Genomic DNA, 72,089 nt, shown 5'->3' with positions numbered 1-72,089 from the left:
AAAGTACTTATTCATATTGAAATGGTGAATTCAATAACAAAACATAAGAGGGCAGATTCAGAAAATATTCTTATTTTATAAACTGAATTGTACAGAAACTCTGTGTAGAAAAATGGTGTGGTCCATATGAAGTGTGTTGTGTATAGAAAAGAAAATGACATGCATGCAGGGCATCACTGAAGTTTCAATGCACTAGCAGCATGATGGACCATCAGATCAAGATAAAATCCAGCATGTAGTATGTTTTAGCAAATCAAGTGCTTCTGTTTTTGTTTTGTTATGAAGTGTTGATATTTGACCTCAGGCTTTATACATACTGGGCAAATATGCTACCAATGAGTTACACCCCCCTTCTCCTGAAAAATATAGTTTTATTGGAATGCCATCATGCATTAAGTTACTATATATTGCAGTTTTAGGCTATGACTGCATCGAACTTCTGGTCCACACAGCCTAAAATCTTCATGATATGGTCCTCTGAAGAAATATTTTGGAAAATCCATTGATATAATTTTAATACCACCAAATATATTGACAGGTTTTTGGAACATGGATCGCTATGTGCAATCCCCAGCAGCATTCTAGTTAATTTGGGAGTCAAATATTTCAGCATTTATCTGCTGGTAATAAAAATCTAAATCTGATTATGAGTAAAATTGAGGTAACCAGGTAGAGTGTGAGTATGGCAGGAAGATTCTTTCTGCATCTTGGCAAGTTTTTAGAAATATTAGAATAAAATAAACTTAAGATGTGTTATCACACTCAGTGTTGTATTTTATTTTATTTTTATTTTATTAGTTAATTTAATCATTTCAACAAAATCTAGAATTAAGTAGAATTCATTCCCATGTAGCTAAGAAACTTGCCAAATGCAAGCCCAATTGTACTTCCAGAATTGGAGCTACATTTCCAGATATTTCTAGAGTTTAAAACAAATCTTGGGCCTGGAATTGTAGCTCAGTAGATCATATAGGTAGTATGCACAAGGATACCCACCACCAGGGGAAAAAGAGAAATTCAGCCCTGTCCTGGACCAGCTGAAAGAGTACTGATAATTCATTAATTTTCCTTGCTGTTAAAGTATGGGTAACTGCAGGTGGCCACTGAGGCCTATATGAAGGATAGACAAAAATGTTAAAGTGTCTCTCTCTTTTTTTCTTTTAGTTGTAGACATTTGTTTTCTTTATGTTGCTGAGGGTCGAACCCAGTGTGTCACACAAGTGCTCTACACCCACTGTCTTACACAAGCGCTGTACCACTGAGCCACAACACTAGCTTGCCTTGTACATCTTGAAGAGGCCTCTATTCAGTCCCCATGTGTAGGCTTGCTTCAGTTAGGTTAACATTTGTTAAGCACTTAGAAAAGTGTCAGGAACATGTATTGCCTCATTAACTTCAATAAGGCCCACTTAAGACAGGTCTTTTAACTATGATGTAAAAGTTAATTTAACTTGACAGCAATATAGAAAGTAATATTTTACATTAACTTCTTGGCAGTGTCTGTAACCAGAAAGTACTAAATAAATGGCAGTTGTCAGCAGGAGCCTGGCTTGATGATACAACTCAGGAGGCAGAGGATCACAGTTCAAGGCCAGCCTCAGCAACTGAGACCCCTCTGAATAAAAAAGGGGTGCGGATGTAGCTTATTAACGGAGTGTCCCTCGGTTCAACCCCAAAAACCAGAGGCCTGGGCCTGGGACTTGCTTATGACATAGTATTCAATTTTTGGTGAGTAAAGAACTGGGGACTCCAGCCTTATCCTGCACCTTTCCCAATTAACCACCAGGAGGCAGCAACAGGTCTTTTCCAATGCCTGCTGTGGTTCCCCCTGGTGCCTACCAGATGGCGACACAGCAGGTCAGCTGATCTTGGGGTCATAGTGGCAACACTGCTTCTCTCAGTGGTCTTTGCATAGTTAGCCCCAACCTCCCAGGGCCTTAACTAACTTGGAGGAGACAGGCTAGAACCAAGTTTATAAATACAATTCAGAATTTATCAAAAATCAGAGCTCCCATTTTGTGTCTTCCTGGTGCTAAGTAAATAAATAACCAGAAGGGACACAGCTGGGGAAAGAAAATCAATCTCAAGCAGATTTTTTAAACTACACCTCCCTTTCCCAACCCCTCCCTCTATAGCTCTTGGGACATAGCACCTGAGCAGGTACCTCAGTCCACTTAGAATGTGGCTGGCACCAAGGCATACCTGCCTTGCCCAGGAGGGGAGACAGATCCTGGGATCATTTGTTTCCAGCCCTTGAATCCCATAGACCTGCCTCCAGCAGGGGCCAGGGCTGAAGCATCAATTGGAGGCACCTGTGGGTCGTGGTGGTAGGGGGAAAACAGGGTAACAACCCAGGCAGCATAAGCAGCTGAAAGGGGGTCCAGCCCCCTCTCCAGGTTCAACCAGTAGCCTGATAAGTCATGTCCCATCCATGCCCCCTTCTCCCCTTGAGCCTGCAACCTCTGCACTCAGCTGAGGATCTTCCTGGGCTGTCCAACAGAGTCACAGATGAAAACTGCATCCCATTGCAAATAGTTTCCCCTTCGGATATCCTGGTGGGAGATGAACTTGGGATATCCAAAGCCTAGAGAACTCTTATCCAAGGAGCTTCACCACGTGCCTGGCTTTTGGAAATTTTTCCAGTTTGAGTCAGAGTGGAAAGTCTCAATGAAAGGCTATGGCTTAGCAAGCCCTGGGTTGCTCTGATCTAGCAGGGAGAACTTGACACGACGGGCAAAATGCCATTCAAGGAGACTGTCAAAGGTGCCTGGTAGCACAAGAATGTACAGAGAGAGATATATGCCCTCACCACTGCCGTTGCCAATGAGGATTGCAGACACCTGAAGTTTGTAACCATACTTATGTGTTTTGAAGGCTGGGCTGAAGCACTCAAGGTTGGGTTTTCCCTCTTGTAGCCTCTGCCCATAGCTGCCAATCTTCCAGATGAGCACTGCATCCCTGCCTATTGATAGTTCCTCCAAATCTCCACGCAGCTCCTGAAGCTCCTGCCACTGCTGGCTCACCAGGGTACACATCATAGCCAGAGGTGGCTTCACATTCTTCTCCACATGCCACACCATTGCCAGCTTATGGCACTGTTGGCAAAACCCAGGCAATGAGAGAAGAGAGGACTGTTACCAAAAGGGGTAGCAGGTGCCCAACTCTGCATAAGGAAGACAGGGTGCTTGGAAGCACCTGCAGCTGGACAGCAGGGAGAAGGACCTCAAAGAACTAAACTGCCAGGAACCCTAGCCTTCATTTAGGACTTCGTGGGCTAAAAAGGAGTTGACAGGAAGAAGGGGCATCTGACCCTGTGCATGCAACCAGAGTCTTTGAACGGGTATAGCACCAAGGCAGTCTTACCACTGTCCATCAGATGATTTGGCAGATCCTCCTGAGCCACAGTGCCCATGCCACACTGGTTAGGGCAGGGCACAGGCAGCCTTGGGCACTGGGACTGGTGACTCTGTACCTATTGACTTCCTTTGTGCAATAGGTACAAGGCTGGGTGCACTTGGGGCACTCAGAAGTTGCATGCTGGGCCAGAAGTCACCGCATCATGCAGGCACCACGCTTGTTCTCACAGTATGTACTCTCTTGGGGGCACATACCCTCATGGCTCTCAAAGGCTTCCCCACTGAAGTCAAAGCCACAGAATTCCCACTTAAGGCGCCCCTTGGGGCAGTCGTGTTGCAAGTTTGCAGGCAGATCATGGTGACTCAGCATGGCAGAACAGAGGTTGGGGCAGGGAACTACATTGAAGCTGCAGGTATTCAGGTGTCTCTGTAAATGACAAAGTGCCCCACTCCAGCAGCAGCCCTCCTCACTGTAGATGCAGGCCTAGCATCTGGATCTCCAGCTCTGGGTCTGGGAAGATCTTGGCATAGTCCAGTGGAAGTTGGTCCTCAGGGCATTGGAACACTTTTTCACTGAGGAACTCCTGCAGGCAGGTGTCGCAGAAACGGTGGCCATAGGTAGAAACCTGCAGGGGCTCGCGCATGGGTTTCCTGCACATAGGGCACAGCAGCCGCCGCTTGGGCTTCTCCAAGAACTTGTAGTGGAAGCTGCGCATGGTGGGAGAGTGGCGGGCACGGGCAAGCGGGGCTGGGCATGTGGTGGCCCCTGGCGGTATGGACTGGCAGCCCCGCCAAAGCCACTAAGTGTTTTAAATATGCTTTATCTGGGCTGGAGATGTGGCTCAGCGGTAGCGCGCTCGCCTGGCATGCGTGCGGCCCGGGTTCAATCCTCAGCACCACATACCAACAAAGATGTTGTGTCTGCCGAGAACTAAAAAAAAAAAATATATTAAAAAAATAAATAAATAAATAAATATGCTTTATATTTGAAATATTATATACTGTATAAATCTCTCTTCACTTAAAAAATGATTGCATACTACATTATTTTACAGATATAAAAACAGAATTCTTAAAGAATATTTGGACTATTTCTAATTCATAAGAAAATTCTAAATTGAATATTTTTTACATATGCATATGTAGTATATCAGTATAAATCTTTTTATATGAATATATACATGCAAAATCAGGATATATACAAAAGATTCTTGCATGTTTTATATATGAAATATGCACATTTGGGGCTGGGGTTATGGTTCAGTGGCAGAGTACTTGCCTAGCATGTGTGAAGCACTGGGTTTGATTCTCAGTAACATACATCAGTAAAGGACCATTATCAACTAAATAAGTATTAAAAAGAATATATATATATGTTAAGGACAGTTATATATATATAACTGTCCTTAACATGAAAACTCCAAATGCAATAATGACAACCATCACAAATACTGCTCAGACATTCCTCCTCTAACAGAGAACAAACCTTATAGGATAAATGGCTAATTACAGGTCTGGAACAAAAAAAATGATGTGCTTGAAACACCTTGTTTTGTGAGAAACTGAAGAGTACTCCAGGATAAATAGGAACACATCAAAAAGTTGTGTAATCAGCTTTAAATAGCAGCAGCTGTTTATATATAGGCATGTGAGTACCACAGTTATAAGCTTTATCTTCTTGCCCACTTATGATTGGTTTTGCTATATTTGTTTTTGTAGAATCAAATTTTTAAAAAAATATAATTTGGCCACCACATAGTAATCATTTGACACAAGGAGGAATCATCTATAAAATATTAATTCTAGTGGATGAAAATTTAAAGACCAAACAGATATTTATAAAGTCACAAAGTGTCACCACCCAAAATATTTATGAAATACAAAGGGTATATAAATACTAGGTTTATCATGGACCAACCTGGCAGATACTTCTTAACCAAATAATTAGCAAAAAATAACCAGTGATGGAACAAAGTGACACTATATACTTCCACAGTTTCTTGTGCCTGTGTTATTGAGGCACCAGATATTTGCTTACTTTAAGTAGAGGCTAACTCTAGATCCTACAAGTTTTCCACCATTACTAGAGGCTGACCATAGTTTGTGACCATATTTGTCAGTGCTGCCTGAATATGCTCTAGTGTAAGGATTAGGCCTTGTATGCATGATGGTCTTCCTGTAATTGCATAATCTGAATCCACTCATGAGAACATATCATATGATTCTAAACTGAAAGAAAATTAAAAAAAAAAACTACTACTGATATACAGCATTCAAAATCATAGATATCATAAGTAGCCCATAAAAACTCAGTAATTGTCCCAGATTAAAAGAGACAGAAAAAATGAGACCACTGGACACAGTGAATAATTGATATTAAAATTTCCCAAAATTGGATTTATTTTGGTTCAAAGACAATTGTTGAAATAACTGACAAATTTTGAATAAGGTTTGCAAGAGTAGATATTCATAATTTAATTTTCTTATTATGTACATTTTGAAAATGAAGAAAAAGAGATAAAACAAGTTAATAAAATAGTAACATTTGAGAAATATTTCCTAGGGATTCTTTGCACTGCTGTTATAAATCTTTTATAAATCTGAAACTGTCAAAAAAGAATATTTATGAAAGAAAATATTTCTTTAAAATATTAACAAGTAACAACATACTCAATAAAATAAACTGTGAATCTGTATAGGTATAATTAAATAAAAAAATTAGTGGTGGATGATTACAAAGATATTTATAGTCTCAAACTCTCTCCCTACAAAAAATTTAATTACAAAGTAAAATACTGCAAATACCACCTTAATAACCAATATTAACATCAGCAGTAGTGAGGATATTATATGTAACATGATGTGACTCAAAGAGAAAATCAGATAATTGATTCTATGATACTTTTGCCAAAAAAAAACATGTAATCTAGTTCCAATCATAAAGAAACTAGAAAATCCATCTTAAGCACATTCTACATGCTTTCTCCCTGAAAAGATTCAAAGGTAAAGAAGAGACTAAGAACTGTTTGAATCTGAAGGCATCTATAAAATACAACAATTAATTTCATTTTATGGCTCTGAATGAAATATTTTGCTATAAAGGACAATATCATGCTACTAGCAATGAATAAAAATAATTTGAGGATTAAGTGGTTGAATGCATTATGATAGAATGTATTATTATTGATTTGAGAAAAAGCAATTGCTTAATGTCTTTTTTTGCCTTTTCTCTTCATACAATCTTGCCATATATTAGTAAAGTTGCAGATTTTAATTTAAAGTACTTTTGTCCACTGAAGCATTTTAAAGTGAATTGCTGACATATGACATCATCCATGATATATTTAGTTTTTACTACAATCAGAACATGCTAGATAACAATACAACCTTATTATTAAACTTATATGATTAACAAGTATTCTGTTACTTGGTAATATTTGAAAAATCATTGATAATGAATGAAGGTTGTATTGTAGTTATCTAGCATGTTCTGACCTGTAGAACATACTAAAAATATCATAAATGACAGCATATGTCAGCAATTTACTTTAAAATTATTCAGTGAACAAAAGTACTTTATATTAGAATCTGAAACTTCACTATTATTTTCCAAGATTGTATAAACAAAGAAAAAATAAAAAAAACTATTAAGCAAATACTGATTTTATTAGAAACATGTCTTAAGTCAATGCTTTAAATTAAAATTATAAAAAGTAAAAGGCTCTATGTTTGATGGCAGTATAATAATTCTAGTACATTAACCCATTAGTGAAAATAGTAAATGGAATACCAAACTAATGTTACCTAAATCTTTGGATCCATATTCAGGGATACATTTTTTAAAATACATATAATCTATCATTAATGTGATATTTAGATTCACCAAATTAGTGTTGACCATTTGCTTGTTGAATGAAGTTTAAATGTTAGCATTTAGACAGTTTGAAAACATCTCAATAAAAACTGGTTTGCACATGCACTTCAAATTTTGTTACAAATGTATATAAAGCTTCATATTTTGAGAATTTCATTATATATTTGATACACACATCCTTTGCAATAAAGTTTTTACATCATACATTTCATCAAACAATACAGATATTATATCAACAGTCTGAAAAACACAATATTATTCTTCTTATTCTTTTTCTTAATATCTCTGTATATCCTTATGGTTTTTTCAAAAGTGGAACTTGTCTTGGCTTATTAGTAATTGTTCAGGCAGAAGCTCCCATAGTCAAGATTCAAATTCTGTTGCAAGTGGAGAGAAAAAGAATTGTAATTTGTCTCAAAGATTTTATAAGCATGAATCAGTAAAAAAGTTGAGAACTTTTCATTGCTCATAAGAATGCAAAATAGATATGTATGTCCACAATACAAAATTACTATGAAAAGCAATATACCCATATTTTCATACAAAGTTATCATTATGACTGTGTATCAGAGCTTTTGATTTTCCACCACTCATGCATGAATTTGACAACCATATACTAGGGTATTCTGGCAAGCACTGGAATGACAACATGGAAATGATAATGGACACCACTGAACAGCCATATACCATAGCTTGAAAAGCAGGCAAGCAGTTGATTTCAATTCAGAGTCATTGGCATTATGACAGGGATAAAACAGGATACTACTGGAACCCTTAGAAGGAACTTCTGTCCCAAATTTGTTTCAGTGTTAGGTACTTCAGTGGAACTGATATGTAAGGTAACACCTAAAAGAAAAGGAGAAATTGTGACACAGAGAGAAGAGGGTCATGAAGACAATGAGATAAGAAAGAACACTTGTGGAATCACCAGTGGTGCAATGTCAGTAGAATCTAGAGCAATGTGACAGTAATGCAACTGTGGAGAGATAAATGTGAATAATCTGACAAGAATCCAGTTGATTTTAATTTTTTCCTAAAAAAATTTGTACTTTTTTTGAGGCTAAAATGTAAACTAATGACAGGGTCATAACAGGGTATTTAAATGCTTTACTGTTACTACGTCAGTCTTGGCTTTTGGCCATAAACCACAGAAAATGGGTGATGCTGCTTTTTTCCACAGAATACTTTCAGCATACAGGCTGAGAGTTTCATAGGTTTCATAGTGGGGCAGAAGCAAAAAAAGAGGCAGTTACAAACTTAAGATCTTTTATATGCTGATTTTCAGACTTGAAAAAAATATATAGCTCAGAAGTTATGACCAAAATTTTTGAAGCATTTGATTCATTATAGGTGTGCACTTGATGAGAAATGTGTGAAAATACTTTCAACTCTTGTATAAGTGTCACCATGTAGAGTGTTCTTTGTATAAAAGTTGTTCTCTTATTAATTCCCCAAACAAGGTCAGAAATAGATTACTGAACATAGAAAGTATGTTGTAATGATAATAACAATGTGACACCCAATTCCTTTACACAGGAATTAGATGTGATCAAAAATGATCTTGATTGACAGAATTCCCATTCCTATATTTCTCTTTTTATTTCCTTTTTTAAGTGAAATTATTTCAAACAAAATGCTTACTGGTGCATTTAATTATACATAATAGTGGAATTAATTATTAAATATTCACAGATTCACATAAAAATAATTTGATCACTCTTTATCTATAGTACCTTTTTTTCTCTCCTCTCCTCCCTTTACCTTTGAAGGCATTCTACAGTGATTAAGAAGACATATTTTTGTCTCTTGATAGAAGAGTGCTTTTTAAGCTCTCTTATTAAGGCTAGCATGATATGACCAATTAATGTTCCACAAAAAATCTACAATATATTAGATTAAGTTTTAAGTAAACTAGCTTATGGATAACGAAATAATAAACATAACTTTCTCCCAGAAATTATGGGAAAATAATTGATATCCTTTTACATTGTGTCTACATTTACACACTATTTATCACTATTTTGTATAATGGTCAATTATCTCATTTTTCTGGTAAGGACTAATAAGAACAACTTATTCTTGTAGCATGCATAACAACTAACTTTTATTTTTTTTTTTTTTTTTTTTGTCTATGGTCATCCAATTTCATGACTCTCAAGCACTTCAAATCTGATTCTCTCTATTTTTTCTGAAAAAAATATTTATGTAAGCTAAGAAACTGAAATATATATATATATATATATATATCTGATATACATAAATATGTATATATAAAATGTACATATATATACATATTTATGTATATCAGATATATATATATATATATATATATCAGTTATTAAATTACATTGTAATTTGTGTATTAAAAGCTATTCCTTCCTGTCAAAACTATTTAGTCTTTAAAGTTTAGATTTGTTCTCCTGGATTTTTTTAGGTCAAAATGCTAAATAAAAGTAGTAAATAAAGGATGGTTTTTGATGAAGAATTCAGAAATAGGTTTTTTATTTTTAATTACTAGATAATTTTTAGAAATTACATGACTGCAAATATTCTTTATTTCATCACAAGATCAAAGAAATTATTTCTTTGTACCCAGGGCATTTACAATTTATTCAAATTCATAAAAATGGGAGTTCATAACCCATTTGAATCAAATGTATGGAAGATGATATGTCATGAGCTTTGTAATGTTTTGAACAACCAATAAAAAGAATTCATAAACAGTCTAGTAGTTGAAGGCTAAGCACTAAATAACTAGATAGTCCACTCACAACCAAGGATTAGAGATCAGCCAAAGGCAGGTTGCCAATGCCTCCTTTCACTTCAAATTGAATTGACACAAGTACATTTTCACATTCATTTCCACAGACAAAATTCTTAAATTTAGCAAAAATATGACTAAGTAAATTCAGTCCAAATATAGTAGCTTCAAACCAGACTGAAATTAAGAAAAATGTTAATAAAATTATCTGGAGTGAATTAATTTTCCAAAGTTCTTGGCATGATGTAGATTTTTGGATATAATATCAAATTCTAAAAATCAGTGGAAAATGATAATAAAGAGTACTAAATTAGGCAACAATGGTATATCAATGGTTTCATAGAATAAAAGATAGGTTTTAAAAAGACCATGGACACAGACTTCATAAAGGTGAAATTCTAAATACCAAAAAATACTCACCATAAGTCATTCTAAAAATGGCTTCATGCATTAAGTTATAGGCTCCAATTATAAAAATATACACCAGAGGACATAATTTTTCTCTCAAATTGAATAATTTACCTATTCTAATAATGAGTGTGCAAGTCTAGACTGAAGGAAAGATTCATGCTCTCTAAGATAAATAAGTTATAAGAATGTCTCCTAATTTATAATCATTCAAGGTAAAACAGTATAGTTTTGTGAGCAGGCACAAAAACTAAGCACTAAATCATGAAGGATAATTATACTGGGTAAAGGATGAACTAGTGCTGCTAGGGTTGTCTAATCCAAAATTTTCTAATCTTTTCACAGCACATTTTTCCCAGGAGGCTTTCCAATTAATAATTGTGGTGAGAATGGAGCTGAACTTTTATCAACAAAGATGTTGAGCTAAGTTTGTTATAAACAGATTTTATTCAAATATGAGGAAAACTATAAAGTCAGGCTCGCCCATGCCTTGCTCTCTGCTTCTCACTTTTCTACCTAATGCCTTCCATTCTCTGCCTCTGCTTTGTGGATCTCTTATTTACTGATTTTTTTTTACTTAATTTACTCCTTATTGAGTCAAGACTCCTAATCAGGGGTGGAATCATCTGAAAAGGATGCTTTCTGGTGGCTGAATGCTACCAAGCTCTCCTGATACCTCCTCCCCACCTGCAATCTTGTGGTACCTTATCTGTGTCCTTCTCCAAATATGGCAGATTCTCAGAGCCTGCATTTTTAAATCTGAAGCTTAATTTTGCTATATATAAAAATGTTGGTTGGAATCCACTTTCTTTTAGAGCATGATATATGTTATTCCAGGACCTCCTGGCATTGAGAGTCTGAGTTGAGAAATCAGCTGAAAACTGAATTGGTCCCCAACCATATGTATTTTTTCAGGCTTTAAAATTCTATTCTTGGGCTGGGGATGTTGCTCAAGCAGCAGCGCACTCGCCTGGCATGCATGCGGCCCGGGCTCGATCCTCAGCACCGCATACCAACAAAGATGTTGTGTTCACCGAGAACTAAAATATAAATATTAAAAATTTTCTCTCTCTCTCTCTCTCTCTCTCTCTCTCTCTCTCTCTCTTTAAAAAAACTCTATTCTTATTCGGTTTATTATTCACTCTTATTATAATGTGCCTTGGTGTGGTTTTGCTGTAATTTTGAACAGTGGGGGTCTTGTAAGCCACTTGTAGTTAATTCTCCATTTCATTCTTTAGATTTGAAAAATTTTTCTGACATTATTTTTTAAAAAGTTTCTGAATTAATTTAGTTTGCAACTTCAAGCCTTCCTCTGTTTTAATAAATCTTAAATTTGGTCTTTTCATGTTATTTCATATTTCTTAGAAATCTGTTCATGATTTCTTACCATCTTCTTGGTGTGGTTAACTTTATTTTTCACGAGTATATACTTTGTCTCATTACCTGATGTTTTTTTCCTTCTAAGCAGTCTAGTCTGTTGGTGATATTTTTCACTGAAATTTTAATTTGGTTTATTGTTTTCTTCATTTGAGGAATTCTACTTGATTTCTTTTTATAATCTCTGCCTCTTTATTGAAGTGATATTTTACTTCTTGTATTTCCTATACTATATCATCCTTCATTTTAAATTTCGGCCTAAGTATGTATATCTTCTAAATTCCTTGTCTGACATTTCTTCTACTCTGTCATTTATGGATTCCACTGTTGAAACATGTTGGTTTTTTGAGGCACGTTGATTCCTTGATTTTCATGTTGTTTCTGATTTTTTTCCCACCTAGCAGTATAACTCTGAGGCAGTAGTTTCTACCCTGTCATCATATAGCATCCCTGAAGTCTCCCAGTACCTCACTTTCAAAGGAGAGACCAATATTAATAGCACCCAATGCAAACAATACAACTTTAATTCTAGTAGCTCCTATTAAAGTAGCTTCAGTTTTGTCACAATAAACTGAAATAATGTGTTAAATTGTTATCTACAATACAAATAGTAAGTTTGCTAAAAGGGTTCACAATTTCTAATTATGGGCAACGAGGTAACAGAAGTAATGTAAGATGTGTGGTTTTTCAGGGAGAAGGAGAGAATATAGAGATAAAAATTTACAGTAAGAGTGAGAAAAGATTTACTAGAGGTTTGTTTTAATATGAGAGGAAGGAGAAAGAGATCCATGGAGAAAAAGAGGTGAGAAAAAAATATATAGAGATATAGATATAGATGTAGATATAGATAGATAGATAGATAGATAGATGATAGACAGCAAATCTTTACTATATTATTAAAACATCCAATTCATCAATAAATTGATAAATAAAAAAATATTTGCATTCAAAGAACATAGAGATATGAGAGAGAGGGGGAAAGAAGGAAAATCTCAATTGAATATTAAACGTTACTTTTTATTGGCTTTCAAAATTTTTCTGAACATTCCTTATCCACCAATAGATAGAATTGTCTGAAGTTTGATGGTAGCTCCATTCTGGTGGGTGCCATACAAGTTGGGTATGTGAGCAGATAGTAAGATGCTCCTACTCCCTCTTCAAGTCTTCTCACCCATTGTAGACAGCCCTTTCTCTCCCCATGCAGTTTAAGACTCACTGAGCTGGGGAGAGCCTGAGTTTCTCTACTTTCTCCAACCTGAGCTCCCTTGAGGAACTGCCCCTAGTCTCTGGCTCTCCACAGCTTGACAGATTCATATTGGTCCACACAAACCGAGCTGCAATCAGATGAACCTGTTTTTCAACTTCCCCAGACTCCGCTTTGCTGCAGTTCTAAGATTTCAATGTCATGTCACCTTTCAGAGAGGCCAGAGGGACGCACTTACACAAAGGAGTGGCCCTGCAAAGAGGCATTCAGATGGGGGCCACTAGCACACCAAGCAGAAAGACCTCAGATGCAACCAGACCCACAAGTACCATGTCAATATATTTTCAGTTTCTTGCCAGTGTCCCCAGACTGAGGTGGCCATGCCTAAAGATGGTGGCAGTGTTGATGGCAAATGTGTAGTCTCTAGTGGGTATCCCAAGATGGTTGTGGTCATGTGTAAATAAAACAGTGGGTACTGTGACAATGGACTTGGGCATCAGGGGGCAGTGATCAATGATCCAACTACTTTCTGTGAGCAGTCTTCAGACTAACATTGGCTGATCCGTGAATGGGTGGCAGGTGACATGTGATGCACAGGCAATAGGCAGGTAAATGGGCCTTGACATAGCTTTTTCATGTGTCCAATCTGTTTCATTGCTTCTGTCCTGTTTTGTCCAAGGCTGCCAGTGGCCCTTTCCAGGATCTCTGCACAATCTTCTCAAATACTTGTTTCCACCTTGATCTTTGCTACCCATTATCCACAGAGCAGCCAGATTTTCTTAAAAAAATCAGATCATAGTACTCTACTGTTTTAAAACCTTATCCTGCATCTGAAAAAAATCCAAACCTGTGTTCAATGACAAAGCTCCAGGTAATCTGGGCCTGTTTCTCTCAATTGTGCCCACCCTCCTCATAGCACTGCAGCCACTCTGGCTTTGTTTCAGGCCTTGAAATTCACCAGACACATGATCAACTTAGCGCCTCTGCAAATGATGTGCCAAGTGTCTAGTCCAAATGTTTTGTGTCACTGGATCCTTCTTCAAATTTTGTTTTAAATGTCTTATCTTTGAAAAAGCCTTCTCTGATCATTTGATTATGTTTTATGTGTTTATGCTTTGCTCATTTTTGTCACTTTACCTTTATCAGACTATTAATTTAGTAACAGGGACCAGTGAAATGTGACAAAAGTGAGGCTTCTCATAAGCACTAGTTGAGGAAAAGTGTGGCTTTCCTTTATTCCACAGAACACAGGCCATAGAAGTACAAAAAAAAAATGACTCAGTGAAGTATAAGATGATGGTTATCAAAAGATAACAGAAAAGAAAAAGAGCTAATTAAGGCCAAAAATGGTGTTAAAAGGCCATGCAGTGTATGTTCATCTGTGTTAAATCTTCTGAGTGGAAAAAAAAAACAATGAGAAAGAAAAATTCATGGTTTCTTGAGCTAGAGAATAAGTAAGAATGGGAATGGTTACAATTGAGTAAAGGGTTGTCTTTTGGGGTAGAGAAGAATTTCTGATAGACAGTGGTGATAGGTGAGCAACAGTGTGGATGTGCTAATGCCTAGAACAAGAACTGGGCACTTCACAAGTGAATTCTATTTTGGGTAAAGTACATCTTAATAAAGATATTATTTTTGAAAAAGGGTACATGAGATGAACTGCTGTGAAGCTGCTATATCACACTAATGGAACCACAAGTCCTCAAGAGTCAGGCCATATTATTGATCATTTTGTCTGCAGAGCCTAGTACATAGCTGGTACTTCCTGCCTGAATAATGACTGGATACATGGGACTGTCATTTGGAAGCAAATACTCTAGCCATTAAATCTAGCTAAGCTTTGTTCAGCTCTGATTTCAAAAAAGAGTGAGCCCTCATAAGAAATAATTTCACATTAACCAGATGTGAAACTTAGTAATCCACTAAAGACTCCTAAATCTCTGGCAGTATTTGATAATTATGTACACATATAAAGTCCTCTAAGGTTGGAAGGCCCACTCACTATCCCTGAACTCCACATAGAGAGAAAAGAAACTAAGCAAAACATAGCATTCACCCCTGGCACCTGGTTGAGTATGATATCACAATTCCAGAGGCTGGTAAAGTGCCTTCTGCCATATCTTCACTCTCATGGGAATTGGAGATAAACTCTGTCACAAGCATTCACAAAAATTACCAGAAAGATACTATTTGAACACGGAGGACCATACTCAGTGTTAGAGCTCCACCTCTAACATATTCTTTGGCTTTAAATAGCCTAGTTACTTTCTTTCCACATCTAGTTATCCACAGATTCTTTGTCATAAGATTTCTGCTATTTTAATTCATAGTATACAATGAAAACTGGAGAGCAGTCCTGCAGGCAGGTGTTTGCCTCCAAGTCATTTGCATGGGCCTCATGTTTCCCACATCTGCTTCCAGGATATTAAACTTGTAATCAAAGTTAAACACTAAATTGCCAACTCAAATGGAACCAAGTTTTTCTAAAGGTTCCACCCTTCTAGGGATGTTCAGTCTGCACAGAAAGAGTTCCTGTCTTACCCTACATCACCAGTAGCATCATGGCTTCAGCTACCGGCAGTCAACAAGAGAAATTTCTAGAGATCTCCATCACTCCAGGTGCACTCAGCAGTGATGCAGACATTAAACTTAACCATGCACCTACTGCCAGGCAGTGCCCATGACCTGGTCTAACACAGTCAGTGAGGCAGCCCTTATCACACCTCCTGAAAACGTGAAAGAAAATATGAAGTTCTCAGAATAATCTTGGTCACTGAGGCTTTCAATATGCACAGTGGGATTCTGTGTAAATCACATAACAGGCAACTGAGTCAACAGGCTGAATTCTATTGCTTGAACCAACATAATACTTTCCAACTTTTACTTACCCACTCCCAGGGACATGATTTTTTCTCAGAACATTAGTTCAGATTAACCTGGATGTGGTCACAAGAGAAACAATCAAAAGAACTTTCTGCAGTTTAGAAACCAACACTTGGAAAAGCACTAAGGATATTTTACAGGAGCTGAGGCCACTGGGGCAGAGGGACTGTGCCCTAGGCTGAAGCATATCCTTTACACACCCAGTCTGCTATGAGTCACAGAACACATGTGCACAGCCATGCACAGAAACCCATCTACAGCATCCTCAAGGCTACATGCCTAGATATTAGTTGTTTTTTGTTTTTTCTTTTTTGTCTATGGGGGGTGCATACAGCACAGACTTCACTAATTTGGACTCTGGTAGTCAAATTCCTTTCTTGCTTGGCACCTAGTGGTGAATATCACTACTCTCTCTCCATACATCATTCTCCATGCTCTGCAAATAAAGCTAGAGTGCCCCTAGACACATTGCTCTTTGGTGACATTCCAAGCTGCCAGAGAACGGAATCAAATGCTCACAGAGGCAGTTCAGAAGGCATTTAGAGCATCTTGTCTACCCAGATCAAGCTCCCACCAACGTCATGAGCAGGCACTAGCCAACCCTCTTCCCCTTCCTCTGTACAAGCCCCAGATACCTTAAAGCCCAGGAATTCTTGAGTTTCTTCTCAGTGCTGTTTCTTCCAAGGCTCCAAATGCTCCTCTTCCCATTCCATTTTTCTGTAGCTCCTGATCTTCATTTCCCACTGACTATAATACTCACTCTAACACTTGCTTAGGTACATTAGACTTCCCACTGCTCTTAACTTTTTCCTCTTTACTATCTAAGCGCCTTATTACCATGGTCACTCACTAAGATTTGTCAATTCTTCTCAAGTTCCATTCTGAAGTCCAGACTTCAAATACCCCACAAGTTACTCTATTTTTCCTGGAAAGCACAGCCTTTGCAACAGCCTGCACATCGACTGTTTATAGACATGATCCCAGAACAGCAGGAGGAAAGAGTGAACAACCCACAGGGATACCTCAGGAAGGGACATGGAGCTGAAATTTACTATCTGAAACACATGCATTCAACTGTTCTACTTCTGTAAGGGTCGAAATTCATCCATCAAAAAATTCAACTCTACCATGTTCCTGCATTCCATCATCTGAGTTCTTTGAATGGCGGGAGAGGCCCAAATTCTAGGAATGGTTGAGTGGTCTAGGTGAGAACAAGAAGACTAGGCCTATACACCCACTTTCTGCTCTTTGTCCACTATAACTATTCATTCAATGTACAGGTGCTTACAGTCTTCTAACTGTATCATAGTTGTCTAATTGTCATTCCATCTCTTATCAAACTCAGAGACAATTGACACATTTAACCCCCTTGCAAACTCCCTTAACATTTTGTTCCTGACCCCCTTCATCTGAAACTCTCAACTTCACTGGAAAAAATTTATCTCCACATACAGTAACTGCATCATCACTCAATATTTTGCACAAAATAGTGAGTTCCCTTGTTTACTATAGGCTCTGGGTGATTATTAACACTTTCACTTCTCGTCCAGTGGCACATGTCACCCAGAACTCAAAAGCTCTTTGCAATATTCAGAGAGACTTCAAGTCCACAAAAAACCCATTGATTTCTCATGAGTACATCTATCAAACAACATACATCCATACCTGTTTTCTAGTTTCTGACCTGTTCAAGTGAAAGTGTCTCTGACACTATTAAGTGCCTCAAAGCATGACCACATAAAGTTATGAGAGTGTACACTTCATAGCTGTCAGATCCTGGTCCTCTTCTGGGAATGGCCTAGTCCCTACCCCACATCCCCTTGAAAAGAGTTTTGCTCCTCCTATGTATTCACACTCTCTTGAATCTCCATCAGATAATTTTCATTGGCATACAAAAATCATTGATATCCCTCAACTTAAGGGATAATCACTACCCTCACATTCTTGTACCCACTACGGACACTACATTATACTCTGAAGCCATTCACAAGAGTGCCAAACAGTTACTTTAATTTTCTATCTCCATCTTTTATATACATATATTTAAGTTAGTAAAACTTTTCTAACTACAGAAATTAAATGAAGACCAACATTTCTAACACCGTATTATATTCCAAATTCAGTATGTTTCCTCAACCTCAATTTTTCAGTAACCTGCTTAGAAATATAAATTTTCAGGCTTATATGAAAATATATTCACCTTCTCTTTACTTTTGAATACTGGTTTAGCAGGATACAAAATTCTATTCTTACAGTTACATTCCATGGTTTCCTGAAGGTATTATTACATTACTTTTTCCATTATTGCTGTCTGTTATTTTCTCATTGTTGTTCTTTGTGTGCTGTTTTTAAGATCATCTTTGTTGGACTGGAAATGTAGATAAGTAGTAGAGGGACTGCCTAGCATGTGTTAGGCACTGGGTTCGATCCTCAGCATCATATAATATAAATAATTAAAATACAAGTGTTGTGTACATCTATAACTAAAATGTATATATTAAAAAGAGATCTTCTTACTTGGAATGCTGGTGAAAGCCTGTAATCTCAGCAGCTCAGGAGACTTAGGCCCAAGGATAGAAGTTCAAAGCCATTCACAGCAAAAGCGAGGATCTAAGCAACACATTGAGACCCTGTCTCTAAATAAAATACAAAATGGGGTTGGGGTATTACTCAGTGGTTGAGTACCCCTGAGTTCAATACCCAGTACCCACCTCCCCCAAAAAAGATCTTCATTGTTCTTGAAATTCTATAGTTAAACTGTAGGATATATGGCTTTCAATTTTTTTCCTGCTTCCTGAATCCAAAGATTCATCATTTTAGGAAATATTGTAGCAATTTTCTCTTTCAACATTATCTAATCCCAATTCTCTCCATTTTTTCTGGAAATTTTCTGACATGTCTACTGATTAACTTCCTATCCTCTTATTTTTTCTTTCATAGTTTTAATATTTCTATTTCAGTGCTTTAGTCTGAGTATTTTCCTCACATCTACCAGAATAACAGTTCTTATTTTACCTTCATATTGTATGCTTTTTTTACTCAAGTGACTTTTTAAAGTCACAAATGGACGCAATACCTTTATTTTATTTGTTTTTATGTGGTGCTGATGATTGAACCCAGTTCCTCACATGTGGTAGACAGGTACTCTCCATCTGAGCTACAACTCCAGCCCTTAAATGATTTATTAAATGAATGAAGACCTTTTTTTACTTGTGTGACAAACAAGAGAATTATGCTGAATACAAAATTCAACTTCAAAAAACTACCCACTGCAGGATTTTTTTCATACAAATTCTTGAAATGACAAAATTATACAAAGAAATAGCAGATTAGTAATTGCCAGGGTTTAGACAGGGTTGAGGCAAGAGAAAAAAATAATTGCAGCCATTAAAAAGTGTGGCAGATCATTGTATGAAAAAAATATTCTGTATCTTATTTGTATCATTGTAAGTATCCTGATTGTGAAACTGTGCTCATTTTTTAAGATGTATAAAAACTGGCTAAAGGAGACATACATAGCATCACCCTGATTTACTTTCTGACAGTGCATGTGAATTGAACATTATCTCCAAACACTATTTAATTAAAAATGAAAAGTGGAAAAAAATGAAAAATACTGTAGAATCTATGTAAATGAGGACCATAGAGCAGAAAATTCATAGTCAGAAAATAGAATGATGGTTTCCAAGGGTTGATGAGAAAAAGGAACAAAGAATTAAGGTTTAATGAGTATAGAGCTTCATTTCTCAATGTTATGGAGATGGATATTGGTAATAACTGCCAGACAATGAGTGTATTTAATCCTCTTTTAACTACACATGTTGAAATGGTAAATTTCATGTTATATAGATCTTTTTCCACAATTATTATTTTTTAAAAAACTAAATAAAACAACAATCTTTCAAAAAGTTATAGATTTTAAAAAAATAAAATCAATATTCCTTTCTAGATTCTGGGGCCTACAGGGACTCTAATCTCTTTGTCCACCCATTTGTCCTGTATGAACACAATTGTCTGGCCATAGATTCTTCAGTTTTGCAAATACATGCAGCTCTTTCCTGAACCTACCTGCCTTTATCCTCTACCTAGGACATGCCTTCACTGGGATCTGCACTGCTAACTTTTTTTCACCCTTTAATATCACTCTAATAGCCAGAACAGCACAGAGGGTCAAGTGTATTCTCAGGAATCTAAGTGCACTCTTGCTGTCATACTGTTTGCCTTTCTTCTCACCAGGAATGTGAGAATCAGCACTGACTAACTAGGCTGTGGTAATGATTAAACAAATCATTATCTGCAAAATACTGAAAACAGTGCCTGGCAATCAAAAATTGTTAATTATTGTTATTATTAATTATCATGTTAGGAATATCACATAAATTATGTTGACTGAGTGAAGTTAGACATAAAGGATTTCATATTCAATTATTTCAAAAGTATTAAATTTTAGGATAGGTAACAATTGCTAACCTGGGTAAAAAAATAGATTATTGGCAGGGCAGGGCAGGAGGAAATGTAGAGAAAACTCTTACCACTAGCATAGTGAGTCCTTCTATGAATACAGTTGTTAAAATCCATCAACCTGCATGCTTGAAATTTGTGCATTTTGTTACACATTAAATATAAATTCATAAAATAGTTTTTAAAATTTCACTTCTACAAAGAGGCTATCATTTACACTTAATTTAAAGGATCCTCACCCAGCTCGGTGCTCTTTTCCATTACATCCTGCTCATGTCCACTGAGTGTTCATCCTCACCTTAAAGGAACCTGATTATTAACCTATTTTCTCATGACCAACAATTCATTTTAGCCTTCCCTCTTTTTTTCTCTGCATAGAAACCAAAACAGCACCTGACACTAAGTGTTCAGTAACTATTCAAAGACTGCATAGAGGAAGGGAAAAAGAGGGAGAGGCTAAACTTGTCATAAGCTCCCCACATCCATAACAGCATTGTTGCATGTTTACACTGGAAAGAATCTTAGAAGTATTCAATACACCATCTTCATTTTTGACATGAGTAAATGGGGACAACGGAAAAAAAATAAATTTCTTAAGTGGAAGATGGTCTGGATCCATATCTGCTAGAATTTTTATTATTATTGTTCCAACACAATATGATTTAGTTTACAATATAGATATACTCTATTATTACAATCAGATCTTTATTCAAGGATTAAGTTGTGACTTGTGCTAAATTAAACATATCTATCTTGGGGCACCTGAAATAAAATGTTAATAAGCTAATGGATTTTCAAGTACTTAAGCATGGAAAATGATGAATCAGAATGTTTCTCATTCACTTGGGATACCCATACTTCAAAGTCCAGATCATTACTGCAAGCCATCTATCACAATACTGACTGAAGGTTTGATATATTTAGCCTATATAATTCACAATTCCAGTAAAACTCATGCAAGAACACTTATGCTTTCAGATTCTTGTAATGGAGGCTACAGGATGTTATTTAAACACAAAAAAAACTGAAATTAAGCAGAAGATTGCCATTGCTCAGACCCAAATTTGGTGTCATAATCTGATAACTGGTTGCATAAATTTTCTCACAGGAGTAAGATAAGCATTAATTGACATCAAAGTTTGGATTTAATAGTCAGAGTAAGAGAAGGAAGTATATAAAATATAAAGCAAAGCACATACAGAAGAATTATATTTAAAAATAAGACTATATGTATAAAACAAGGTTTCATACATCTTTCTATAAAACTCTCTTTGCATTTTTTCATATGCAATGATAGAAAATTAACTATTTGATTTTAGTAAACCAAGGAAATAAACATGCATTTTCTATATTATCAGAAAAATATAATACATGATTACCTAAAACTTACTCTCATTTTTTACATCTTATTCTCATTTTTTTTTCTAAATATCATTTGCTCATTCAGAATACTTTTCTGCTCTAAAAGCTTTTTGTCTTGAGGTTGGTTACTCTTTTAGTTTTGTTTCTTCTGATGAAGTTTACAGACAGTACCTGACTTTCTTTCACATATTTTCATTCATTCAGCTGCACCAGTACTTTATATCTGCTATACACATTAGCAGGCCAAATATAGTTATATAAATAAAGATGTTTTAGAGGGTAAAAACGTAGGCTTATAAGCTAGGTAAGATTAGGAAACTATCTGTGCCACCTGTGGTGTCACACATTTATAAACCCAGGAGGCAAAGGCATGAGAATCACAAAATTGAGGCCAGCCTCAGCAACTTAGAAAGACTCTGTCTCAAAATAAAATAATAATAATAATAATCAGCGATGTAGATGTAGAATTCCCTGGGTTCAACTTCAGTACCATGAGAGGTGAGTGAGGCAAACAAACAAAAAATAAAAAATACTTACAGATTTAAACAGACTTATTCCAATATAAAATAACAAGGATATTTTAAAAGAATAAAAGATTTTTCTCTTACCTCGGAGTTTTAATGAAAATCACAATCTTAGGACAGTAATGTTGTAAGGGGCCAAGAATGCAAATGAGAACAGCTATAAGGTGGGTTTGAGGATTCAGTTACTACCTCTCCTACACACACTACATAAGAAATGCTAAGCCTTTCTCTTTCCAGAGGGAGAAGAGGAAACTTGAGAGAATTAGACCTCTCCCTCTTAGTATATACATAACATACACTGAAATGTGACTCTCAGGGCTAAAGCCTGTGAACAGGATGTTAAGACAGAGATTCCAGCATTTGAGTGTGTGCCTGATATAGGGTAGACATACTAAATCTTGCCGCATTAACTTGAAGGCTTCCTTTTTCCATTCATCCCTTCTTTCCATCTTTGTCATTTTATCACTGCTTCTTCAACTTTAATTCCTCCTGTTCCATGTAACCTAACATGTCCACAATTTTCAGAAATTAGTCACTTATGTTTTTCGGAAACCATTTTACTGTTTACTTGCTCTCCTAACAAAAAAGCAAACCTTACAACTACTGAATCCTCCTCTATTGTTCAGATATACAACTCCCTATATACTCCAAAAAATATTTTTACAAAATATAACCAAAACCAACACTGTGACTCCAAGATAAGAGCATGCCTGATGCAATGGGAGTCCCTGAGCTGTACCTATTGCCTCACATGTTTTAAAGGTTTGTAACAAAAACTTTAAATTTTATTAACATGCCAAAATTAACCTAGATACCTTTGCTTACTTTGGAGTCAATGCATACAACTCCCTAAACATTCAATAAGCAATATATATTTCAAATTTCAAATGTCCAAAATAAATAGCATACATAACCATCAACACACACACACACACACACACACACACACACACACTTGCATCTAAAAATAAGTAAATAAATAAACAAACAAATAAATAAATATAAAAAGCATCTAATCATTTCAGGAAAAGATCTATCCTATCGGTTGATCAGGCCAGAAATCCTAAGTGTTATCCATGGCTGCTTGTCATTACCATATCAAAAACAATATTGTTGATTCTAGTTTTGAATTACAACAATAACGGTCACTGCTACAGAAACTGAGGTTAATCTAAAAATAACCTACATAACAAGAATAAAAATGTTTTATTTTGCACAATGAGCTTTTGATCAAATGTTTCAGATTTTTTAAAGAAACCACTGGTGGTGCAGAACACATCTGAAGCCATCTGATTTTTGCCTGCAAACCATTTGGGCAGCAGTAAAAGTAAAATGCCTTTCCATCTTTAGCCAAAACTGGAATTTTTTTCAAATTGAAAGGCAATCTTCTACATAATAGAAGAAAAAGAAAAACAATATGAGAAAAAATATCAAGAGCATGAAAAAAGTTCAGCGAGTAAATTGTAAAGAAGAATTAGGCTTATGCAGAAGAGAGCATGATGTGTAGACCTGGGTTGGAATTCTAGCTCATCATTTGTGCCCTTGGGTAAGTTATCAGCCCTAATCTGCAGTTGTGAGGATTGTAAGTGAAACTAATTATACTTGCCTCAAAAGCCAATTGGAGTAATTAAAAAAGATATGTTTCAAGAAGTCCTCAATATATAATAGACCCTAAAACTATTAGTAGTCTATTTAAGTGATTTTTCAAGTTGGAAAATAAGACTTACTGTTTCTATTCTAACTGAAAATAAATTACCTGTAGGCATAAAAGCTCAATATGAGATAACATTAACAAGTAGTAGGAGTGGAGAAGAGGTTCTTCTCCCTGGGCAAAAATCTTTCACTTCTGTTGTGTCTGTGAACTGATTGACAAAGTTTAAAGCTGATGTAATGTTTCAATGTGTAAGAGGCTTCCAGACAAATATTCCTATTGCCATCCAATGGAGTTGGTGACGTATGCTGTGTTCACAACTCTGACTATATCAAAAAGTAAGAAAATGGTGAAAGAAGCACATAAGACAAAAAAGTACCATTTCACACTTTGGGATGGCTGTCCAACCTTTAGTTTCCATGGAAAGAGAGACAGCCACTGGAATTTTTTATTCTTATATAGGGGACACACAAGGGGAAGTTCCATGGAATATTTTATCCTAAAAAGTGCAAAGAGAGAAGATTCCTAAGGAACAGAGGTGTGTAACTCAACCTCACTGAGTGATTCCCAAAATTGGAACCACGCCTCATTATTTGAGGGTAAAAGTCAAATATACTGTGGGTGCAATAACCATTCAGTACCCCTTACTCAGAACTTAAATGTGTGTACTGTCCAGAGTGGTTCCCAACATCTTTCAGGCTAAAAAGCACCTCTGCTGGTACAGAACACATCAGATGACATTTGACTTTTGCCTGTCAATAATATGGGCAGGAGCAATGCAGGACTGTATTTCCATCTTCAATTAAAACCAGAATTTTTATTAGAAATAAAAAGCTATACGTCTTTGAGTAACACATAAATTTGTAAAAAAAAAATGTCATGCATATACTGATATAATATCTTACACATCTGGCCATGGTGGAAAATGCATTTAATCCCAGTGGCTCAAAAGGCTGAGATAGGAGGATCACAATTTCAATGTCAGCCTCAGGAATTACAAGGCACTGAGCAACTCAGTGAGACCCTATCTCTATATAAATTACAAAAATGGGGTCGGTTGTAGCTCAGTGATTGAGTGCCCCTGGCTTCAATCTCGAGTAACTCTGAGTGGTATTTGCCAGAACATTTCTATAAAACTCTGCGCTGCCATTTGTTAAGCCTAACAATTTTCTAAGGCAATGAGATATTGAGTTTTTCTTTCTTTCTTTCTTTCTTTCTTTCTTTCTTTCTTTCTTTCTTTCTTTCTTTCTTTTCTTTTCTTTTCTTTTCTTTCTTTCTTTCTTTCTTTCTTTCTTTCTTTCTTTCTTTCTTTCTTTCTTTCTTTTCTTTCTTTCTTTTATTTCACCCAAACAAAAAAGGCACCTCTTATGATTGAATTTGATATAAAGTGTATATCTAAATTACTTTTCATAAAAAATATAAAGTGATAGCAGTTATCACATTTTCTAAGGTAATTAGTACTTTTAGATTTTTTAAATATGACTTTTACATATATTTCAGGCTTGTTTTCCTGTTTCAATAACCAAAATAGAAATATTTGCTAAATAAGCTTAAAAATACTCTAGATTCAAACACTATTTGGAGGCCAAGGTGGACAAATGACCAAACTGGGCTTAAAGAGGAGATTCCATTGGTGATCTGATAGGGGAGAAAAAAAGTTTATGCCACAGTTACTTTCATAATTTTAATAAAATCTATTAAGAAAATTGTCTTAGGAATATCTGCTTTCAACAACAAAACTCAACAAAATCTTCTTACACTTACATAAAAATTATTCACCTAAGTGAAGCCACATGGCTGCATAAATATATTTTAATCCAAGCTTTCATGATTCTTTTGAAAATTATTATTTTTAAAACCTTTATATTCAGAATATTGTCTTTAGATTAAAAATACAATCTTTTAAAATGTATAACAAATATTCTTGTTAACAACTTAAATCTCAAAATAAAAAAAAACCTGTCTGGCATTATAAAAATATCTTGAATGTGAGATAGGCAAGAAAACCTTGAAATAATGCTTAACCAATCACAAAGAGACTATTCTGTAATATTACCTCTAATTAGACAAAAGTAAATAAAATTGATAAGATAAAAGGATAAAGAGAAATAAGCAGTGATTACTGATTTATCATTAGAGAAAGTAATATCAAACACAGCTCAATAAAAAAAACACGGGAAAGCCAACAGCTCTACAAGTAAACAACAGACCTGGCCAAATTAATACTAGAAGCTAGTCACAATTCAGTGTAAGAGTGACACCTAAACTTCTATTGAAGAACAGAACAATGAGCTGCAAAGAATAATGTTACATGGACACTGGCTGAAAAATAACCAAGCTATTCTCAAAATAGCTCTTTATTAAAAACTGAGTTAGGACTCTTAAATGAGGATATTCTTTTCAAATTATTGGTAATTTTAATTGGTTTACTTAATATGCAAATGGTGCAGGCAGGTATAATCAATTGTATTTTAAAGCTTTGATGTTAAGAGCAACCTGCTTTCTAAGGACACAGAGAAGCTCAGGAAAATGTCTTGCACACATGGAGACAGAAGATGGCAATCTACATCTCAAAGAGTGGGTCTCAAAGGAAATCATTCCAGCAAGTATCTTGATGTAAAAATTCAAGAATTAGGACAAATAAATATCTGTGTAATTCCATCTATTCATTGTCTTATGAGATCCCTGTGACACTGATGCAGCCCATTAGGATACACATACACTGTCCCTGCCCCTTGGTTGAATGAATGTACAATTGGATCAAATCATATCCCAACAGCATTGAAAGACTGACCTGCTGCAAAAATAAATAAATAAATTTCTTACTAGAATATTCTAAAGGTATTCAAAAACATAGCTTCTTACCAGATGGGGCTATAGAGACTTGTTTTCTGGTATGGCACATCCATAGAACAATATAGACTACATTTACCTCTTTTGTTTGTGTAAATCCCACTTCTCTTTGTGTCAAAACTTTCCTAATAAGGATGTTCATATATAAGTCTCATAAAGGACTAGAAGGCCAGTGGAGTTGACTGGTACATGGGCTACCCGGGGCAGGTAGTTAAAACAAAAATAGTAGCAACAGAAAAGAAATATAAGTGTCCATTAAACACTGACAACAAAGTGAAAATTATTTCTCTGTAATTTTTCCACATATATAATCTGAAGATTTACATTTATTATGTTGTCAGGGAGAATAATACAATGTAGAATTCTTTTGGAATGGGCATGTAGATTATTCAAGTGGTAAAATTCTTAGAGTTTAGGAGATTCCTCATCTTGGGTATTTTTTCTTGCATATTCTGGCCATCTTCAGCTTTTTTTTTCTCCTGAGGAGACAATTCTCCAGAGGGCTTGGCTAACCTTACACCACAGATATAACTGTGAGTTTTCTCTTTCCCCAGGAGACAGAATTAACAATTATCTTTATTATGGTCTACAAGAAGCTTGGCAAAAATTTTGTTTTACAAGTATGACAATAATTAATACTGGCTGTTTCCAAAGATGATATTCCCACTGAAATATTTTATACACAGATTAGAAATAGATGAATATATGCATAGACCTCCACACATTGGATTACAGAATAAGGTCTTTGGATAGTTATTTCAGTTAAAAAAAAAACTAGAATCCAATATTTGAATATCCACCCTACCACCCATGTCCTGATATAACCTAATTCTGCCATTGAAGGTGCCACTCAATTACTTCTCCCACACACACACACACACACATACACAGAAGGGGAAGGTCAAAAAACTTTCTAGCTGTGATCCCAGATGAGGACTTGCCTGGATTGGTCTTCTCTAAACTGCTCTCTTTTACCCATAAATGCCTTCTGATAAATAGTCATAGATCCTGGTGTGAAGGCTGAGCCAACATGCAAATGTGCTCTGGAACTTTTTGTGCCTAGAACCCTGGAAGGTTTGAATACATCATGAAAACATCTCTTTATCTTATGCATCTCCCTTTAATTGAGATGATTAATGCACCCTCTCTGGAATGTGTGTGCCTGGTTACCAGAGTTCTAAGTTCTACTTGGTTCTAATGCTAAAAAATTGAAGTTGATTTTAAAGCTTTATTACCTGGGGCACTTCCTATAATAAGACTATCACAAAGCATTCTTTGGAGTGCTGACTTTTCATTTTTTATATATTTAAACATATGCAAATGAATATGGCCTTTCAGTTTGTTGGAAAGTTATCAATACATCTTGTAAAAGAACTGGAAGGCCAGTAGAGTTGACTGATGCATGGGCTATCTGAGGAAGGTAGCTAAAACAAAAACAGTAGAAACAGAAAAGAAATATTCAGTGCCAAATAAACACATTGCCTTTTGCCCGCATTGGTGAGTGCTTTTAGCAGGCTTGGCAGGTGCCCTGTAGTAGACTTGGATGTGGATGTCCGCATTAGAGCCTTATTTTTCTCTAAGTGGTTTAATCTGGAGTAAGAATAAAAAGATTAGCACAGAAGAGGCATCAGAGAGCACAGGCGCATGTAAAATCCAGCTGTCCCTGGGCTCCCTTGGTCACTGGTGAGACATTTTTTGAAAGAAATACCTATGGTGGCCACATGATGGCAGCTTTCCACAGAACAAGGCAAACCTGGGTAATCTTCCTGGCTCCCACCACTCACCTGGATCTTGGGACCTGGGTGCTCACCTGCCTTCCTACAACAGTCAAAAAAGCCCTGCCAAGGGGTGCATCCTTAATTGCAGATGGACACTCTGTACTTTACAAAGAAAAAAAAACAGCATTACCTACTTCTCACCTCTGCCTGCTTGTTTTGATACGATTCAAAAGAGAGCTCTGGGGCTGGGGATGTGGCTCAAGCGTTAGCGCGCTCGCCTCGCATGCGTGCGGCCCGGGTTCGATCCTCAGCACCACATACCAACAAAGATGTTGTGTCCGCCGAGAACTAAATAAAATAAATATTAAAAATTCTCTCTCTCTCTCACTCTCTCTTAAAAAAAAAAAAAAAAAGAGAGCTCTGTATCTTGCTCCCCAAATATCAGGGTGCAAAAAGTCATATAATACAGAGGAGACTTATTGTTAAAAGAGGGTCAAGGATTTCTTTCTTCAAGGAAAAAACATTTGGCTTTCATTGTAAATCCAGGAAACTAATTCCAGATTTTTATAATTCTATATATATATCTCCATGTATGTGCCATTAAATAAATATATAATCAAGCACCTTGCTCCTCTCTGCCCTAGTTAAACATGGGGGACCTTGAGATTATCTTCTCATTTGGATCCCTTCACCTGTATATCAATGCAGAAGGGGTGCAGTCCCTTCTTTTTCTCTTTTCAGGCCTGAATACCTTTGGCAGACTCCACATAGGGAGAGATTCAAAAAATTCTGAAATGAACCTAAAGACATTTAATCATCAGACTTTTATTCTATCAATTTTGTTTCATGTTCCTATTCCCTATTTTTTAATTTATTTTAATTGTTATTCTTAAGTTTAATGGCATAGAATCCATTTTGATAAAATTATACAAGCATAGAAACTCTTATTTATAATTCATAATTATTTTGAGCTGGGAATATAGTACATTGGTAAAGTGCTTGCCTCACATGTAAAGATCTGGTTCAATCCTCAGCACCAGAAAAATAAATAATGATATTTTGTCCAGTTAAAACAGTAATTCATAATTATTCTAATTATTCATTCTAATGTCTTTCCTATTCCTATCTATTCTACCTTTCTTGAAGGTATCTTTGGATAATCTACTGAACTTCTCCCCTTTGACTCTCTCATTTATTGTGGTTAGCCTCCACATATCAGCAAAAACATTCCACCTATGTTTTTTTTTCTTGTTTCACTCATAATGAGAGTCTCCATATCCATTTAATTACTGGGATATGTAATAGAGTCATTCTACTTTATGGGTGAGTAATATTTTATTGTTTATATATACAACAATTTCTCTATCCATTTATCAGTTGATGAGCATCTAGCTTTGTCCCATAGCTCAACTCTTGTGAATTGTTTTGCTATAAACATTGATGTGACTTTGTCACACTGTATTATGCTGATACCAAGTCATATATGTATATATATAATATTGAAGAATGTGATAATTGGTTCAAAGTGGGGGGTGTTAAATACTAGATTTTTCTTTTTTTGAATCTCCACAATGCATTCCAGAGAGGTTACACAAATTTTCCACATCCTCACCAAAATTTGCTTTTACTTGTATTCCTGATAATTGGCATTATAATTGGAATGAGGTGGTAGCTCAGTGTAGTTTTAATTTGCATTTCTCTAATTGCTAGAGGTGCTGCCTTGTCAGTGTTTTTGACTTTTGCTTCTGGGTAGCAGCATCTATGGCATTTTGGGAACCAGTTTTGCTTTATTTATGAAGTGTGGACAAGATTTCACTTGAAGGAATGACTCTGAAGCTTAATACACATGACCATGAGTCCATGGATGACTTTAACACTGTTGTCATGACCATGATTATGGAAAAAATGAATATAGGGTGAGAAGAGGGAAAACAAATAGGGAGCAAGAAAGAAATGAAACATTGGGGACAAAAAATACACCTTCCTCAATTAAGTGTAAGTGATTCCAAACCAGGCCTGGTCCTCAGATGTTTAGGAGAGGGATGGGCCATTTCTCCAAAGACCAGTTCCTTAGCTAAGCCAAGCTCAGACTGGTAGCAATGTGCCCAAGATGCTCCCAGCTATGGTGAGCAATGTATCTATGGAAGTCACAACTTGAGGTAAGTATCCTCTTGAATTTTCAAGGTTTAATTAATGCACACACCCCTTTTGGGTACATTGGTCAAGGAGCTGAGATTAATGCTGGCACAGACTCTTGGTAATGGCAGACATGACCCACACTCCCCTTGTATTTTCTAACCAGTAGAGGTAGCAGCCCCAACAAGGAAGCTCTAGTTTCAACCCAGTGTTACAAAGAAGCATGCCAAATATGGCTTTACATAGAGCTGATGAAGGAACTCCCTGTGGGATCCTGCTGAAAAAAAAAAATGGGCAAGAAGGAGACAGAGAAACAGACACAGAGAACTGTGGTCATGGTACTTGACAGGTACTAGTGACCTTGAGTTCTCTTACAATACTGGAGAAGGAGCAAGACCTGTGAATAGTCATCCTGAATTGTAAACCCCCTGAGGTTAGGGTCAGGGCTCAACCCCCAAGCAACACTGACACATTCATTCTCATAGGAATGTTCATTCCAAGCCTTAAATTTTTAAAAACTTTTCCTCAAGGCCACATGCACTCTGAAGAATACAGTGCCATTCTTCTTGGTGTGGCACCTCCTATGAAGCAGGACAGGTTTGGTACCTGGATGAGCTTCCTAGCATAAATTCTTAGGGACAGCTGTACAGGGCATGAAGGCCAGAGTTGGATATCCCAGGCCACTCTGAGGCACTGAGTGGAAACAGGGATTATACTTCAGTCATGTATTTTTATATTTGTATGCACTAGCAAGAAGTTCACTAAGACCACTATAGCTGTATATGGGTTGAAACATTTTGCTCAAGAAATTCAGCATCAACCAGCACAATAGTAATCTCATCACACATGCAATTAACAGTTTGTTTTTACATATGAACAATATCTGAAATAAACCATCCATACTTTTAAACCATCATTCTTAGGTCTGCATAATCGCTTGTAGAGTAGTTGCACCATAGATACCCAGCCATATTGCTATATTGGGTGATTGGGTTTCTTATAGTCTTTAGCCATTATAAAAATAATCATAATAAACATCTTACACTAAATAATAAAACAAGAAGTGAGTGTAGAGGAAGTATTCTTGATTGGGGAATGATTTCTTTCCTCTCCCTTCCCTTTTCATAAGACTACACTTTCTTGGAAGTATAGGCTTTGGGGATAATATCTGTCCTTAAATTGTTGGGACCTCAACACCTTAGACTCTTTGGGTCTCTCACCCATACTTAGCTATCTTTCTGGTGTAGTTGTACAGATTTTGAGCAGGTGGGATGCATTGACCTCCTAAGGATGACCCTTACCAGCACTGAGAGGGGAGCCAGACTGAAACCCATTTGTGAAACAGGGCTGAGCAGAAGGGAGCTGAGTGGCCAACTGTGAGAGAAAAGAGCTCAAGCCACAACGACTTCATATTGCTTTCTGAGACAGAGGAAATGTACTTTATGTGCAGCCTTCTGGTTTATGCAATCACATGAAGCCTTCTCCATTCACAGGATGAAATATCTTGGAGTCTTCAGGATGAGGGCAAGGTGTGGTGTGGCTCTCTATATCCTTTTATTTTTCCAAATTTTTTTTTAATTTCTATTTCTATAGGATCGTTAGCTTCTAGGAGGTCACGTGGTTCATCTCCTAGGTGAGATAAAGTCATTATGACTACATGGCTGTTCCACAGACTAGGAAATTTTAGAATGAGAAGTTTACACACTCTGTCCTTAGAGAAAGGAGATCAATGTCATTTGTGATAGAAATAATCTCAGTTGAATAAAAGAAAACTTTGTGCAAGGAATCAGGAAATATTGATCAAATAAAGCTCTGTCCTACCTGTTTGTGCAAGATAGTTAGACCAGGTCCCTGAGGACTGACTTTTTTTCTTTTCACAGTGACTGGTGTTTGTTCTTACTCTCAAAGGCCCTTTTTTATTTTGGGGTTGGTATCCTTTGTGTCTTCCCCTGCAAATTGGTCTAAGTCAGACATTTGTGCAGCAGATAGGCAGAAGAAAAGTGGGAAAAGATGTGCATGGCCTAGCACTGCCTGGCTTCCTGGATACACAATGCAATCCTGGTGACTTCTTCCCAGGGCACTTAAAGCAATAATCACACTAAAGGTAAAATGGGAGTTACAATGCGATACAGTGTTCACACAAAATAGTGCTGGAAGAAACCAAGACCCCTGAATAAATTTATACACCTATAAAAGTATGTGTTCAGAAACTAGGGGGTGCAGTGGCCAGGATCTAGTGCCTGAGGAAAGGTGTGGAGACTTGACCACATTTGGGGTAGGATAACCTGGAATCCTGGTTTAGAGGACCTGGTACTTCCTTTGACTTGCTCTTAGAGTGCAGAGGAAATTACAGGAATGGAAAACTGCTTATGGAGAAGAAGCATAGTGGTCATTTGTGTTCTTCTGTGACCTGGTAGCTCTAATTATTCAAAGTGATTCAGAAGACCATACCTCAGTTTTGGGATGACATTAAATGGTGAACAGATGGCTAGCCTTTTATTAAATTCTTTCATGGAATTTTAATGTAATTTTTATTTGAGGCAAGCATTACTCATTTTGGTTTAAAACTGCCACAAACACTTAAGGTTTTGAGGACATTTCTGTAAGTATACCAGAGAAGTTGACTTAAGAAAAATAAGTGAACAAAAAAACAATATGAATGCCAAAATTAGTAAGGTGATGTGGAATATATATGTTTATCAACCTCTAGAAGATATTAGTAGGCAGGAAACCTCTCAAACTCAGGAACAAACTTACCAGTACAGGGTAAATGTGAAGTTCTATCAGGGGATCTTTATCTTTCCTGCCTCCCCTCTTCCTCCTCTATGTGAATGATAATCTTCTTGTACTTGATGGAGAGTAGCCTTGAGCTGGGTGGTCAACACTGATTCAAAACAGTCTGGATGTGTCTTCATATTCAGGTATACCACTTTCAAGGCCAATGGCTTTTGACAGGAAGTTTAAACTCCCTGTGAGCTCTAGTCTCCTAATTTATAAAGTGGAGATATTCTGAGCCCTGAGTGCTTGGACAGTGTCATGAACTAACATAGATTCTCAGCTTTACAGTATAGACAATGGCTTCCCTGGATATCAGAAGGGAGTCTGATGTGTTATTTGTCACCAGTATCTCTTTTCTCTTCTTCCAGAAGTTGCTTGTGTTATTTTCCTGGGAATCCCCTTCTGCTTTCCGCTCCATGTGGGGTGAGTCGGACAGGTTACCCAGACCAGGAATTCACAGCATGAACCCCCTAAACAAGAGGCTCATAACCTGCAAAGTGTGTTTGAGCTGGTCTGAACATACTCTTCCAGAGGGCCACCAATAAAAATAGAATGTGAGCATGAAAAGTTTATTGCCAACTATGACTACAGGGGAGGCCAGAAAATAAAATGGAAAGTGAGAGATGAAAAGACACTGATTCCTGAAGTCAGATGTGCCTAAGTCACAAATATCCACAGATATTTTACGTGTAAAAGAAAACAAATTTGGGGCCAGGTGCAGTAGCGCATGCCTGTAATCCGAGTGGCTCTGGAGGCTGAGGAAGGACCATCCTGAGCTCAATGCCAGCCTCAGCAATAACAAGGTATTTAGCAACTCTGTCTCTAAATAAAACACAAAATGGGGCTGGGGATGTTGTTCAGTGGATAAACTAACTCTGAAAGTGTTGTTTTTTGTTTGTTTGTTTGTATTACTGTTATATATTTATAACCAATAATTTGTTTCTAGTTTCAGGCACATTATTTTTTTTTACTAGTTCTGCAATGCATACTAAAAACCATATCAACTGAGATACATTTCTTGAGTGAGTAGAACAGGTAAAGCCAAGTTATAGATTCCAGTTTCTTGAGTGTCCCTTGAGCAGGGATAACTTCTGATTGGCTACATGTACTAGTGGTTTGAATAGGCTGAACAGAACTTGTGGGTGGAGATCAGATTATTGCTTATTTCTAAACTATGAGTGGTTTATTGAGCCAAGCATTTACCAGAGCCCCTTATGCAGGAGAAACAGGATGGAACTGATCCTCTGATGAAATTCTTCTGGTTGTCCATTGCACAGGATTACCATTTGTTTTGGTGAGTTTCTAGCATAAAACACCTCACATGCAAATCTTTATTTGAAAGTGATTAAAATGCACATGTATCTTGTGAAAACATCTCATATCTGGCCTCACATACTGTGGATGATGACCATTCTAACCTCATTGGTAATTTGGATGCAGAAGTGGGAAACAAAGGTCTTTGCTGCACAGGTACTGGGCTCAACCTTATCTCCTGGTGGTCCTAACCACTAGAGTGTGAGGAAAAAGACAGTCACACCATTTAGCTTTATCTTAGCTGATCTTAGCTCTATCTTTTGACTTTTCCTGAAAGAGCTGGAGACTACAACTTTGTAAATCTTGAAAGTGTAGCTGGAGCAAGCATAATGTAGATCATGAGAACTTTATAAATGTTTAATGATACAAGGTTGGTGACTTCATATAAACTGAGAGAGTAAGAAGGCCCCCTTTCAAACTCTAATTCTTATAACTAAGTCAGAAAGATTTCAGACATTTCCCTCAAAATAACAGGCATGAATTTATTGAAGAGATAAACAAGGAAAGATCACACTCTCATAGTAGATAATGGGTCCTCTGAGAGGGGAGAAAGACAGTGTGCCTTTCATACAATCCACTTTTGTTGGTTATCCTAGAGAAGTTTCCAAAGAGTCCCACACAGGCCTACTACTTAACTTTAAACTGACTCCTGGATGGCATCCCACTGTCAAGTCCCCACAGCTATGATAACTTTAGGTCACCTTGGCCAATGCAACTGATTCTAATTGAATTTTAGAGCTAGGAAAAATATTTTTATCTCTCTGGGTTTCAGAATCTGGTATGTGGAAAGAGTCACAAAAGTTCCCTTCTTAGGGTAACATGGCTTCCTCTTATGGACATTTTATACCTGACTTTCCCCTGCAGACAACAGAAAGTTTACTGATCAATGTGATCTACCACGTCCACTTAAGGCAGGCAGGGTAGCAGGTTAATTTCTTCATAAAGAGAAAAGCATGTGGGGGTCAGCACAGTGACCCCCACTTTATAGAATTATTCTCTGAACCCCATGCTCTCACCACTCACATCTGTCCCCTATCATTTAGCAAGAAGTAGTTTATCCTAAATCATACTGTTGTTGATCCTACGTCCCAAAGAATGGGCCCCAGACAAACATCAGTTTTACCAGAGAACTGGATAGAAATGTGGGTTCTCAGGTTGCAGTTCAGCTTTATTGTATGAGTCTCAGAGTGGCTCACAAATCTTAATATTTATGATCCATTCAGTTGCATGGTTGGGGCTTTCAATCTGTGCCCTGATTTGGTCTCTCCTCTAAGAACAATTTTTTTCACCACTTTACAAAAAAAAAAAGTTATTATGACCTCACTAACTTACACCTTAATGACCTGCATCCAAAATTGTCTAGTTTCAGCCCTGGCTGACAGACCCTGAGATCCAAGGGGCTAGGTGCATGGATGTCTACTGCTGAGATGTTCACAGAATACGGTTGCAATGACCTCATTAAGACCTTCAACCACAACACCCACAGCTAAGAGTCAATCCCTGTAAACATTTTAACCCTTACTTCACTTCCAGAGATTAAAGTGATACCTAATCTCTTGTTTAAAAACCCTTTAGGGGGCTGGATTTGTGACTCAGTGGAAGAGTGTTCTCATAGCATGCATGAGGCACTCGATTTGATCCTCAGCACCACATAAAAATAAAATTAAAAAAAATTACATCCACCTCAAACTAAAAACAAAATATTTAAAAAGATAAAAAATCTCTAAAGGCCATGTTACTGCACTGTAACCATGATTGGATGGACCATGGTTTTCTTAAATAAAGTTTCTGGATCATGATGTGCAGATCCCCACAGTTGCCTGATAAGACCACTAGATGACGAGAGTTGTTTTTTTTGTTTTTGTTTTTTTTTTTTTTTTTTTTTTTTTTGCCAGTGGAGGCACTCTGCAGGTGGCTGGGGGCTTCTCTTGGTTGCTCCCATCAGAGTCCCTGAAGTGTCCCTATGCTGAGGCAGGTTTTACTGCAGATTCCAGGAAGTGATATGAAGCCAGGGTCTTTGACTACAGTACTACTATAGTACTGCAGCAGGAAATTTATTTAAAATAGTGCAGGTCCTCCTCCTCATACAGGAAAGGCTGACTATTTGCCCATAGCCTGAAGTCCTGATAGTGGCAGAGATATGGTCATAGGCCCTAATAATACCAATTTGGAAGAGAAAAGTAGAGACAATATTTTCTTCTCCTGAAAGGTATACTCTGTTTTATGAACACCCAGAACATATGGCCTGCCTTTTTTTGATGCTTTAAAGTGTTTATAAGGAAGGTAACTGAGAAGATGGGAAGATATATCAAATTTGAATCTAAGCCTAGCTCTACTCCAGACTATTGTGGACATTATCTGCTAATGTACCTCTTCTGCAACCCACATTTGAGGAGATTTATAGATTTGCCATTGTCATAAGAGTCCTTAGGGTTTGTTTTAATCATATATAGGAGATGAACATGAACACATGCACTGTCACAGAGAGCTACAGCTTTCTATTATCAGTAGTGAAGAGCCATTTGGGAAGGTCCAGGGTTGGTCAGGAGATAGGGGTGTGGGAGGTGACGGAGAACATGTAAAAGAACTTTCTTCTATTTGCACAGGAAGAAAAGATGATACAACATAAGTGGATTTAGGGTTATTATGTTATTATATTTTCAGTGAGCTTTAGGGGCAGGAGCCATCTCTGTTATTCTGGTAACTGGACATGCCATTATTATATCACACAAAGACTGACTTTGGATGCTGGGAGCAAAATTAGAAGGATATTGGTAGTATGATAATTATATTAGTTAATTTTGACATGAACAACTTGGGAAGATGGCTGACTATCTCTAAAAACTAGCTCTCTCCAGAAGGTCATGACTGGGTGAAGTGATGCATGCCTGGGTAAGGTGGTCCATGCCTATAAATCAAGTGATTCAAGGGACTAAAGCTGGTGGATTGTAAGTTCAAGGTCAGCCTGAACAATTTAGTGAGATCCTGGCTCACAGTAAAATTTCAAAAACACATCTAGGGATCTTCTTCAGGTATAGTAGAAAAGCTGTAAAATACTCTTGAGTTAAATCCACAGTAACGTCCTCTGCCCCCAAAATACACACACCCACACACACACACACACACACATACACAGTTTAAGAATTTATCCCTTTGATGGTAAGCAAAGCCCCATTGTCAAAGAAGAGAGTCACAACTGTAAAAGGCCTTGGTAACATAAGTACTTTGTATTTCCAGAAAAAAAAAAGAAAGAAAATGACTCTGTAGGTTCTTCTAGAGGCTTGCTCTCTGCTCCCTCAGGCAAGGAACGGTGTTTGTGATCATTTTTTTTTCTTTTTTGCTTAATGGACCCTATGCAGCCTTGTGAGTGACTGCAGAGCAACAGTACTCTTTGTTTTAATAGAGTGTCTTCCAGTGAGCCATAAATCTTGGCCAGCAGAGCAGAGAATTCTGATGCCTTACAACAATCTCTCCTCTGTCCTTTTATCCTCAATTTGACACCAGGTGATAACTGCCTGGCACAAACTCAGGATGTATGGGACAAGGAAAGACTACTCAGATACAGAGAAGATGGCAGTGAAAAGGCTTTGAATCTCACTGTAGCATTTTTTCTCTCGGATGTCATCTTGGAAGGGGAAAGTGAAACACTGCCCAGAAAATTCTGGAATGTGCAGGATCAGAAGTCAAAGGTTTTTCTTGGAGATGGCAAGATAATGTCCCTGGTCACCAGCTCCAGCATGGGGTTGCAGATTCTGATGGCCAGAATATTGTGTGTGTGTGTGCGCGTGCATACGTGCACAAGAATGGAGGTGAAGTCCTCAAGGACTCACTATTCATTCTTAGAAAAGAAGAGGTGGAAAGACTGCGTACTCAATGGGGTTTCTGCTAAGGAAGAATCTTGCATGTTGTTCAAGTAGGGGCATCTGGCTTCATACTGACAAGTGACCCAAGACTGGTAAGTTTGGGAAGATTGGTAGAACTCTTTGACAGAGAGTTAGTATCACCACAATCAGGCCCAAATTAATAATTCTCCTGCCTGAAGGCTTTAGGTTTCTTCTGATAATATGCTGTGTGTCTCCTTCTGCTCCTTCTCTTGTTTCATTCCTCCCTTCCTCACTACTTGGAGGCAATCATTGTGCTTAAAGCACTGGGAGAAAAAATTAGAAAAATACCAGGTTTTTTTTCAGCATGTATGATCTACCCTGAGCCTCAGCATGGTAAAACTTAGAGACCAAAGGCTTGTTTTTGGTAAGAGGCTTGCCCATCATGATGATGTTTAGTAATCCTATTCCCTACTTGAAAATAAAACTGCCTCTAGAATGCCCAATGTCCACTGGGTGTAACCACTGCCAGTATGAGTTATCTGGTGTTGAATAAGGCATATTTTCTTAAAAGCTTTGCCACCTTTGTTACATTTGTATGGGTTTTCTCCAGTACGAATTCTCTGGAATTGAGTAAGGCATGATTTTTGAGTCTGAATTACTGAAACTTTCAGGGGTTAAGTGCACAGCTGTTGTGAGAGAGTAATTGAACAGAGGATACCAAATGAATCCCTCCATCAACAGAGGCATCATCTTAATATTGTGGGATTATTATGGAGGTATTCCTGTGACAGTAAAAGAGGAGGTATCTGTGCTTTATAGCACTATGGTAATCACTAAGTAACTATAGCTAGTATAATTTTTTAAAAATAGTTTTTAAATAATGCAATTGTTCAGAATTATGTACAGCATAAACTGACTCTGAATGACCACTAAACCTGAGCCTCTTTGTCTATTTTTTTTTTGTACTAGGGATCACACCAAAGTGCTCTCTGCCACTAAGACACATTCCCAAATCTTTTTATCTAGAATTAGGATCTTCGTAAGTTGCTTTGATTTGTGTGAAATTGCTGAGGCTGGTTTTGAAACTGTGATTCTCCTTTCTTGAACTCCCCTGCTGCTCCCCTACTGTCCCAGTGTTCTCCAAAACAGATGTCATATATATGCAAGTAGAACCACACTTTGGTACAAAGACACACAGTGCTTCCTCTGGTCTGTCTATTAAACGCTATAGTATCTTTAGGGGTGGGAAAAGGTAGTATGCTTCTTTCTCATTTGTGCAGACCCTCTGAAGGCTCAGGGGCTCAAAAGTCTGAATGGAGGCTCAGGACCCTCAGGGGTCATGTACAGGCCTCTTGATGTCTACTTAGTGTGAGCATTTATACCCACTACATGTGGGGATTTAACCACATCATGTGTTGCATTTTGCTGTTCTATATCTTTGTTTCTCAGCCACCTGGTTTCAAACTTTTGAACTCTGCATTTGATGTAGAAAGCTAAGATGCATCGTGCAGTATATTTTAAAAGCCAGAATCTGATGCCTAAAGTGTAACAAAACAATCTTTTGAATGCTTTTTATAGACATGAAATCTTGAGTAAATTTTTTTAATTAACTACAATGCAAAAGACATTGATTCCTGGGTTCAGGGATGCATGCCTTGGATCCAAGTAGTGCAGGAGGCTGAGGCAGGAGAACCACAAGTTCAAATCCAGTCTTAGTAGTAAAGGTGGTACCCTAAGCAACTCAGTGAAATTGTGTCTCTAAATAAATACAAAATAGGGCTGGGATGTGGCTTAGTGGATGAGTGCACCTGAATTTAATCCTCGGTATACACCCAAAATAAAATAAAATAAATAAATAAGACATTGACATAGGACTATTCTGTCCACTTGAGATTATGGGAAAACTATTGATGTGATCATAGACTTCAGGCATAAGATAATTTTATTAATGTGTTGGTTTGGTACAAATAGGCCTTTAAGTCCAAATATTGCTTTTGAAAAAAAGATGATTTGAATTCAATCAATACAGAGAAACTGAGGAAATGACAATTGAACCTAGAGAGGTCCACAGAAGAAAAGAAGCCGGAGCATCCAATCATGCTTCCTGCCCACTTCCATTCGCTAATGATTAATGGCCAGTTGGACAAGGGTTGGAATTTTATGGAGTCAGTGCTGCGGAGCTATTTCTGGGCAATTGTAATTGTTCTTCCCAGTATGAAGTTTCTGGTGACCAATGAGGTTTGATCTTACAGGAAATGACTTTTACAGTCTATGGATTAGTGAGAATTGTTGCAAGTATGAATGACCTGTTTCTTGTTAACACTTGAAGCATACTTAAAATTTGCCACATTCTTAACATTTACATGGTTCTCATCCAGTATAAATATTTGGTGAACAACAATACTTTTCCTAATAGAATAGCTTTGCCACATTCTTTGCATTTGTATGTTTTCTCCCCAGTATGAATTCTCTGGTATTGAGAAATGTGTGATCTTTGATAGAGAGCTTTGCCACATTCTTTAAACTTCTATGGCTTTTTCCTAATATTAATCCTCTGGTGTCAAATAAGTTCTATTTGATTAATCTTTGCCACAATCTCAAATTTGTATGGCTTTTCGCCCATTAGAAGTCTCTGGTGTTGACTAAGAAGTGACCTTCAATTAGAATCTTTGCTACATTATAGATATTTGTATGGTTTCTCCCTAGTATCAATTCTCTGGTGCTGAGTAAGGCATGATTTTTGATTAAACGCTTTGCCACATTCTTTACATTTGTACGGCATTTTTCCACTATGAAGCTTCCGGTGCCGAGTACGGTGTGATTTTTGATTAAAAGCTTTGTCACTTTTTTTCACATTTGTATGGTCTTTCTCCAGTATGAACTATCTGGTGTTGAGTAAGTTCTGAATTTGATTAAAAGCTTTGCCACATTTTTTTTACATTTGTATGGCTTTTCTCCAGTATGAACTCTCTGGTGTTCAGTCAGGTGTGATTTTCGATTAAAAGCTTTTTCACATTCTTTACATTTGTATGGCTTTTCTCCAGTATGAATTTTCTGGTGTTGAGTAAGGCATGATTTTTTATTAAAAGCTTTGCCACATTCTTCACAAATGAATGGCTTTTCTCCAGTATGAATTCTCTGGTGTTGAGTAAGGCATGACTTTTTATTAAAAGCTTTGCCACATTCCTCACATTTGTATGGCTTTTCTCCAGTATGAATTCTCTGGTGTTGAGTAAGTTTTGATATTTGATTAAAAGCTTTGCCACATTCTTCACATTTGTATGGCTTTTCTCCAGTATGAATTCTCTGGTGTTGAGTAAGGCATGATTTTTGATGAAAAGCTTTGCCACATTCTTCACATTTGTATGGCTTTTCTCCAGTATGAATTCTCTGGTGTTGAGTAAGGCTTGATATATGATTAAAAGCTTTGCCACATTCTTTACATTTGTATGGCTTTTCTCCAGTATGAATTCTCTGGTGTTGAGTAAGGCATGATTTTTTATTAAAAGCTTTGCCACATTCTTCACACTTGTATGGCTTTTCTCCAGTATGAATTCTCTGGTGTTGAGTAAGTTTTGATTTTTGATTAAAAGCTTTGCCACATTCTTCACATTTGTATGGCTTTTCTCCAGTATGAATTCTCTGGTGTTGAGTAAGGCATGATTTTTTATTAAAAGCTTTTTCACATTCTTTACATTTGTATGGCTTTTCTCCAGTATGAATTCTCTGGTGTTGAGTAAGGCATGATTTTTGATTAAAAGCTTTACTACATTCTTTACATTTGTATGGCTTTTCTCCAGTATAAATTTTCTGGTGTTCAGGAAGGTGTGATTTTTTATTAAAAGCTTTGACACTTTCTTTACATTTCCAGATTTTATCGCCAATATGATTACTATAGTGTTTAAAAAGGTTTGAGCAACACTTAAATACATTTTCATATTTCTTCAATTTGTAAAGCCTATTGTTTTTAGTAACACATAGGATTTGAGTAAAATATTTTTCACATTCTTTACTTATGGAGGATTTATCACTGCTCTGATAAAGAATTGAGGAATTTTTAAATGCTTTTACAATTTTTTTTAACTTGTAGAGCTTCCCACCAATATTAATTCTCTGGAGATCAGAAATTCTTGTAGTTTTATTAAAAATGATTTCACATACTTTATAGCTGTAATTTGTCTCTTGATTATAAAAGCTTGGATAAATAAATTTTGGGTATGGATTAAAAACTTTTTCACTTTTCTCATTGGAAAGCTCTTTTAAACGATGACATGGGTGATTTCTAGGATTTAAAAAAAGAAGAAAATTTTAATGACTTTCACAGAATTTACATTGTTTTACACCAAATTTATTATGCTGTGAATTACCTAGGGCAGAGACTGTCTACAGGTCCTAAAAGATTTATCATAAGTATAGGTCTCTCTGAGTATCACTGAGGGTGTTTTAAAAATTCTTTCTACTTTTAAATTAAGCAATATTATGTAAGTACAAATACTCCAACATTCATTATACTTCCATGCATTGTCACAAGGAGAAACTGTTCATTTCATCATTTTTGTAAAGTAACAGTCAGAGAGACTACTAAAACTCAGAAATTTCTTCTTTTCCTTGTCCTTCTTTTTCTTCAATTTGTCTAAAGAAATATTTGTGTATATTTACTCAATTGTGAATTTTAAATTATTCCAGTGACTAACTAAAGCATGAAATAGACTCCATTGCAAATTTTTCATTTTTTAGAGGAATGGTATAATTACAAATGCTGTTCAAATATACTTAAAAGCACACACAGGTCCTGAAATGTGAATGCCATATGTGTTCTTGTCTCTCTCCAGCTTAGCCAATGCCCCACATCCCTACAGTTCCACCTTTCTTCCAACACACTATTGTCTAGTTTTAATTTGTGGGGAATCCTGCAGGCACTGGGACATATTATTGCCCTGATGTGCCAGAGCATTCTTCATTAAGCCAAAGAGCAAACTTCATCTGAGCTGGGCTCCTCAACTTTCCAGCAAAAATATCTATCACTGAGGGTGTTTTTAAAATTCTTTCTATGTAACTAGCTCACTGAAATAAGTTAGAGAATACTTTTGTTTTGTTGAAAACATATTCCTTGAGATGCACAGATAAGTAGTCCTAGGGCCTCAGAAAAATCAAATGGCAACAGGATTTAGTTCATTAGGGACATGTATAGGATCCAGGAAGTCTCTGTTTCTCACACTTGGAAACTTTTTCTCATTCCACCCCAAACCACAAAAATACATAGATCTTTTGGGATATTCACTTGGAGTCTGGTCAAAATCCCTGTTGATATGAAAGATGAAGCAGTGCATGTCAGATGGAGCTGCTGAAAGATATCTATAAACTGTGCATGAAATTTAAAAAAAAAGCATGGAAGCCTTTAGGGGAAAAAGTCTGGTATCTGGGAACTCACAGTTGAAATCCAGCTGGTTTGAGACTATTCAGTACATGTTATATACTACCTAGTTTTGTCTAAATTAAGCATGGCACTGGAGATGGTATCATCCATTGGAGCGATATAGCCACTTAGCATCACAGAGATGGGTAAAACATGTAAGAATGCCAATCAACCTGTCTCAAGAAAGACTCTTCCTGTTGAAATCTTATTCCTACTTTGATGCACACTCCCTTAAATAAAGAACTGGAAAAATTATCTAGCAGAACTTATGTGGTCTAGAGAATCTATAAGATGTTTTACCGCTTTTAACATAAGTTCTTGCCTGGTCTTATATTCCTTTACTAATTATTTCAGATATTTATTTTTTTTTTCAGATGGCTCATCACCTTCCAAAAAAGAAATTTCTCAGGTGGGATGCTTGATGTCCCATGACATGGAGTAATTAGGCAAACTTATGAGCCATAAATACATTGATAACTACACAAAGACTGCTTCAGTTTGAGTTAAAATTATAAATACATATTTACAAGCACCTTTGACTCAAACTATCAAGTTTCAGGGAGAAGGTTCTACAAAGTGGGCTTCTGCAATGGTAGACAGAATCATGAAATGACAAAGACATTATAGATTTTTTTTTTTTTTTTTTACAGAGGAGAAGTTTAATGGTAAGCCATTCACATTCAAAGGTTGTCTTAAATCACCACTGTGGCTGCTTTACTTTTCTCAAAGGGTTATACAATTATTAGCTTAAGCCCTTCATTGTTCTTCATTTGCACAAGACCATCCATACTACTTCTATCTCAGGCTTGTTTTATACCTCTTAGCTAGATCCCAGAAAAGTGTCAGAAGCCTTTCACAATTCTCACAAGACCCTCATGTCTGCTTTTGGGGTGTGATTCCTGCAAGCCATTTGGGCTGTGGGCTTTCTGGGAGACTGTGCTAAAAGTTACTGGGACTTTCCTGTGTTTGGATTGTCACACATGACAGATGAGCTGTATGCTTATTTGATGTGTTTTAGAAAGATTCAACTGCTTCTCTTCTTTTTTTCTTTTTTTTTTTGCTTAATTATTATTACATTTAAAAGCAATACCTACCAAAATTTCACTGTAAGCACATTTAATTATTGAATTGTTCTTTTCAACAGAAATGTCTTACTAAGGCTTGTTTCAGCATTTTCTTAATCTGCATGTATTTCTTTTAAGTAGAAATGGTATGTACGTGTTTAAATTAGACAATTTGTCTATACTGTGTAGAAAATCTCTTTTTATTACTTTATAAAAAAGACAGATTAGAATGCTGCAACTTTAAATTAATGATCTGTACACTTTTCTCTAACCTGCGCTTATGTAGAGATTATTAAAAGTTTTAAAAACATAACTGACTATAAGCATTTTATAACTTTTTGATTTTTTTTCATTAAAATGCCTATTTCTATTCTAATTCTATTTCTAAAGCTGAGCAAACTGGTTGAGTCTTTATTATTCTAAAGGTATTTTTAAGATACAGCTTCATAATGCCCTGTAAACATTGTGTAAATGTAATTTGATACATGTTTTTTCAATTTAAAATATTGTGTATTGCAAGTGGTTTTACAAAAAATACTGAGTAGTAAAACTTTTACAATTACAATAGTGTAATTTAAAGTTTTAATGAAAGAAAAACTGAATGGCACTAGATGAGCAGTTAGTCTATTGAGATTTTTGTAATAATATAACCTGATGAACTTGTAATTTTTTGGATAAATAATTTTCATGTTTTTTTCCATTCGTTAAGACAAATTCTGAACTTCCCTCTCTTTCAATTTCAATTTCTTGTTTAAAACCAAGTATTAACTGTCCTGCTTTCCATACCTCTGATTTTTCAAGTTTTGCAAAATATATTGTATTTCTTGCTCTCCTGAAAATTCTTGGTTTTGATTAGAAGACATACCTAAAAAAATAATACAAAGTTATTTCACTTACTATGGTGAATAACTCTGCAATTATATAAAACTTTATCAAAGTGGGGGGGGGAATAGCCACAGAACAGTATGATTCAAGGTGATTATTACTCAAGAAATACATAGAATTTACTACAACATGATGACTAAAGCTTTGAGAATTTTGAAAATTATCTTAAGAAATTATAGCACCATAGATGAGGACAAAATGCAAACTGACTAATATTACTACAACAATGTCAAATCATATCCCTTCACTTCAACATATAAAGAATCCACCAATGACTCAAATGTTTCAGGAAATGAATATCTCTTATTTGTTTATTTACATTTTTATCTTTGGGGGGATTATTTCATACGAGAACACAGGGGTATTCTATCACCAAACTAGATCCACAGGCATTTCTATATTTCTATATCTATATCTATATACTTTTTTTTAAAGACAGTTTATGAAAAAGATGCTGAAATTTATTTTAAACTGGCATTCCACTGTCTCAGCTTTCCCATTATATGGAATTAAATTTATATATCATTGCACATCACCTTTTTTTGTTTACTTTGTAACTTCCAAATATTTTTGAAAATGACTATAATGATCTAATTGAACAGATTTTGAATAGAAATATCCCAATGAAAATAATAGCTCACACAATAAAAAGTGTAATCAACTCAAGCAAACAATGTAATACTAGTAATTGAGAGTTCAAAAATTGATGTTGTTAATTATCTAAGTAATGCCAGAAAACCACCTGAAATGTATTTAATAAACTAAATATAAATGTAGAAAATTGAAAAAAAAATAGAAAAAATAGCAACAGAAAAGTTAGAAATTATATAATAAAAATATTCTTTTAAAAACAATGTCTCAGGCTGGGGACACAGCTCACATGTTTGAATTTTTGCCTTACATGCAAACAGATGGGTTTAATCCCAGGCAAAACACACACACACACACACACACACACACACACACACACACACAGTCTCATAAATTAGAAATTTGAGGAAGAAAATATATCAAAGGCTAGAATTAATTAAAATACACATGTACTGCTGGAAGATGTGATACATGACTGTAATCCCAGTATCTGGGGAGACTGATGCAGGAGCACCATAAGTTCAAAGACAGACTCAGCAATGGTGAGGCACTAGGCACCTCAGTGAGATCCTATGTACTTTTATATAAATCCAAAGTAATGATAAAATAAACATTGAAGGTAATAGAATAAAATAATCACCATAAAATCTATGAAATACAAATTAAAGCAGTTTTTTTATAGTAGAAAAATTTATAAAAAATCAACAAAATTTGAAACCCACAGAAATAAGTTCTTTCTCATCAGAAATTTAAGTAAAAATAAACTAATTTGTAAAAAACTAAACAGAAAACAAAGTGATTAACAAGATTAAACCTAAAAATATATTAACTATGTCAGATGCAAATCTACATGTTTTCTTAAGATATAAGGTCACAAAAGTCTAAAAACAAAAAGATATAACAAATATTACATTCAAAATTGCAAAGGTGATAATAATTATATAAATGAGAGACAAAGTACAATATCATGTAAAGATAAATATGACTAATCACTGGAATACAATCATAGTCGAAATATTTGTAATTCCAATCATATTTTTTATATATATTAAGAATCACAGAAAAAAATTCAACAGCATAAAAAGCAACACAGTAACAGTAGGACACATCAATCCCCAGTTGATGTAAATAATAAAAAAAAATCATTGCATTAGTTCTCACGGAATGAAAAAACTTCAAAAAGCATTAAAAGCTAATTAGGTTTACAGAGGCAATCTTCTTTATAGTGTAGGAATATTGCTCCAAAGAGATCAGGTTAAAAATACAAAACAAATGTTAAATATATTAAAATATTGAAGTTGCTTTGTAACATAAAATAATAAGTTGGAAAGCAAAAGTGAAAGTGATATTCAAAATTTATGAATATGAGTTTAAAGACAAATTCAGCAATTAAGCAAGGCCCTAAGCAACTTACCTAGGCACTGTCAAAAAATAAAATATAAAAACAGCTGCCAGCTAGGCACAGTAATATACACCTGTAATTCAAGCAGCTTGAGAGACTGAAACAGCTGGATTGTGAGTTCAAAGCCAGCTTCATAAACAGCAAGGTGCAAAGCAAATCAAGGAGATCATGATTCTATGTAAAATTAAAAAAATGGGGCTTTAGATGTAGCTCAGTGGACAAGTGCCCCTGAGGTCAATCCCCAGTACCCTTCCCCCAAAACAGCTGTTGATGTGGCTCAATGGTTAAGCACCTGTTCTAAAAAAAAAGTGCCAGTAGCACTCCCAAAAATCTAAGAAGACTATGTAATACCAAACAATCAATATTATTTTTGTGTAAACAAAATCAGTTATTTGAACAATTCTTTAGAATATTCTTGGTACATCAATAACTACACAGACTAAAAAAATTTAAATAGTAATTCCTGATATAAAATAATAAACACTACAATATTCAATGGAATGCAATTAAATGAGAAAGCCATGGGTAATAAAATTGAAAGTATATCAATTAGCCCTCAACGTGATGGTCAAATCAAAATATATTTACAGACCTATTCTCATTAAACAACATTCAAAAGAGATCAATGTGGCAAGCAAATCAAATATCATTTCAAATGACTACATGAAGGCAATTTGGAATGAAAATGTTAGAAATCTTTTCAAAGATAATAAGCTATATAATATCTATAATGATCAACATTCAGGAGAGTATGTTAAGTAAAATAGTAATTCACACCCCCCCCCAAAAAAATACCAGGTAATTCTACTTCCGAGAGATATCTACTGTAGCCAAATATAAAGACCAAAAGGAATGACATTAGGGATAAAAAAAGTAAGGAAAAGGAGAACTTGTTTGAAGAAAAAATGTGATACAAAAAAATTTGAATGAACAGAACTGACCAGTAAATTTAAAATGTATAAGATAATACATTCAGCAAAGATATACAGTTTTGACAACAATTACATATTTGACAAATATCTAAAAGATAAAAGAATTGTAAACATCTTTATGGTACATTTAAAAAGCTAATGTCTTATTCCTAGACAAAAGAACAGATTTATATATGTAGAGATGATAAATATGCCATTAATTCTAGGTACTTTTAAGACTGAAATATGGAAATACAATTCCAACTTTTGCCACTTAGCAAGAGTCTATTTCAAACTAAAAGTCAAAAGGGGGTGATGATGTAGCTCAATATTCCAAGAACCTCTGTGTTCAATCTGCTGTATGTGTATGTGTGTATGTATGTATGTGTACATATGTATGTATGTGTGTGTGTGTATGTATGTGTGTGTGTGTGTGTGTGTGTATATATATATATATATATATATATATATATATATATATATATTGCAAACGTTAGATACATTACATGTTTAAACACAAAAGCAGAGTAAATAATCAAGGCAATATACAATCATATATAAAACAGGGGTAATATTTGTACTTGTAAGTAAAAGCATAGAAAACTTGATTGAAAATTGGCATATGGGTCACATGCAGTTTAATTTTACCTAATGTTGTCCTAAAGTGACAAGTCATAATAATTTCTATTCAATTATTACATATAGATATAAAAACAAAAACAGTATCACTAATGTGAGAAAACATAAGAACAACACTGAAGCTCTCTAAAGAGTGAGAGTCAAAAAAGACCCAAGAATTTGAGAAATGTTACCTACAATATTATGAATAATTGTATTACAATAGAAATCTTTCTTTTAATTTTTGTAGCTATAGATGGATAGAATGCATTTATTTCATTCATTTATTTTTATGTAGTGCTAAAGATAAAACACAATACCTCACATGTGTGAGGCAAGCCCTCTGCCACTAAACTACAGCCCCAGCCCTGAAAATTCTTCTTTAAACCACATTGATCAGCTATACTTACAGAACCACTAGGAGTAGGTATTGTGAAATACTGCTATTCATTACATGGCAGAAAAACTTTACAGAATATTCAATATAAGCATTCATATAAAGTTCTGATGAGAAAAATTTGAATGAATAAATATTTAAATTATATTAAAGAAACTCTCCTGTAATATTAATATCTTACAATAGTTTGCCTAGAGATATTTGGAAATGAGCAGATTTTCTATGGTGCCTCCAAATGCAAATAAATGCCAGGTTATGCATATCCTCACAGTCATTGGGGAATAATTTGTAGGGGTGACAAGACTTTGTTTCCCCACCTTAGAATGCCCTGCAACTTTCCCAAGGAACTAATCAAGTAATTAAATACATGTGCAATGTAAAGCTGCTATGGCAGTGCCCTGCTTGAAAAGGCTCTGCACCAGAGTATTATCAGCCTGAAACATAATCTCTGGCACACAACTCCTTGGAATAAAGAAACTCTCTTTTTAGACAAGCACAAAGGTTCACTGAGTCTAAATCTGTCCATAAAACAGTAAGCTTATACAATGGACTTTCTTGAGAGCTACACAAAACTCCTAACACTGCACATTGCAACTTAGTATGTAACTGATAAATAAGCTGCATAATGTTGCTAAGTTTGTAATCTGCCTAGTAATAAAGTGAACAGTATGTGCTAGTGATGCCAATGACCTAAATTAACCTGTGGATATAAATAAAGCTTGGCAGTTTGTCCTCTCTGTCACTATGCCACATTTCCTGTCACTTATCTGTGTCTTCTTTTGATTTTCTTTTTTTTTTAGAGAGAGAGAGAGAGAGAGAGTGGGGAGAGAGAGAGAGAGAGAGAGAGAGAGAGAGAGAGAGAGAGAGAGGGAGAGAGGGAGGGAGAGAGAGACAGACAGACAGACACAGAGAGAGAATTTTAATATTTATTTTTTTCGGTGGACACAACATCTTTGTTTGTATGTGGTGCTGAGGATCGAACCCAGGCTGCATGCCTGCCAGGAAACCGAGCTACCACTTGAGCCACATCCCCAACCCCTCTTCTTTTGATTTTCCTACAATATTTTGTTAATTGAAATGTAGGGAGATAAGTGAAGGACAAGAAGGAGCTTAAATAATTGATATGCATGGTAAACAGAGAGTATGAAATGCTCTTTAATGATTGCAACTGAAACAAACCTAGGTTTGAAAAAATATTTTCTGTCAGATTTTAGCTTATCAATTAAGATTTTTAAATGTGAATTCCTCTTTAATTTTGGACCTCTTATCTGTATTCTTTGCTTCATTGATTTCTACCTAATTTGATATGTCTACTGTCACTTTTCTCTTCAAATCCCAAGGTTATTTCATTGGAGACCAAGTGGTGACCAAAGATTACATAGAGACATCAATTTTTTTTTTTATGGAATATGTCACGTTTTGTTATTTTCTTGGTAACTAAATAAGTCTTTTTAATGTTACCCTCATTAGGAAAAAAAGAAAGAGAAAATCCTATAAGAGTCTACAAAATTATTTTCTCAAACATTTTTTTTCTAGACAAAAACACTAAAATACTTTGAAACCATTTTCATTCTCTACATTGTAATCACTACTTAGAAAAGATAAATTACACCTAAAAAGAAAAAATCTTTAACATTTTGTTTTCTACATAAACAAATGCCCAATCTTTGTACTAAAAACAAGAAACAAACTTTTTAATGAAGAATAGAAGCTACCATAAGATACTCTATAAAGTTAAAAAAATAAATATTGGTTTTTAATTAAAAATTCTGAATGAAATTTAGGCTCACCAATAAACAGTAGGTTTTTACAGATCTCTAACATCACATCTCCATATAAAGTCTGTTGAGAAGGGTCCAGGAATTTCCATTCCTCTTCTGAAAATTCAATGACCACATCCCTTAATGTCAATGGTTCCTGAAATAAAAATGAAGAAATACATAACACATAAACCATATGATTAATGACATAGTATTTAATTTCATACAAATTTTAATGAGAGTTAAAAGAGGTGGCTTTCACAAATGGTAGTGATGTCAACCATTCAATAAGATACATTTTTTGTGGTGCCCGGGACTGAACCCAAGGGTTTTTGCATGAAAGGCAAGCACTCTACCAACTGAGCTATATCCCCAGCCCCAATAATTCATTTTAAGCAGTAAAATTGGTGGATAACTTTGGTATAATGAAATCCAGCCAGCAGCACATGTAAAGAAAAACACTGAAACAAAAAAGGTGGGAAAAATCCAACATAATTCCAAAGGATAAATAATAGTTGCAATTAGTTATTGAATATTCAAAAGAAGAACAACCAAACAAATGAATGATACTTGAGATATGCATAGCAAAATTGTAAGTAATAACTATACTCAGATGACAGTGGTCACCTTAGTGTGTAGAAGACATAAGAGATCACTAAACACACACCAAAACTTTCAACAGTCCACATAATTATTTGAATGTTTATCTCCAAAGTTGTCTATCTTCTCATTATTTAAATATACCATAAATCTATACTGTATTTTAAAAATTACTTTTGCAACATCACAACTCACTTCTAAAACAAAAGAATAAAATTTTTAACTATCAAACTATTACAAAACACTTAGGTACTTGGGTCAACTTGAATCACATGGCACAAAGTTATAACAAAAAATAAAAATAAAAAAAGCAAATTAATTGAATAGACTATTAATCTCTCAGTTCATAAGGAAACTGACATATCAGGTTTAACATTCCCAGATTTGTAAAACCACTCTCACTGTGAAACTGTATCCTCACTTGGCTCATTTCAAAGTAGAAATTGAGTGAATACTAAGCAGTTAAGAAAAAAATTCTGAAAAGCTCTTGCACCCTAAATGCCTCTCTGACAGCTTGGAAATACTCATTTTACCAGGGTCTCAGTTATCACTAGTGAACAAACACATACATGAAATTAGTATAACATTCTGATCTGTGATGTCTTTCTTCTGATTCAGCATTATTATTATTTTTTTAATTTAGAGATTTAATCCAGGGGCACTCTACTGCTGAAATGCATTTCAAGAAGTTTTGATTTTTTTTATTGTGATAAATGGGCTTACAATGTTGCTTAGGGTCTCTGAATTACTGAGTCTTGAATCATATTTACTTTTATCCTACCTCATTTTTCCACATCACTATGATTACAGGTTTGTGCCACTTTTCCTGACTCTGCAACCACTTTTGATACCAAATGTGCAAACTTGCACAATAACCAATATTTCAACAACTAGTAGTCCAATAATTCAGTTCTGATACCATCTAGTACAGATCCCACAAGTTTGGTGTTTGCTACTATCAAATTTTACTAAATTAGGTGCCAGTTTCAAGCCCCAGAATAGAACAATATTCATATTTATAATTAATTTCCTATAAATTAGGGGTCTCTACATTTACTCACTCAAGTTAATTATTCTGATAAAAAAAGAACACTTATGTATACCAGCTTGTTATAAATTATATAAATCTGGAAGATAACAATTGAAACCTTACATAGAATCTAAAAAAAGTCAGAGGAAAATGGGACACTATGTAGGCCATTTGAGGAAATAAGTGGTTGAAGATATTACCTCCAATTTTTATGTTCTGCCATAGAAGAGCCCCTTTCCCAATAAGATTTAGAAGATTCTCACTATTTTAAATATGCTGATTCAGATACTCATTCTGAATATTCCCATTGTTTTACATAAAATAATATTTAATTGAACACTTTTACATTCAGGGGTAAGAACAAAATATTTGTTAAAAAAACAGGTTGGTATTCTTTAGATAATTTCCTTTATATGAAAATCTAAGAATACTGAGCCGTCTCATGGCAGTCCAAACCAACATACACACAATTTTCTTAAAACTCCTAAGTATTCATTGGCTTCAGGGAAAAGGATACTTCATTTGGAATTTTGATTTTTTTTTTTCTTTTTGGTACAGGGGTATTCTACAACTAAGATATATTCTAGACCTTTTATTTTTATTTTTTTTTTTGAGACAATCTCTCACTAAGTTGCTACACTAAGCTTCAGCTTTGATCTTACTTCCTCAACCTCCAGGTTGTTGTGATTACTGGCATGTCACAATATGCCCAGAAAGATATGAATGCTCTTACTTCCTTTTGTCCATTTTCATTTCACCTTATTTATTTGCTATTTCTTCTAAAAAGAAACCCTTGACAGCCTAAGATTTTGGATGCATCCATATCTTATATTTGATAAATTTGAAGTATTGCAAAATACATTGAGAAAAACAAAAGCTGCTTATTACCTATCTCTGATTTTTTTCCAATCTGACATTCTAGAAGTAGCTCTACAGCAATAAAAATTATAGCCACAGATAGAACGAAGATCTCACTTAACCTTCAATGATGTTCTTTTTCAAGCTCAAAAAATTACCTTAGTTTGAATATAATTTTATTTGAAATTTGCCTCTATCTTTTCTCTTTGGCAACTTTTCTTAATCTTTCAAATATTAGTGATGAATTGCATTTTATAGGAAATAAAAATATTAGACTAAGTGAGACATGCTAAACCCACCATCCTATTTATTGAAATATTTAGTTACCACCCCAAACCTGAGGCATTACATTATGTCTTCCAATTAGCATATACTGAGTTTTTCCTTGAAGACGTCTGCATAAACACACTAGGTTTTTTCTTTTTTTTTTTTTTTTTTCTAAGTCCTTATTACAGATTATTCTCCTTTCAAATTCTGGCCCCTTATACTCAATCTTCCCTACATCATTAAGAAAAAGGAGGACCAAAATCATATTTCCCTTTCTTTTCAGTTACAGAATCAATAGATCTGAGCAATAATGTGTTTCTGCGGAGTTGAACCTAACTTTTGGGGAAAATAATATTAATATTCCAATATCTGAATTATTTAGATGAAACCTATAAAGGATATTCCTATAATCTCTAGAGTATCTAGAGTATCCAGCTAGTCCAACAAGGTGTTCCATTCCCTGACCACAAGCTGCTCTGTAGGAAGAGAGGATTACACACAGGTTCGCATTCTCTAGGTAATTCAACAAATATGGAACCTGTGGACACCTTGGGTCAGCTTCATGTAATTTTTACCCCATAGCCACTCAAAGACATGGCAGATGCTGAAGAGACATCACACTCTAAACTTTCTTAATGGGGACCTAAACTTGCTGTCTATGCTTATGAAAGACAAATAAACAAAAGTTCAAAGATTTTTTTTATTTTAATATCAAGGATAAAAGTCAGCAGTGCCTACATACTGAGCATCATTCACCTCCCCTTTATATTTTTTATTCTCAATATATTAATTCTCTCACATCAGCCTATTAAAATGCTGAGGTTATGAACTTGCATCTTCACACCTGACATTAGGTACAAATATTTTTTAAAGAGTTTCATGTTATAATAACATGTTCCTCTCATGTAAAAGTACAAGCACACAAATGCACACACACACTCACTTTTTAAAATTCCACACAAAACTAAGAGAAAAAAATGAATTAAAACTCTGTGTAATTTGAAATATTCCAGGGAACAATACTTCATTATATATCGCAGAGAAAATATGGCATTTAGGAAAATCATGCTTGCCTACATTGGAAGATGCACTTAAAAAAGTGGGTGCCCCTGATAAGGAAAGAGAAACTGAAACTCCTTTGACCTCAAATCCTCTCAAATATGAATTATTTATATGAGTCAAAATTCTCATGTCCTTATCCTGTATTTAATAACCACTCTGAAGGGGTGTAGGTAAGAAAGTACAGAGCTGGTTTCAGGCCAGACACAGGTCACCATTCAGAGGACAAAAAGTAGAATCCTGACTGTCAACCCCATTCTTAGGGACAGATGTGGCAGTATATTGAGCTCTATCAAATTTAGACTAGGGTGAAAAGATTACAAAGGTGACCTTAGGAAAGTGCAGGTTCTCACAATTAGTTATGAATACTTTTACTCAGCCCATTTGTTTTTATTTTATAATGTCCAGCACTGAAGACTTCTTATTTTTAAATACTCTAGACCCTGAAAGTCAGAAGGAAAGGGCCCATTACAGAGCCACCCAGGCATCCAAAAACCTAGAGATGGATCAAGAGATTTGCCTGAGACAGAGATGAATTGTTTCCCAGATTTTGAAGACTTAACTCTTTTCTTTGGTTTTTCCTCTGATTCAATAATTATCACCTCAATCATTTTTATTTTATAATTTTGTACCTGAATAGAAAAATACCATGCTTAGACCCCTGTGCCTGAGAGTGTAAGGTGAGTAATTTCAATTCAGGCTGTAGGACCCCAAAATAACAAAACATTAATTATATTCCTTCTCAGACAGAGCTTGCTATGTGCAAGAATACCTGGCCATAAAAGGGGACATAAGTATTTAATGTTGAATATAATTTTATATCAATTATCAATGACAGTAATACCAATGACAGATTCACAAATGCAAATAATAGAGTGAGAATTACTTTACATTTTTGGATTTCATAACCTTCATACTCTGGCTAAATAACGCTTTTTGTTTGTTTGTTTGCTTTTGTTCCAGAGACAGACCCCAGGGATGCATTACTGAGGAACATCTCCAGGTCTTTTCAATTTTTTTTTTTTTTTTGCCAGAATCTCACTAAGTCTTTCAGGCTGTCCCTAAGCTTATGATTAACTTTCTTTAGTATCCTGATTCACCAGCATTATAGGTATGCAACAACACACCCAGCTCATGTTCAGAAATTTTGAAGCAACTAAATTTTAGAAAAAGTAGATAATCTTCTACAGCATCATAGTTGGAAGAAATAAAATGATAAATATATGTGAAACTGAACTTTTAGGGTTTGTAAGGAAAACAAATAAAACAAATAATTATACGAATGTATAAATAAATTCCTATAAAATCTTATAACTCATAGGTTATTACAAATAATTGGTACTTTATAATAATTTAAGTTATAAAATAATGAAACATTATATTATATAATAAAATCATGCTTATAATTTCTAAGTAATTTTTAAAAATATTTTTAACCCAAATATCCATAATTTTATCATTCCAATATAGAAACAATGAAAATTGTTAGTTAACTACATGTATTTTTATTAATTTTTCAAATCTCACACTTCTTTCTACTTCTAATACTTCTCAATGAAGATCAACCACATTCCTAGAACTCATTAGCACATGTGACAAATGGCTGTCACATCACAAGTGTATATCTGATATGCTGTGATTCTCTGGACTGCAGATAATTGAATGACTAAAACCCTCCTTTCTTATTAGAGGTAAGGAAATATGTCTTCCTTAACAATATTTCTCCTTTAAACCAAATGAGAAAGAAATGGTATTTTTAGACCCAGGAGTGTGCTATAAGGTGAGAGTTGCCTAAGGCAGGCCATTCTTCCAAACTGAAAACTGTTAAGGTCAGTAGTCTTTTCATATATTAGACAGAAAACAAAGGATGATGCAAATCCAGGGAAAAGTGTCCTCGTGTCTTCATATCTGTCTACACCTAGACACTGAAATTTAGTTGTGAACAAAAAGATCAACTTTTTGTTTGTTTTGCCATTAGGCCTTCATCCTAGTGATCCAGCTATGGTTGTCTGGTTTATATTTGTGCAGATTATGCTCTGAGTTAAAGTACTAATAAAATTTTCATGTCTACATGAATTTTGGCATTATTCAATATAATTTTATAGGACTTTCAACATCAAAAAAAATAAATTAGTACATTTTCCAAGCCTAAATCTATGCAGTTAACTTGAAATTAGCATGTTTTGAATTCTGGCTTCCTGTTTCTATTAAATGTATTTAAGCTATTAAGTATTAAAAAGCTGTTAAGTATCACAAACTACCAGCAAACTAATTCATGATTCAAATGAGCAGTTTATGAGCAAGCCAAATTTGGACTCGGTTTATCTGGGCTATTCTGATTTCAGCAGATACTTTACAAGTGCAAGCTCAGCTATTTGACATGGTTACCCTGTTTCTGGAAGAGAGATGGCTGTCCACTCTGGTCTTTTCATTCTCATCCACATAGCCTCTTCTCCTTCATAAGCCTAATATGAGCTTCTTCTTCTCAAGATGATGAGGTTTACAAAGACAAAAACAGGAAGAATTCAAGACACTTTAGATCTAAGCACAATACCAGTACATTTGCATTTTCTCTCTCTTCTACTTGGTGTAATATAGTAGCCATTTTTAAATTCACATATTGGCAAAGAGATACTGCCTCTTCATAAGGACAGTTATAAAAGAGTATTGCCAATTACTGAGATAGATACAGGGAAGGATATGGAACTGGAGATATTTTTGCATTTTATGCTTTTTCTTTTCTTTCAGAAAACAATTTTTATTTTTATTCTAAATTAATAAAACTTTACAATGCCACAGGTACTAAAAGGTTATTCAGGTTTTAAACTTAGAAACACAACAGCCTGCCTTAAGAATTCAGATTTTCCCCAGGACACAATAATCATGAAACTTTTCTAGGGCTCTTGATATAGTTCAATTGAATGCAAAAGACTGTGGGTTTAATTTCCAGCACCAAAAAATAATCATAAAAAACTTTCTAAGAATTAAGAAACTGAAGAATTACACCTATGCTATTGAAGCACAATATCATTTACTATTTTTTTTCCTATTCAAACACTTTTAAGAACATTCAAGTTTGTGTGTGTGTGTGTGTGTGTTTAATAGGGAATAATTTGGGAAAATCAATTTGGACTCTGTTTTGAAAATAAAGCTAAATGATTCATTTTTATTTTTCATCATGAGATAATAGTAAAAATGTGCATAACACACAATGTATCTTCAACTTAGTTTATTCTCTTTTTTTGGTTTTCATAGTCTACTTATGATTTTTAACCTAGAAGAAACTTAGATATTATTTTTTATAAAAAAGTTTCTTAATATAAAATCAAGAGAACAAGATAGGTATACTGAAAAAATATTTCCTCCTCAAGAAGTTTGACTAAACACCTGGAGATATAAAAAAAAATTCTTTGATTTTTTTTTCAACATGGCAAATCTCTTCTCTATATACCCCCACATGAAAGGCTGAAGTGGACAACACCACACAACACACAAGGAAACTACACAGAGCTAATGTGTTTTCAACTATGAACCAATGGTTCCTAGTTCTGGCTAAACTGTACAATCACCTGAAGGGCTCCTTAATTTCCAAAAACAAAAATAAATAAATATTGCATTAAAACAATGTAATCCATATCCCTGGAGAGAAACCCAGGCATGTGTGTCTTTGAAAGATATGGAATAAATTACCATGTGTAGTAAATACAAAAAAAAACTACTACTTTAAATTAACATCTTTTGATGAATGAGTTGCAAAGACATATAAGATATGTGCTCATGACTTTGGCCACCCAATTTCTCAGTATTTTTTTGTTTGTGTATTTTTTTAGCTATGAAATATACTTGTGATAATCAACTAACAAATTAAAAAATCTTATTTTTCAATCAAAGTTCTGGAGATTATTGTTGATAAATGCTTGTTGTTATTCCTTTATGTTTGAGGTGCATGAGCACATTATGGCAGAAGCCAATGGCAAACAGAATAACCATATGTCAACAATTCCTTTCAAGTACATACTCTACAATGAAGTAAACAATTCCAAATATGATTTATTTTTGCAAAGTTTCCACTAAATAAAACACCCTTGAAAATAAACCTTAAATATATGGACTATTATTGGACAATTATTCAAACCAGAGTGCCTCTATTATATTATTGATATCCTTTGCACACACTGAACATTGATATTAATTTTGCCAATTCAACTCAGTTAAAAATTACTGGGAATACACCAGGCACAGTTTTAAGTGCCTTGATTATGAACCACATCATTTTTTCAAATAATTTAACTGGAGAAAATTATTTTAAAAATGTGTTAATCCATGTGTTGTGCTGCATGCCAATAATCCTAGCAATAAATGTGCCTTATGCTTTTGGATTGCAAGTTCAATGACAGAATTCATAACATAGTATGGTGTCATTTCAAAGAAAAAAAATTATATTCACAAAGTGAATATTTCACCAGTGAAAAAATATATATATTCTCCACTGGTATGTGTGTGTGTGTGTGTGTGTGTGGGCATATGTATTTGGTGATACTTCCATCCTCTGTACTGAGGGAAAAAAGTGAATAAAAAAATAATGTTTATGATATGGGTGCTGAATTAAATAAATAAATAAAGTTTCAACCAAGTGTTAGAACATGGATAAATGCTTGAGAATGATAAAATATTAAAATAGAAAAAAAAAACAATTTGAGATTTATACCAAATCATAAATTGTTACTAGTATTCTGAGAAGCATAATTATTTCAGAAACATAACTTTTAAAATTTTCATTAAAGTATGATGCACATATAAAACCACATAAGGCATTTATGTAAAGATTCAGAAGTTATTCAAAAGTAAACACATTTTGAATCAGCCTCACTGAGGACACTTGAAATCAGTTTTTTCATCTACTATCCCAAAGAGCAAAAAGGTTCTTAATAACTAGCATGGGAATGTTTTATTACATGAATGTAAAATGTATTATTACATAAATGTAAAAATGTGTCTTAAAAAAGTAAATATTTTACCAGTTACCCAGATTTAATACCTATGTATTATATGCCATTTTTATTTTTTCTATGCTTCTACCCATTTTACAACATAGGCCAGCCATCCTCCTTGTATATTTATTTTTTGGTGAGGTCATAAGTACATACCTTGAATGTCATAGAAACACACTATACAGTTGTAACAAATTAGAATGTTAAAACCTTCACTGATTTTAGGCAAAGAGTATTTACATCATTGCTTCCCCCCCAAAAAAAAAAAAAAAAAAAAAAACATTTTCTTTTACATGCAACTTTGTTTTCCCCAGAATGATGTTACTGGAATTTATTATAAAAACTATAATTTTATGTTGCCTAGCGTAATGCAATATAACTTAAATACAGCTGCTGTAAGTGTCAATAAGCATATGTGCATCAGTAAAGTGTTCCTTTATATTGATGACTGATTTTGTATTTTATGGATGCACTACAAAATTGTTCATTTCAACATTCAAGAACATTTGAGTTATTTCTTATTTTGGACCATTAGGATGAGTGGGGCCATCAATAATTTAAAAAAAATAATTATTCCACACAGCTTATTCTTTCCTAGTGTTTCAATGAGAATATATTTTATTTGTACTGGTTGCTAAAAAAATTATAATTTCCACTTTATCATTCCCATTTAATTAGAGCCAATATTATATGAGTTTACTAAATAAAAAATAAAAACCTTACCACACTCTTTATTTTCTTGTACCCTTTGTGCATGTATGATAAATGTTTATGTACACATTATACATCCCAAAATACATTGCATAATTTTTGTACAAAATAACTATAGGTTATTTTAAAACAAAAAGAAACAAGTGTCAATCTTAAGGTTACTAATATATGTTAGCCATGGAGGTATACACCTATAATTCCAGTGACTTGGGAGGATGAAGCAGGATGATCACAAGGACAAATAGTGCCTCTGCTATTTAGCAAGGCTCTAAGTCACTCAGCAAAACACTGTCTCTAATAAAAATATAAAAAGGGCATGGGAGCACAGGATTTGTCCTAGTGCTTAAGTGTACCTAGGTTCAATCAATGGTACAAAAAATAAAAGATTTCTAATATATTACATAATTTAGGCAGTGTGATAAAACTTTGACAATAATACAGCACATACAGAATTTAATAGATAATACTGATAAATTATAAAAATATTATTAGTAAAATATTGGCTGCAATATTAATAGGTATGTAGTATTTGGTAAATTTTCTTTCTATGTACATATATTTGTAAGTATAGATTTTTAATATCACTATTTATAGGTTGAGGTACCATTTAAACAACAGAATATAGTATTCTTTTATATTGATTCTTTTATGTTTTACAAGACACTTTTTCTCAGCTTTTTAAAGTTTTCAGGAAAGTGAATTCATAAACGGTTTCAAAGTCACTGAACACTACACAATAAGGAGTATAGAGATCCTTTAATACCCCTGGTAAAAACTCTAAGACACATTAGAGATGAAAAACAGTTCTATGTGACCATTCTGAATTTAAGTCTTCACTCTCAAATTTTTAGGTACACAATGACAGCACACTTTAGATAACATTCAGCCAGAAATTCACCATATTAGTCAGAAGCCCAAGTGCATATCCTTTGTTGATTTTTCCATTTTATCTAATTTTTTTTCTATTTTTACACATTTCATTTATGGTGACCTTGAAAACATCTACTTTGTTTTTAGCTCTCTTATAACTCATTTAGGGAAAAAACAAAATTAAATAGCAAGAGACACAAGTAAGCTGCTTGGTATATACCTTACTTTTACCATATTAAAAATGTTGGTTTGAATCTCAAAAATCTACAATTCAGAAACAAAACAAAACAAACAAACAAACAAACAAAAACAAACAAGACCACCACAGAGACACAAGTACATCCACTCAGTGAAAGAAATGAAAGAAACATGAACCAGTAAATTTTCTGTTCTCAATTAAGTAGGTGACAGAAGGAAAGAAGAATTCCTCTAATTTTTAAAAATAAAAACATATTTTCAGGAAGTTTGTCAGAATCAGCCCTACACTTTTGAAAACTGCAAAAATAAAATATATTAAAAAGTATTTCAGAAAAAATATTTTATAAAGAATAAGTAATGAGAAGTTATATAAAAGACAGAGTTACATCTGCAGTAAGCAGCAGGTAAGATATTAAATAAATAAATAAATAAATAAATGAAATACTGAAGAATTTCAATTACCAAGCTCATCCTGTTTCTGAAAATATGCTAGGCAGCTTTCAATTAAACTTGTAAATATATAAAAACAACCTGAACAACCAGTATTTATATTTGATACCTACCACTTTAGGAGGATTCAGTTTGGTTACATTGTCAATTAAACTTGCAAAAAAATCCATAGATTCCTATTGCTACTAAAAGAAATAATCACAAATATAACAGCTTAAAATAATAAAACTCATTCTTTTATAGTTATGTATGTTTTTATTATCAAAAGAGAGGATTAATAACAAATTTTAGCAAAGACACACTCCTTCAGGAACTCTGGAAGAAAATCATTCCAGCTTTTAATGGCTATTGTATTTTTTCTGTGGTTACAAATGTTTCCCTTCTCCTAGTAGTGATACAGCCTTCAAAAGAATAAAGAGAGACCACACACACACACACACACACACACACACACTCACACTCGCACACACACGCACACACACACACACACACACACACAGAGATAAAGAGAATGGTGCTGTCATAAAAAGTTACAACATTCAAGCCTCATAGACTCTGAAAACTACAGTAACATAGATATTAGTTCCTCCATTAATTTTATTTGTATTCTTGCACAGAGTATTTGACAGGATGACAAAAAATAAAATTTCAAGCACAGTGGATGAAGGAAGAAAGTGGACACTGATCCAGGAGAATGTAGCAAGACAGGTTAATTATGCACAAAACTGACTATGACAGATTAAAATGTGACATCATACACTGTCTCCAGATGCAGAGCAGAGGACAGAGCTGTGTACAGAATTGAAGTCTTATTTATTTTTTCTTGAAAACCTGTAAACCCACTCAATTACATGGAGCTTTGGATTATTCCAACTAATACACTATTTATACTTTCTGCTTGTCCTTGGTCATCCTCTTAAAATGAATGTACATGGTACTTATTTGAATACTGGGAAAAGAGAAACTATATCAGTGACATATATTACTCAATTTTTAAGACCCTTTCCTGTTTAATTTCATTAAATGGATTTATGTGAAGGCCAATTTTTAATATTGTAGATGAGGAACACTCAGGTATCCAAGCTGAAATATAAAGTGAGAGAAAATACTTGCAAAGTACATATGTAGCAAAAAGTTGATATGACAGAATGAAAGTGGTTTATATTTGTGAGGAAAAGAAGGCATACCAAAAGACTAGGTTACAGTCAAAATATTTCTAAATTCACTTAATTAAAAGAGGAAATATTAAACCATTATGTAAATTTACAAAAAGGAGTATAAATAATGACTATTGAGACAAGTTTACAAAAAATGAAATTCACTATTGCATATCAATCAGGAAGGAGAACATGAAATAGAAAGGCAAAAAAAAATGACTGAAATTACAAGCCTTGTGGAACATTGATTTGGTACTGCCTACATAGGTATATTTCAATGAGTCATCAGTTCTACCTTTGGAAACCAAAATATTCTGAATTTTCCAACAGGTTACTGCCGCTGCTGTTTTCATCATGAAAATACACTGCTTCTGCCGCCATCTTTCACTGTCCAGGTTCTCTAAGTCAGGGCCCTGGTTACCAAGATTCCCATGAGCCCATGCCCAGTCCCAAAACAATGTCAGAGTAAAGCATAAGGAATGTGGCATCCTTGAGAATCAAGGATCTGAATGTGGCACAATGAAAGAAAAAGCAAATTGGAACAAGTAGAAGAAAAAATGGTGAAGGACTAAAACAATGGATCTAAGGAGGATGAAGAAACTGCTAACTGTGTATTAGATAAGAAAAGAGGTTGATCCCTATGGGGAAAATGACAGGATATACTGTGGCAGCTGGATACTTACCCCAGTGGCCTCATATTTGTACATTCCTGAAAACCAGAATGCTGTAATCAAACAAGCATGCCACACACCTGGCTTCCTGCTCTTAGCACTTTACCAGAAATGTCACTCTCATTTTTTTCAAGACTTTGAATTTATCCCTCTCCAGGCACTGCTCATCCAACTTAAATATGCTGGTCCTCTACTTCTAAACCTGTTCTGTCTGAGCTCCCTCAGATTGACTCCAGTAACTCATACCTAATCTTTTTTTTTTCTTTTTCTTCAAATCATCCCACCAATCTTTATACTCAGGTAACCTCTCAGAACTGAACTGTTAATGCTCCATCCCTGACCTTTTAAGCTACCCCTCTTTTTTATAACTCCTGGATCACCCTCCTATTTGCACCACCAAGAAAAACCTTCAGGCATAATTGGTGTAAGATTTTGTTTCCTACACAATGAGACCATGTATCAAAAGAAAATATTTTTAAAAATCTAGGATGTTGTTCAGGGGTTAAGTGCCTCTGAATTCAATCCTCAGTGCCAATAAAAGAAAGGGAAAAGACTTCAATAGCCACCTTTTAAAAGGAAACATAGTGTTCAATAAATATAAAAATAGCTCAATAGCTTTAGAAATTTGAAAATGGGAATTAAAATCATATCTGTGGCAAAAAATTAAATAGTATAAGTAAAAACATGGAGCAAGTAAATTCTCAGGAACTAAAGAGAGAGTAAAAATTTTTATTTTTTTAAGAAATGGCTATTCAAAATACATGTTTATTCCCTAGCAGAAGCATATGTTCATTAAAATTACTGCATATCTGAACCATAATAACATATACGGATATGGCTGCATTGGTCCAAACAGGTGAAATCCAGGACATGGAGAAAAAGCAATGTACATTGAGAAAGATATAACAAGAATAGGGTTAGAAAGGCAAAGGTAATACAGTGAGAAAAATGATTTTCAAAACCCATTTTCATCATTATACATCCAGTTTGACAAATATGTGAGTCATCACATAATTTTATGTAGATGTCACATACATGTGTTATTTTGCATTCATGCAAGTATAAAAATATATAGAGTTTGAGAAAATAAAAATATACAAAACAACATAAAGACTTTATCATACACATCATTGTGTACATGGTAAAACTGATCATTACCAAGATGCAAAATTTCCCCTAAATCTACAATATCACTTCACTAAAATATTAGCATATTTTACTTTTAATGAGAGAAGTGACCAGAGAAAAAAATTCTAAAATTCATCTGGAATATTACATGTTATATATGAAACCAGCAACCCACAAATTCTGAATTTAAAGAAGAACTTATTTTACAATAATGAAAAACAAAATCCATAGATGAATGTGTATGTATGTAAAACATTATGTATACTTAATAGGAATTGAAAGGTCAACATAAATCTAAACACCTCAAAAACAACATCACATGTGAATGGTTGACATGGCCAACCTGGAGAAAGATCGACTTGGGAGCAGAATTCACTGGTATAGTTTGTGTACAATCTGTAAAACACATGATTACAATAATAGCCCAATGATAAAAGGCATACATTAAGTGAGGGCAATGTTGGGAATATAAATAAGTAGTAGCTCCTGACTCACTTTCCATTAATGAATACATTAAATGGAAATATTACATTTCAAGTTCCTCTTAGGCAAAGTAAAAAAATGAGTTGAAAAATTTATATAAACTGTACAACTTGGAAAATGTCTACCCTTTGATGATCTTAAAAAGCTAAGGTAGGCTTTGATCTCAGTCCAGTCTTAGGCAATGTGCTATGTAATTGGAGCAGAATTACCACCAGCTAGTAAAACCCCAAGAAGAGGAAGATTGGGATGATATATATCACCCTACATCTAATCTGTGCTTTAGATCTTAATTTTGCTTGTGCTGAAGAAGGATTCTCACATTAATACAACTAAGAATACAGAAAAAAAATAATAGCTATTTATGTTCTTCCAAGGGCTTCCATGGGCTTAAGACACTGGGATTGGGACAGAGAAGTTAAATCACAAATAACTTGGTTTATGCATTTATGGGTGTTCAGCACACAAAGAGCTCCAGTCTTCAGCTTGCCCCTCTAAAAATTCCATGACAGCCAATTTTTCCCAGCAGGAATTTTTGTCTTTATTGACTGATGTAATATCTCAACATCTTCCATTCAATGGAAGAAACTAGTTACCTCACAAATAAGAAAACACTGTAGAGAAAAAAAAGTAGGAGACTTAGGCAGAGGACCCCAAATAAAAAGCCATTCTATATGCTCAAGTTCTGGGAATGAAGCTTACTGATCATAGGCAAATCTCCCCTAGATAACAAAATATTTTTTTTTTCCTATTGATTTGCAAGCATCTAAATGGGCTTCTAAAATCCCAAGCAGTAGTTCAGATAAGGGGTTATAAAGCACATATATTTGTTAATTCCCAGAGAAGGTTTCCACACACTCTCTGTGGATACTTGACAAACTGGACTCCACAATCTTCCCTGACATATTTGATGAGAAAGTCAAATAGTGGACAATTGTATACTGAACACAGGTGTTAGAGTAGCTTTCATCACCAGTAACTGTTGCACATGCCTGTAACCCTGGCAGCTTGGAAAGTTGAGGCAGGAGGGCCTCGAGTTCAATGCCCAGACACAGAAAAAGTGAGGTACTAAGCAACTCAGATGCTGTCTCAAAATAAAATACAAAATAGGGCTGGGGATGTGCGTCTGATTTAAATCCCAAGTGCCTACCTCCCAAAAAAGAGAATAGTTTTGTCAATAATCTAATACCAAACAAAGAGTCAAGAAACTATGGATATGGAAAAAAAGAAAACCCTTGCACTCTGTTGGTGAAAATGTAAGTTTAAAAAAGTCACTTGTGAAAATAATGTAAACTCCTTGAAGTATTTAAGACAGAAAAAAACATAAAACATGGTTAAATTAATTCTGGATATAAATTCAAGGAGTTAAAATGAGTAAGTAAAAGAAATGACTGCATGCCCATTATCATGTAGCAGTATTGCCAATAGTCAAAGAAAAAAAAAAGACTTAAGTGAAGGGTGTCTCAGGAGATTTATTTCAGGTGCAGGGCATCCAACTACTCTCCAGATAATCTCCACACAACATTTCAGAGTGCTTCTCCCTTTCCAGTGTACACATACGGACTCAATACCCTGCACAGTAACTATTGCCTGGCTTTCAGGGTGACTTGCATTTTCCCAATAGATTTTTTTTATTATCTAGGTGGAAGCAGAACCTCAGTCTCCTGAACACTGTGAAGAAAGAGTAGAAATGAATCTGAAAGAATGACAAGCTCCAGAAATTAAAACTCGATCAGATAGTGTAAATCATAGCTTTTGTACTTATCATATGTTGGATTAAACAATTATCATCCAAGAGCACCTGATTGGAAACTGCTTCTCTCCTAGTCTGAATCCACTGAGCCTACTATCTACTAACAGTAGATGGCATCAACTCCAGGAATGAATGAGGCCAGAATGAGTCAAGATAGGCATGTTCTTGTGTGCATTTACTTCATTTTTAAAAGGTGATTATAATTGAGTACAGACAGCAGGTTTTTTAAAAGGCAAGTTTATCCAAAAGTTATGGTGTCTAGCCTGGCAATAGGATATTTACATTAAGCCTTTTATATAGGATAATATCAATGTATGAATTAAATGCACACATATTGTTAATTACTGAAAACTATATAATGGGCAATAATTTTTATTAAAATCTCTTGATCTAATTTCTAAGAAGACAGTTAGAGCTCTCAACTGGGAAGCACTCCCCTAATCTCCAACTACAGGTGTAGATTTAACTATTTTAGTATATAAAATAAAAAAAGACATAGTTGAAATTTATTTTAATCACAAAACTGAATATATCTAGAGTATTCTTATTATGAGACAAATATAAAATTACTAATAAAGAATATATATGTATTTAGAACTCCATCCTCACAACTCCCTCAATTTTAATGCTCTAGCACAAATTAATTCACAATGATCACATTCCATTTTGAGAATATGGCTTCCCTGTACTTGGGGAGTCAAAGTGCCTGGACCCCTGCATTCCATACAAGAGATATGAGAATACACTTTCTAATAAATTCTTTTCCATAAAACCAAACAGCAGTAGTGGCACTGCCCTCAGAAAGAAGTAAGACCAAAAGACAAGGTATAAAAGATAATGATTTTTTTTTTTCTACTTGATGCTGGACACAGACTCATTCCCATTTCAGATGTCAGATAGCATAACAGAGAGTTCCAAGAGTTGGATGTCTCATTTTGGTAGATCTTTTCACAGCCTTGACTCTAAAACTTAAATATATTAAAGACAAACATCTTAATTTGTAACTTAGCCTTTCACCTAATGCCTACCTAGGCTGTGATATTGTTTCCTCAGTTTGTATGAGGTATTGTGACACTTTTTGCATCAATCTGATGTATACATGTCTGCATAAGCTAATAGCACCTCAATAATGGTCCAGACTTAACTTAGGGAAAATGGAAAACAGTACCAATAAGGCAACTGGTGTTTTCCACAGAATTTTCTCCAAGTATGTGACAGTATCTTGGTTTCTAATTATAAATGGTGAATGATTCACTCTAAAGCTTATTAGATTTTGAGTGGTCTGCTTTATTAATTCAAGCTGGGCTCCTCTGGATTTTTCTGGTAGAAAAAGTTAGCTGATGGCTGGTGAACTATCATCCTCACAAGCAGCACCTTGAGTCTCTGCTTTGATAATTCCTCCACTAATGTAGGCTTGATATTTTGAACACAACAGGATTTGAAATGTAAAATCAAAAGAAATCAACATCTTCTGAGTGTAGGTACTATACTATTCACTTTCATCTTTACTGGTTCCTATGAGCCACAATAAATAAAAAAATGCAAATAACAGTGGTGGGTGCCTGAACATAATACAAGTGTCTCAGGAGACTGTGGCAGGAGAATTCTTAAAAACATTCTTTAAACTGAGCCTCAGCAATGTTGAGAAACTAAGAAACTCAGCGAGACCCTGTCTATAATAAAATACAAAATAGGGGCTGGGGATGTGGCTCAAAAACCAAGTGCCACTGACATCAATTCCCAGTACTCCACCCCCACTCCAATAAAAAAAAAGAAAGAAAAAAATGAAATAAATATTAGATAAACTTAGGAATAGATTCTGCATTTTAAGAGGTGAGGATGAAAAACACAATACGTAGTTTATAAAGGCAGAAAAATTGGAAGAATTGCTGATATCAAGCACTCTATATCATTCAACCCTATTTTATACATGAAGCTTATATAATGATTTGAAGGAAAAAAATGTGTTTGTATATCCACAGCTATTAAGTGGACCAGGTACAATTCAGAATCAACTATGATGACTCCAAATCTCAAAAAATTCCACTACACCACATCCTACATGCAAATTTTCTTACTTTCTGAGGTTTTGGACAGAGACATACCAAAAAGAGCAGGATATGTAACCATATTGTGTACATCACCAGTGGGGATAATATACTCAAGAGTGTTCTTCTGAGCCCTCTAAAAAGAACTTGGAATAATTTTGAGTAATGGCTGATGTCTCAATTTAAAAAAAAATAGTAATCAACAATATATTCTTAATTTCTTACCATGTGAGAAATATGAAAATGCTACAATGCATCCCACAGGCATGGCATTAAAATATTCTTTGGAAATTTTAGAAAAAGAATACATCATCTGTGTCCCAAAAGTGCTAAAAATGAAAATTTAAAAACCCATGGAAGAATGTAGAAGAACACAGCACTTTTAAACAAGATACCACAGAATACACTAGAATTCCCTGATGAGATTATTTTCTGTGCCTTTCTATATGAGAACATAAAGCTACATGGAACTTGTGTCAATACAAAAGGATTTCAAATAGACATAATTGGGAAATGCATTCCATGATTATGATATATATGCATTGATAGAGCGCTATTTTAAGTTTAATTGCAAGAATTATTTTAAATAAAATAAGAGAAATCCATATATGAGTTAGAGTAAAAAATAAATATAAATGAATAGAAAACAAATAATAATTTAAATAAAAATCAATTCTAAAAGAAACCTGAGGTACGTAAACCCCCCTCTGTCAAAAGAGTAATCCCTCGTATACAGATAAAAATTCAGTTCCAGCTATTACCTAAAGAGGCCACATTTATCCTAAGGTTTTCTGATTATTAACACTTATGTTAATAAGTGAGAATGATTTTCAATAATGCAAGTTAACAATATTTCATCTTTATAAAATACAAAAACTAACAAAACATGGTGGCACATATCTAAAATCCCACAGTCACAAGAAGTAGAGGTAGAAAAATAATAAATTCAAAGTTATCATCAGCAACTTAGTGAGGCTCTAAGCAACTTGAGGGGTTCTGTCTCTAAATAAATATGAAAAGGTATGGGGATGTGGATTAGTGGTGAAGTGCCTCTTATCCAAGGTAAAAAAAAAAAAAGGTTTTTTTTTTCTAAAAATGTTGTGCTTCAATTTTTTTCACTAGTTGTTCTTGTTAATGTCTCATAAAATTAAGTAAAAATGTTTTCATTACATATTATATCTTACTGACATTGACATATCCTATTACCTTAATTATTATAATTATTTGAATATTCAGGTCGTATATATATAAATAAGATTGAACAACACACAATGGAAGAAAACTAGAAGACTATAAGTAAACTCCATACCTCTGGTCAATTTAATTTTGACAATTGTGTCAGAAAAATTAAATGGAGAATAAGTAGTCTCTTCATTAATGTAGATTGATATAAATGCATGTTTCTGTTTCAAGTAATGTCATTGGATTTTACATGAGATTATGTACAATATTTAACATAAAATGTGTTTTACACTAGAATATAAGAACTAAAACTATAAAAAATTAAGAAGAAAAAAATTACATATTTATAAATCAGATTCAGCTGTGGAGTCTTCCTTATACTTCCAAAGTAAAAATAAGAAATAAGAAATCGGACTTGAAAAAACTGCTGTACAAAAAATAACCTCACCATGAAAGTGAAGACATAATAATCAAGTTTTCATTTTTGTTTTCAAAGACCTATCTTTTCCAAGTTTTTAGCCTTGGCTAGAGGGCAGTCATTCCTCCTTATTGAGAGGCTGATTGAGCCCAGAGCACTAATAATTACCTTTTTAGGCTCTCATACTCCAGTGCCAAAATGCACCCTTCATAATTACCCAACAATAAAGGACTAAACCATTGAAAAAAAATGTTATACATCCCAGAGACCCCAAATTTTTTAAGCTGTTAAGTCAATGATAATTCCTAAAATCTAGATGACTTCATAGTACATTGTATATAGTAGATTACATAGAACTGCTACCACAGTTCTAATAGGTCTTTGTTATACCTTTGAGTGAACAACTATGTGTTTATTTTTGACATTATTCTTTTGGTCTTTTTGCCTATCCAAAGCAACTGTTTTATATTATGTAAGTAAAAATTATAAATATTTGCCAAATACCCTAAAATAAAACAATATGGTAAAGAAAAAAAATGTAAATATGCAGAATATTGAAAATTCCATGCCTCTCTGATACAAAAGTAAAATTACATTGATGGTTTCTTGGTAAAATAAAGAATTACTAGATGTAGAAGCAATTATTTCTGAAATATACCAAAAGTAACTGGAAATGTATTGAGACTGTCA

The 72,089-nt window shown here is 34.8% G+C and overlaps 1 protein-coding gene and 1 pseudogene across 1 annotated transcript; both read right to left on the bottom strand.

Moving 5' to 3' along the window:
• Nucleotides 1-2,468: 2,468 nt before the first annotated feature.
• On the bottom strand, nucleotides 2,469-4,072 carry LOC144250597 (TNF receptor-associated factor 4-like; annotated as a pseudogene).
• Nucleotides 4,073-41,365: 37,293 nt separating this feature from the next.
• On the bottom strand, nucleotides 41,366-64,100 carry LOC144250570 (uncharacterized). Its single transcript, XM_077793437.1, is given in 6 exon segments — nucleotides 41,366-41,419; nucleotides 41,422-42,519; nucleotides 43,701-43,846; nucleotides 51,559-51,685; nucleotides 57,731-57,797; nucleotides 64,015-64,100. Coding segments are annotated over 6 exon segments (1,578 nt in total).
• Between the last annotated feature and the right edge of the window lie 7,989 nt (nucleotides 64,101-72,089).

The sequence above is a fragment of the Urocitellus parryii genome, chromosome 16 (genome assembly GCF_045843805.1).
Source record: "Urocitellus parryii isolate mUroPar1 chromosome 16, mUroPar1.hap1, whole genome shotgun sequence".
Lineage (NCBI taxonomy): Eukaryota > Metazoa > Chordata > Mammalia > Rodentia > Sciuridae > Urocitellus > Urocitellus parryii.
This window is presented reverse-complemented; position numbering and strand designations above follow the sequence as displayed.